General features: G+C 37.1%; 4 protein-coding genes across 4 annotated transcripts; 1 reads left to right on the top strand and 3 right to left on the bottom strand.

The window, feature by feature from the left end:
• Positions 1-8,168: 8,168 nt before the first annotated feature.
• Positions 8,169-18,602, bottom strand: LOC306862361 (protein S100-Z). Its single transcript, XM_079405125.1, has 4 exons — positions 18,499-18,602; positions 13,623-13,843; positions 13,140-13,296; positions 8,169-8,683 (listed from the first exon to the last, which is right to left on the bottom strand). Exons 3-4 carry the CDS (start codon positions 13,278-13,280, stop codon positions 8,507-8,509), a joined length of 318 nt encoding a protein of 105 aa, XP_079261251.1. The 5' UTR covers positions 13,281-13,296; positions 13,623-13,843; positions 18,499-18,602; the 3' UTR covers positions 8,169-8,506.
• Positions 18,603-20,936: 2,334 nt separating this feature from the next.
• LOC306862103 (cholesterol 25-hydroxylase-like protein 2) lies at positions 20,937-22,407 on the top strand. The gene has a single exon (XM_079404738.1). The coding sequence runs from the start codon at positions 21,128-21,130 to the stop codon at positions 21,998-22,000; it is 873 nt and encodes a 290-aa protein (XP_079260864.1). The 5' UTR covers positions 20,937-21,127; the 3' UTR covers positions 22,001-22,407.
• A 7,262-nt stretch (positions 22,408-29,669) lies between these two features.
• LOC306862693 (uncharacterized protein) lies at positions 29,670-37,200 on the bottom strand. The gene is made up of 3 exons (XM_079405613.1): positions 37,071-37,200; positions 33,612-34,676; positions 29,670-30,897 (listed from the first exon to the last, which is right to left on the bottom strand). The coding sequence occupies exons 1-3, from the start codon at positions 37,195-37,197 to the stop codon at positions 29,792-29,794; spliced, it is 2,298 nt and encodes a 765-aa protein (XP_079261739.1). The 5' UTR covers positions 37,198-37,200; the 3' UTR covers positions 29,670-29,791.
• A 4,417-nt stretch (positions 37,201-41,617) lies between these two features.
• On the bottom strand, positions 41,618-44,573 carry LOC306862794 (proteinase-activated receptor 2-like). Its single transcript, XM_079405790.1, has 2 exons — positions 44,421-44,573; positions 41,618-44,310 (listed from the first exon to the last, which is right to left on the bottom strand). Exons 1-2 carry the CDS (start codon positions 44,485-44,487, stop codon positions 43,241-43,243), a joined length of 1,137 nt encoding a protein of 378 aa, XP_079261916.1. The 5' UTR covers positions 44,488-44,573; the 3' UTR covers positions 41,618-43,240.
• Positions 44,574-63,335: the final 18,762 nt, after the last annotated feature.

Below are 63,335 nucleotides of genomic sequence, written 5' to 3'. Positions count from 1 at the left end.
CGTCTATTCCAAATTGGTCTATATGGAACCCCTTTTTGGTAGAAAACAACCCAATCGCTGGGTTTGTCTTTGTCCATATTTTACCCAGGGCTGGGTTGTATTTAACATTTTAGAATGTTCTTTTATGGTTCTTTTATCTGTGAGATCATATAGAATCAAACTTTTTTAATGGTTCTTGTGTGATATCAAATGGAACTTAATGTTCTTCTGTGGGATCACAGGAATGGCATTTCTACCCTGACAATATCAGGCGGGCTGAAGAGTACATCTCATAAAATACAAATTTACGTCTTTGTGCTGTTTCTCTCTTTACCATTCAGCCTGCAGATTAACCAGGCCTGTGGTTTGAGAAAGCAAATGTTTTGTTAATGATTATGTTGCTGGGTGTTTTGGATAAAGCTTACGTCTGTACATTTTGTACAGAATGTATTAATAAACAAACCTCGACGACCCTGTGTGAAATGAACTGATGGAAGAGGCTTTCTATGCATAATAGAGCATTTGTATTACTATCTAAACACCAACATTAAGGCATTAACGTGCCATTTACTCAGCGAGACCTTTCACTCAGGTGTAATAGAAGAGGATACAAATGGAAGGGGGAGAAAAACAGGAGGCAATGATGAATCGCCAAAAGAGAAAAAGACAAATAGAATTAGAGGCCATTAAGAGACAACAGATAATTATCACATCTTTACCATCACTGTCAATCACGGCTCCACAGAAAAAAGCAACCAGAGAGAGAGAGAGAAGGTGCACTCGTGGAGCATTTATTTATTTATTTATGGTCTGAAACGTCTCAGGTAACAGCGATTGTCCGTCTTCTGAAGGACGTTTCATAAATAGCAGCATTCTGGCAGTTTATCACAATGAAGCGTGATATTAGGGTCGTGTCTCGTGCTCAGGTTTGCAGTCACGCTCCTCTGCCGAGATCTTCATTTGTCCTTTATAAAAATACCCGGGTTGATCGACAGCCCCTGGAAATGAAGTCGTGTATCATTCTTACATCACAAAGCATCATTGCCGACATCATAAGCTCTGCCGAGTGTGAAAAATCAACTGTCCGTTAGAAGAAGACACCTGAAATCCACTCCAGTCAAAGAGGACGGAGGACAAACACACGTCAAATGCAGACACTTTAACCTTCATAGCCTTTATTTGACTGAGATGAGATCCTAAACAAGCCTCTTTTACAGGAGGGTCATTATTGCAAAACCAAATGCAGAGATAGTGGATTATAGCTAATGTAAATAAGCCTAGGCAAAATAAATAAATAAAACAAACAAAACAAAATCTGATCTTTTCTAACAATAACAACATAAACGTTCAGTTCAAATATGGTTACAATAAATTATAATAACTCAATTATTTAATATTAATTAATAAAAATACATTTTGTTTGTAATTTTATTGTTCTATACATATTTCAGCTAATCCAAACAATAATATCTATTTTTCATGAATAATAAAAATGAAAATAAAAACTACTAAATAAATAAATACATTTATATATAATTAATCCAAAATATGTATTATGTTGTATTCTATAAATAATACAATCAAATAAAAACATGATTTATTATTAAACAAAGACATATACAATACATGAAAATATTATTTTATGATTCTATAAATACTATTTTATTATATTTACTTTATTATTCTAGTTTATTATTCATAAACTGGGCATGTATTTAAATATTTTAAATGGAACAATTATAAATGAAAAAAATATTATTTTAGTATTCAAATGCATACATATGCATTATTAAATGAATGAATACATTTATAAATAAACAATAAAAACACATATAAAACATAAAAACTTATTTCTGAACTATAATACTGTCATTTTTTCATTTCTGAAGTACACCATATATAATGCAGTGTGTGTGTGTGTGTGTGTGTGTGTATATATATATATATATATATATATATATACTGTATATACATACATATATAATATGTACACCATATATAATGCAGTGTGTGTGTGTGTGTGTGTATATATATATATATATATATATATATATATATACTGTATATACATACATATATATATGTATCAAATATGGTTACAATAAATAAATATAGCTGCGAGCAGCGATGACGGGCCCAAGCCGTCAGCATATGCCACCCCGGTGGCATCGATAAAACGGTGCCCAGCGAGCACAAGCATCACAGTAACCCTCTGGCAGTTTGGTTTTAAGGGATACGGCAATTAAAGGGTTAATCCAAACCATCAACTCTGTGAAACACACACACACAGAACATATAAAACTTTAAGTTCTGTGAAAATATATTTTTCATTGGTAGTTGATGTTAGTTAATGCATTTACTAATGCTAACAAATGAGAAATTATTATAGTTACCAAAGCTTTTAATGATTTATAAGCATTTTTTAATGATTTATTTTTCCATTAACTAACATGAATAATTTTTTCTAACACAAATTAATAAAGTAAAAAATATATTGTTAATATTTAATGTTATTTGTGAATTAACCAATGTTAAAAAACAACATTATTTAACTGTTGTTAATTTACATCATTAATAATTATATACCATTTAATGTTGATCAAAATCAATTCCAAAATGTGTTAATATATTATTAAATTTTAAAGTTTTATCTTTTGAACATGACTATTTTTCTAATATAAAAAATATTTTGTTCATTGTTAGTTCATTGTAAGTTCATACTATCAATGAAGAATTAACATGCTGTAAAAAATATATTTCATTGTTAGTTCATGTTAATGAATGCATTCCCTACTGTTAACAAATGAGACTTAATTATAAAGTGTTATCAAAACCTTTAATGCTTTATAAGCATTTTTTAAGGATTTTATTGAGATGTTTAAACAGACCCTCTCTCTCTCTCCCTCTCTCTCTCCCCCTCCACACTCACTGAACTCACACAGTCAGTCACCCACCCAGTCACCTACCGCAAACATTAGAAGCACAGAGACAGGAGAACTCTGATAGTTTTTAAATTTTCTCCTCCGCATAGTGTATTGTAAATTCATGAAATTAATCACATATCCTCAGACTGTATTGTTCTGTGTATGTAATTTTTTATGAAGTGTTTGGAAGCTGCTCTTAAAAGAAAAAAAGAAAAGAAAAGTTTTCTCTTTTTTACTGTAACTTTAATAAATTGCCATTAAATCATCGTTCAAGATATCCTAAATCCGTCCGCAATTTAGCATCTTCAGTATTTTGGCATCATAAGAAAAAATGTTTGGTGTGATTTCCGTGTTTCTGTTTGGAGGAGCATGAATTTGTTTACAGCCTGTTTAAAAACAAAACCCACATTAAAATAAATATAGCCGACTTCCTGTTGGTCGTAGCTAATGACTGTAAATTAGAAAGTTGTCCGGATTAATAAGAACAATTTATGTACCGAGTTTGGTGTCTGTAGCTATCATTATATATATATAAACATTAATAATTATATACCATTTAATGTTGATCAATATTAATTCCAAAATGTGTTAATATATTATTACATTTGAAAGTTTATCTTTTGAACATGACTATTTTTCTAACATTAAAAAGATTAATAAATGCTTTAAAAAAATTGTTCTTTGTTAGTTCATACTATCATGGAAGAATTAACATGATGTAAAAATATATTTTTCATTGTTAGTTCACGTTAATTAATGCATTTCCTAATGTTAAGAATTGAGACCTTATTTAATGATTTATAAGCATTTTTTAAAGATTTTAAAAAACAGACCCTCTCTCTCTTTCTCTCTCTCACCCAGCTCCTCAATCCACACAGTCACTCACACAGTCACTCACACCCCACCCCACCCCACCCCTCACTCAGCTGCAGGCTGACAGGGATCTCTCACTCAGAAGCAGTCTAAGAGCTCTCTGATAGTTTTTAAATTTTCTCCTAAGCATAGTGTATTGTAAATTCATGAAATTAATCACATATCCTCAGACTGTATTGTTCTGTGTATGTAATTTTTTATGAAGTGTTTGGAAGCTGCTCTTAAAAGATAAAAAAAAAAAAAAATTATCTTTTTTACTGTAACTTTAATAAATTGCCATTAAATCATCGTTCAAGATATCCTAAATCCGTCCGCAATTTAGCATCTTCAGTATTTTGGCATCATGATAAAAAATGTTTGGTGTGATTTCCGTGTTTCTGCTTGGAGGAGTATTAATTTGTTTACAGCCCGTTTTTAAAAAAAACCCACATTAAAATAAATATAGCCGACTTCCTGTTGGTCGTAGCTAATGACTGTAAATTAGAAAATTGTCCGGATTAATAAGAACAATTTATGTACCGAGTTTGGTGTCTGTAGCTAAAACTAACCCCCTCATTTTTGACAAAAGGTGGCGCTATAGAGTGTCTCTTCCACGCCCGTTTATGAGCTTTTTCCAGTGTCTAACTATCATTAATACTGATATGTGTGTTGAGTTTCATGACATTCTAAACATGTTATCTGCCTCAAAATCACCGGAAACGAATTTTCAACTTTGACACGTTGCCATGGCAACATAATTTTAGATATCAATATTCCCTTCACAGTTTTACATCGGCCGTGTTTTGACATTATTCTGGTGAAGTTTGAAGCAAATCGAGGTAAAAGAAGATGCTGAATTCAAAGCATTTTGAAAACGACACACTTCCTGCAGCCAGTTGGTGGCGCTATAACTTTCAGTCATAATAGTCACATCTATCCGATCGGCATCATACAACGAACAAATCACTGAAGTTTGATATACATCATACAATGTATGTGGACGTTATTAGGCATTTCCTGGGTCTCATTTTTCGCCATAACTTCATCGCCTCGCCACGGGCAAACCGTTCGACATATCAAAAATATCTTCGCAATTTAGCGTCCCCAATGTCTTGAGATCATGTTCACCGAGTTTGGTGGCAATCGTATGGAAATCCTCAGAGGAGTATATCAAATTCCAGAGCATGCGCTTTTTAAACAGCCCTGAATAGCCGACTTCCTGTTGGGCGGAGCCTATGACATGCTGCGCGGAAGTTGTTCGGCTCAATGAGTTCTATATGTGTACCGAGTTTCATATGAATACGTGCAAGTATGTGTGAGCTATACATCAAGCTTTCTGACAATTTTCCAGGGGGCGCCGTAGAGCCCCTGTGCCACGCCCGGGTCCCAGCCTCAGCGGCGTCCTAATGGCCGCAGGTTCCAACGTGCGTGCCAATTTTCGAGAGTTTTCGGGCACGTTAAGGCCCCCAAAAGTGCCCGGATGATTGAAATAAAAAAAAATAAAAAAATAAAAAAAAAATAAAAAAAAAAAAATAATAATCCTTAGAAGAACAATAGGGCCCTGCGCCTTACTGGCTTGGGCCCTAAATATAATAACTATATAATTTATTGTAACCATATATATAAATATATATAACTTTACACACACACACACACACTAGCTTATAGATAATGCTTCAAAACTGCCAGACATGGACTAAAAGCCATAAAAGTTTTATTTTAATCACATTGCATCCAGTCACTGAGCAGAAAAACTGAGTATATGCACCTCAGTTGGAAATGTGCACTCATAAAAATCAAACACTCTTATCCAATAATGTCATAATGCAATTACAGTATGGTGCCTGTTAATTAAAATGACATTTTACGCAGTGAGCTTCATTATTAGCACACTTATCACTGATACCAGTGCACGGGACAGAGACAGACGCTCAGGAGAAAGTGCGTCATACAGTGAGCAGAGCTCTGGAGAGAATATCAAGTGCTCTATAGAGAGAAGATGAAGCACAGTGCTGAGGGACAGACAACGGAAATGAAATGTTTCTGAAGTCGTTACTGAAGCACAGCAGTGTTTGGAGGAAAAACAAGACTTCTGATAAATAACCTGCCTTTTGTCTGATGTATTTCCCAACACAGACACTTCAAACCTTTAAGATGGACTATAAAGCACAAGAACACATGGTCATCCAGTGCATGGTTTCACTTCATAGTGCTGATAGCAGAGTGATAAAGTATTATGTATTCCTGGATCAAAATGAACTAAATGGACTGAATTCCTGTCAAACCCCATAACCGTAAAAGTGATAGTTTAACCAAAATTGAAAAGAACACCATTATTTACGCACACTCACGTCATTCAAAACCTGTATGACTTTCTTCTGTGGACAGCAAAAGATACATTTGGTGAAAATTAACGACAGCGCATCAACACAGAAGTCATGTATCCCACAATGCAATGCTCTTAAATTAACCTTATAGTGTTATGAATAAAACAGATGTTATTTCAGCTGTGATTTTTAACTTGTTATATGGACTAATTTTTTGTTTGGACTAATGTTTTGTTTGGAAATGAGTGTTTAGTTCACAAATATATATATATATATATATATATATGAAATAATGACTGATACCAGTGCTATTTTACTATTATTTGTTACTATTTATTAATATACACACACACACACACACACACACACACACACACACACACACATAAGTATTGGTAAAGACAAAATTGCTTTGCTGGCTGTGGAGTCAAGACATTTGCAAATATGATTAAAATATGAATAAGAGACAAATCTTAAGTATTGGGACAGTTGAACAAAAGGCAGATATAAAAGATTAAAAGCTATTATTTAGCTGCAGATCCCTTGCGCACAATCACAGCAGTGAGTCTGTGACCCATAGACATCACCAGACTCTTGGTCTCATCCTCTGAAATACTTTTCCCAGCCTTTAATGCAGCCAATTCCAATTGTTGCTTGTTTTGGGGAGTTTCTGCCTTTACTCTCCTCTTCAGCTGGTGAAATTCATGTTCAATCAGATTTAAATCCGGAGATTGACCTGGGTAATCTAAGACTTTCCATTTCTTTGCCCTTATAAATTCCTTGACTGAACTGGCAGGGTGTTTTGGGTCATTGTCCTGATGCAATATGAAGCACTTCCCAATGAATCTGGGTGCATTTTCTTGAATATTGGTAGGCAAGATGGTTTTGTACCCTTCCAAATTCATTCTGCTACTGTCATCATACATTAAGTCATCAGTAAAGTTGAGAGGGCCTGTTCCAGAGGCAGCCATACATGCCCATGCCATGACACCACCTCCACCATGCTTTACAGATGAGGCTGTATGCTTGGGATCATTTGCAGTTCCCTTTTTTTATCCCCATTTTTGCTTTCCCATCACTTAGATAAAGGTTCATCTTTGTATCATCGGTCCATAAACACAGTTGCAAAACTCTTCTGGCTCACCTTTGTGCTTTTTTGCAAACTCTAATCTTGCCTTTCTATTTTTGGTGCTGGTCAGAGGTTTGCATCTTGCTGTGTAGCATCTGTAATTCTGTGTCAAAGTCTCCTGAGGACAGTAGATTGTCAGAGCATCACCCCAGCTTTCTGGAAGTTGTTGGTGATTTTACAGACACGTCTTTTAGGGTTCATTTTCACAGCTTTTATGATTTGTCTGTCATCAACTTCTGTTGTTTTCTCAGCCGATCAGGTAGTTGTTGGTTGCTGGTGTCGCTGGTGGTTTCCAAACTCTTGATTTCTCCATGCCCTTTGTTTTTGCTATAGCTCTAATTGACTTTCTCTTTTCTTTTAGCATCCAAATATCTTGCTTTTCTCTCAAAGTCAGCTCCCTCATCTTCATCCTGGTTTGTGTGTGTCATCATCGAATGCAAGATTCATAATACAGAAGTAATGGATATAACTAATACGACACATTCCCTGCTTTTAATATCTGCAGAATTAATGAAACAGGACACAGCTGATCACTTAGAAAGACCTGTGAGGCAACTGCTCCAATACTTATGCTCACATCAGATAGAGGGATGAAACTCTAAAAGTGCTGAACTTCTTAGCTGGTAAAACATCTATGTGTTGAATCACCCAATAATAAAATGTGACATTCTGTAGTTTTTTGTTATTTTCATTAGTTTTTCACATTTAATTTTTTTCAATTATATAAATAGTAATTAAAATATTACCATTTAGTTTTAAATGTGTGTATATATATATATATATATATATATATATATATATATATATATATATATATATATATATATATATATATATATATATATATATATATATATATATATATATATATAAGATACCATTTAAAACAAACAGTAAGCAGTATTCAGTGCGTACTGTGAAATCTCATTACTGCGAAATGAGAGAAACAACATTATTCAGCTTAGGTTTTATGATTTAATGAGTGAAAAAAATATAAGAGGAACATAGAAGCAGAAGATATAGACATCTACACACTATCAGATCCACTGTATTCTACAGATATATGATAATAAAGACCAGCTTTCAGTTTATAAGTACATCCTTTCATTTCAGAAAAAATACATAATTTTAAACAAATTAAATATAATTCATTGTTATTTAATGGTCAGTTTGCTTTTGATACAAACCAAGGATTGACAGTAAACAGCTAACATAAGGACATGTGGTCTGGTTCTTAACAAACGCTTTAACGCATCATAGAGCATTACACGTGCAGGTAATTTCATGCATCCATTTCATTTGCCTTTCTTTTCATCTTTGCCTTTCTTCTTCTGTTGTTCCTGGAAGAAGTCATTGCATGCAACCGTCAGCGCTGCCACCAGCACCACAAACTCGTTAAAGTCGACCTCATTATCCTTGTTGGAGTCCAGATCGTTCATGATCTTTTCCACTAGATGGGGGTCCTTCTGAGACTAAACAAAGGCAGAACAAACAAAGCAACTCAGCACAGTTTGAAACATGTGAATGTCATATTGTGCATTTACACACAAATGATTTTGGTACTGGATGCTGATTGGTCAAAATTATATGTAATATTTTCATATAATACTGTATACATACATATAGCACATTTGGCCCTGTAATCAAAATGCCATCATAACATTCTACTTCTTTTTTTGCATTTAATAATTAATTTAAATAAAAATTAAGTAAACAGACATTACAAAAATTAACAAAATGTTCTATACAAATAGTGTGAATATATATATATATTAGTCCTGTCAAATGATTAATTGCATCCAAAACAAAAGTTTTTATTTACACAATATATCTGTGTGTACTGTATATATTTATTATGTATATATAAATACACACATACAGTATATATTTAGGAAATATTTACATGTACATATATTCATATAATTTGTTATATATAAAAATATTTAATATACTGTATAAACGTAACATATTTTTCTTAAATATATACATGCATGTGTGTGTATTTATATATACATAATAAATATATACAGTACACACAGATATATTATATAAATAAAAGCTTTTATTTTGGATGCAATTAATCGCGATGCACCACTAATATATATATATACTTTCTTATAGATATACTTTCAAATAAAATTGCTTAATTTTGGGTATATGTTTTGGTGCTTTTCCACTGCATGGTACGGTTCAGTATGGCTTTTGGGGGGTTTTCCACTGGGTACAGTACCTGGTCATTTTTTTAGTACCACCTCAGCCGAGGTACCAAGCCAGCTGTACTGTTACCAAAACGTGACGTGTAAACTCTGCCAATCAGTGATTGGTCGGAGAAAATCGTCACTGCCTGCATCATTGAATTTGCGGCACGAAACACAACTGACCGGCTAGATTTAAATCAGAACAGCCAGTGAAGGATCGAATACAACCGTTTTGAATGAGCGCACCTTTCTTTTAACAACCAAAAAAATGGCTGTTTCGTTGTCTGCTGAGGAAGTACAGACGTTCCTCTCGTTGATAGTCGAGGAGCGGATCCAGCTAGAGCTTGATGGAGTGATGCGGAATTAAAACGTTTTTCAAAAGTCACAGCAGTAGAGGCGGTGCGACTATAATGACATGTGAATAATCCCGCCCACTCGAAAGCGGTACTAAACTGCAGTGGAAATGCAGACTGAGCCGAACTGAGCCGTGCCGTGCCGTTCTGAACCGTGCCGAGCCGAGTCGTACCACGCAGTGGAAAAGCGCCATTTGTTTTTATATGAGCACTAACACTGTCATTGTGTCACGATCTCTAGCTGGAGTGCCCGTGAGCTTCGCTAGAGGGCAATCCATCCCAGATTTCTACCACTCCATCAAAGACTTAATTTCCCATAATCCTTTTCCCGGCCTCATAAGCACTCACTGTTTGCACCTGTGTCTCATTTACCCTGTCTGCTCACCCTGTATGAGTCTGGCTCATTTTGTTATAGTGAAGTCTTGTGTGTGTCATTGCTGCAATTCTATGCCTTGTTCCATGTTTCTTCTGGTTCTTGCTCCTGTTACTCTGCCTGTCTTTTGGATTAACCCTTTGTCTGTTTTTGCCCTGTTGTTATTGTTTGGACTGATCACCTGTGTATGACCTTTGCCTGTTTTTGGACTCTGTTTGTGGTTTACCCTTCTTTAAATACACTGCATTTGGATCCTCTGCCTTTGTGTCTTGGAGCAGTTCATGACACATTGATACTGTTGTAACAGTATGTTTCCAGACCATTCAAAAAAGATCATCAGATCCATCTCATGGATGTCCATCTGTCTATCCTGACATTCATTCCACGTGAGCACTATTGGCAAAACCCACTGGCCGTTTGTCCCAGTGGTGATGCTGGTAACCTATCTGTGTGTGTGTGTGTGCGTGTGTGTGTGTGTGTGTGTGGTTAACACATGAAGCCACCAGACACAGTTTAACATCTCACTCACTACTCTTTCTGCCTCCTAACGTTACAGTACACACTCCCTGGAGAGCGTGTGTGTGTTGTGGCGAGGGAGAGGTGCGAGTCTATATCGGGCTGTGTTCCAGCCAGTAATTGATGAAGCGTAAGCAACAGCCTCCTTCTGATGATGCGTACACAGCTGAGACCCACATCTCACAAAAACACAGCCAGCTCATATTTCATCCCAAAAATGAAATGAAGAAAATGAGAAATTATGTTATGTAACGGAAAGAAAAGCCTGTTTTTTGAACCATTAAAATTTTGTTGCATTGAGATGTTATTTGCATGACAATTAAGCACATTTGTCCTCATAATGCTAATGCAATCAAAACATTTTACTTTGCAGTTTTCTTTTTTCCCCAGTTGCATTTAACTGTATCATTAGTATAAATTAGCATAATATGTTATTTAAAACAGTATGAACACATTACAACAAAAACTAACCTGTCAAAATGTTCTATTCAAAGAAAATACACACATACTTATATATATATATATACACATACACACACACAAACACACTAATGCATTTTTAGATCTATCTATCTATCTATCTATCTATCTATCTATCTATCTATCTATCTATCTATCTATCTATCTATCTATCTATCTATCTATCTATCTATCTATCTATCTATCTATCTATCTATCGTTCTTTCATTCTATCTGTCTATCTATCTATCTATAGCTTTATGCTAAATGCTCTAAATTATTTATTATTATTAAATGTATAAAATTATTTTAAACTATAATATATATAATAATATTTTATTTATTTATTTATTTATTATTTTATTATAATCTTTGCATTAAAATCATGAGAATGTGAATTTTTACATAACAATAATGAATATATAATGCAGAACTCCTAATAGTCCTAAAATAGGCTTTTTCTGCAGCAATTAATTTTTTATTACTAAAAATAGTACACATTTAAAAGAAATAATAATAATAAAGTAAAATAAAAAAATAATTTATTTTAATTTCGGTATGACTATGATCTAGGTTTGTTCTTTCCAGGTTTATAAGATTCACTCAAAGAGGGAACTTATTTTCCTCTCGACACACACACACACACACACACACTGCTCAAATCCCCAAAGACCTGCATGGATTCGTCAGAGAGACACACCAGGATGCTGTTTGACCCAAGCACTGGTTTCCTGAACTTTTGTCTCACTGAGATTCAGATAAAGTTTCCTAATCATGAATGGGGTCAGTTTTATGGAAAGATATTGTATCTGATGGGAAAGAAATAATTAATTTAATGCATTTCCTCAGATTTTCAGCCAGCTCACCAAGTGGCCTTTCCCAGTGTGTGAGCTGAAATTACACGGCTGTGCACACAGGAAATGAATTCAACGCAAACACAGTAAACGACATGAAAAGTTTATTGCGAAATTAACCAAATCATTATCACTAATCAACACGCCGGAGCCAAAAGCTCACTCAGATGCGCACATATTAATGCATGCAGTAAGAGCAGGGTACGTGCTGCATGTCAAGATGAGATCTCAAATCTCAATAGATGGCATTAAAGCATTATGTATGGTTGAATAAGCAGTCAGTGAGGTGATGTTATGGGCTGTTTTCTTGAAGGAAAGGGAGTGCTTTGAACTCCACGGTAAGTTTCCCTCTCGCTCTGGGTGTGTGTTCATATAACAGCTCTCATGTGATATTAGGTCAAAAGATTACACATGATTTAAATTCATTTCCTGATGAGAAAACCAAAATAAACCTCAATTTCCATAAATGCTTGCAAAAAAGGTCGCAAATGCATTCATAAATATCCATAGCGTAATACATTTATTTTCTATACACACTGCAGAAATCCAAAATAAACCTGGATTATAAAAAATATTTTTTTCTTTGTCATGTAACTTATTGCAGTAGCTTATTTTATTCATTTAAATATTTGCATTAACAAAAGTAATTTTTAAGTGTCAGGTCATATATTTTATATATATATATATATATGTATATATATATATTATTTATCTTTATTAATTATGTATATATAGTGTACATTATTTTTTATTAATAAATATACAAATGAATATTAATAAGGATATCTTTTAATTTAGTAAAATATTTCTATATTTTGTAAATTAATGAATAAAAATTATTATTATTATATTGTATACATTCTATTTATCAATTAAATTATTAAAAACAAACAAACAAAATATATAGTATACATTATTTTTTGTAATATATACAAAAAATTATCAAAATGTATATATATTTTATAAAATAATAATAATAATAATAATAATAATAATAATTCTTGTAAATGTACATACATATAAATGTTTTTGTATGTCTCTTTGCTTTTCCAGTTTGGATTACGATTAGTTGTATTAATTTTACAATGCAGGCCCATAACAAATGAACTCTGATAAAAGCCAGATTATATTCAAGTTAAGCTTTGAAATTTGTTGTGAAAGTTCTGAATGCTAACCATGAGGAAGTCGGTGAGTTCGCTGTTGAGAAGTTCCTTCAGCTCTCCTTTACTGAGTTTGTATTTGTCTCCCTCGCTCCCTGAGTAGTTGTGAAAGACGGTGATGAGCGCATCCATGGCTCCCTCCAGTTTACTGGGCATTACTGCTGCAGAGCACCTGTGGAGCAAACAGGAGACACGTTCACTTCAGACCGACCCGCTGCTAGTCATGCATAACTATTTTGTGGCCATATTTTTCAAAAGTGTCATACTATTTTATAAATTTTTTTTGGACATGGCAGAATGTCAGTACTAGGGCACACAATATAATAATCATTCAGTACCGTGATGTACATCAAAGTACCATCAATCTCCAATGGTACTCCCACGGCAAGGTTAAAAATAATTTTAAAAGCACAAACTTCATTTTAACAAGTTATTGGACATCTTTGCAATAATAACTGAAGTCTAAAGTTTCCTGGCAAAGAGAAAAATGTGTCTTACCTCGTTGAGAGCTGAGAAGTGAAGTTCTGTGTGTTGGTGTCTTCAGGAGTGGATGAAGTTGTTTTTGAGTAACCTGTGCAGGAAAGACCCTCCTTTGTTGTCGTGACGATGTACGATAGCTCAGGTGTTGTACCATAGTAACCCTGTGATCTCAATCCGCACCCTGCCACACACCTGCACTGAAAACACACTCCAAATAGAGCAACGGCCTCCTGAGAGTCCTCCACACACACACACACACACACACACACACACACACACACACACACACACACACACAAACACACACACACACACGTTGGTTTTTGTGGTTTATGGGGACTCTCCATAGGCGTAATGGTTTTTATTCTGAACAAACTGTGTGTGCTATTGCCCTACACCAACCCTACACCTAAACTTAGCCCTCACAGGAGACTTTGTGCATTTTTAGATTTTCAAAAAAACACCATTTAGTATGTTTTTTAAGCCTTTTGAATTACGGGGACATAGGCAGTGTCCTCATAAACCACCTTCATATTGTAATACCTCTGTCATTATACAAATTTGTGTCCTCATAAACCACATAAACATGCACACACACACACACACACACTCACGCACAAACTGAACAATTATCCATTAAATCATTACAAACACAGTTTCCAAATATTTTTTCTTCATTGTTATTCATTCAACGTTTTTAGAATTTTGAAACGGATAACATTTGAAAGCTGCCATTTTTCCTTAAAATAAATGACCATAATAATCTGTTAATAATATAATTTAACGCCATCAATACACTATCATTCAGAAGTTTGAAAATAATACTGTCATTAATAAAGAATGCATTAAATTCAATTAGAAAGGACAATTAGAATGTTACAAAACATGATAATTTCAAATAAATGCTGTTCTTTTGAACTGTTCTTTCCTGAAAAAACGTATCACTGTTTTCACAAAAATATGAAGCAGCACAACTGTTTTCAACATTGATAATAGGCCTAATAAGAACATTTCTTAAGCCAAAATCAGTATATTATTATGATTTCTGAAGGATCGGATTTCTGAAGTGACACTGAGGACAAGAATAATGAAGCTGAAAAATCTGTTTTGTTTACAGTAATAATGCATTTTAAAATATATTCAAATAGAAAATAGTATCTTAAATAGTAATAATATTTCACAATTTTGACATTTTTGTACAGTATTTCGGATCAAATAAATGCTGCATTGCTGATCAAATCAAGCTCAATCAAAAGCATTAAAAGATGTTACTGACCCTAAACATTTACTAGGCTGATTCAGAAACTTTTGGTCAACCTGCTTCATCAGAAAGATCATGCCGGTTGACAGCACCAATCCATCTATAGCAAACAAACCAAGAAATTCATGCTAAAGTAAAACAGAAGCTAGAAAAATGCAAAACATTAAAAGAGAAAGACAATGTGATTTTAAACATTACTTATTTACAGGAAATGCCTTTGTGATTATGTTAATGGAGATGGCATGACATTTTGGCAACTAGAAATGACAGAGGCCCCCCAGGCATCCCTGGGACCCCGCATGGGGCCTCTGTAAACTGCCTGCCCAGAGTCAAAAGGGCCCACCCCTATATGTCAATACGGCTGGAGCTGTGGAATCTGACAATTCACATGATTTGATTTCATTCTTGTCCACTGCACAAATGGTGCAGGTTTAATTAAATATGATTAGAGGGAAGCTTTCCTTATCAAGTCCCTCTAAAAGCGTTTCATCAGCATCTCTGTCGGGCGCATAAAAGAGCTCTAATTCTGGTCATTAAGTCATTGCAACTGATCAAATAACAAAGCCTATTACCTCTGTCTGGGAATGAGAGAGTGAGCGAGAGAGAAGATAAGAGACTATTATTAAGATTCTGTACTTGGCTTATCACGTGACTGGAGCTTATTTATTTAATCATGTGATTATTAGTGATTCATAGTACTAGAAGACCAGTACTAGAATCTAAACGCAGATGGAGAGAGAAGGATATGTTTTAAGGTTGTTTTCTGATTGTGTTTTCAGTTGTGATATACATACGGTTTATTTAGGATAATTGGGCCATTTTCATCCTCAGTCACCTTGATGGCAAAAAGCATCCCAATTTACTTGAATTCTCCCTATATGGTTGGGCATGTGAGACCTTGGACCCCAAAACCAGTCTTAAGTCGCTGGGGTATATTTGTAGCAATAACCAAAAATACATTGTATGGGTCAAAATTATTGATTTTTCTTTTATGCCAAAAATCATTAGGACATTAAGTAAAGATCATGTTCCATGAAGATATTTAGTAAATTTCCTACCGTAAATATATCAAAACTTAATTTTTGATTAGTAATATGCATGGCTAAGAACTTCATTTGGACGACTTTAAAGGCGATTTTCTCCATTTTTTTTTGTACCCTCAGATTACAGATTTTCAAATAGTTGTATCTTGGCCAAATATTGTCCGATCCTAACAAACCATACATCAATGGAAAGCTTATTTATTAATTTATTCTTTCAGGTGATGTATAAATCTCAATTCTGAAAAATGGACACTTATGACTGTTTTTGTGGTCCATGGTCACATACAGTATGTGGCTTAAAAGTCTTTGCACACTGAGTCCAAAATTTTTGTACGCCTTTTTTCTTTTTTCTCAAAATGCTTGCTATGGATTCAAAAACGCAGAAAATCAAACCTGATCCATTTTTTTTTTAAGACAGACGAAAGTTTCGGAGGCAGTGTGTAAACGTGATTGACACAATATGAAGGCGTATTTATTTTTTAATGTGCGAAAATTTTGGTCTTAGTGTGCAATGACCTTAATTCTTAAGGCCCATTCACACAAAGAATAATAGCTATAATCATGACTACATTAACTTCAACATGATAGCATTGTGTTTATTATAAGTCCGTGCCTCAGTTTTGTTGTCTGCCGCATAAAAAGTGTATTTTTGTGACTTTAAGCCCACTACAGTTAGTTCAGAATTCACTGTCATAAATATAACACAGTGGATAGCTGTACACATGCATTTGTTGTGGCTGTAAAGCAACCTGGACTTTTTGTGGAATTTCGTACCTGGTCAACATTCACCTAAAACAATTGTTTGGGCAAAGTGCTGGAAAGAAATAAAAGCCATTTGCCATATTAGTTAGTGTACTATTCTGAAATGGCATAAAATTACTTTAGATGCTCAAGCTCTTTAAAGTGACCGTGTTTGGATTCTGATTGGCTGTCAATGTATTTGTTGTCCATCCCCCGGAAAAATCATTCTAAAAGTGATTCCAACTGTCATGAAAATTAACCATGGTAAGAAAAGTGTAGTAACCATGTTTTTTTGGCATATTGGTCACATTTGTATAACCACAGTTTTACCATGGTTAAACTATCGCTAGTGTGAAAACCATGGTTAATTTGTGATTAGCATGGTATAACTACCACGATAACCATGGTTTATTTGTAGTAAAACTATGGTTATTTTCATAAGGGGTGGCTATACCGTTATTATGATGTGGACTTCCCTATTGGTTATTACAATTTTTAAAGGCCTATGTATAGTTAACAGTATGAATGGGATAGTTGTTATTCACAGTCAGTGTGAACAGACCATTTTTGTTCTGTACTTTCTGCATGTTTGTCTGTTTCAGCTTGTTCAGAAAGGTTCAGTGCTTCGACTGGAAAATCCAGCAACATCCTCCAAGCAAAGGCGTTTACGTCACAACTATTATTGCTCGAAGGAATGGGACTTGATGACGTACGCGGCGTCCTTGTTTTCCTAAAACTACGGTATTAATCCCATGGAGTTACTCTTGGGTCTAAGAGAACTTCAAACCTAAGACTATAAATTATTTATTTATTTAATATGCGTTCAGAACAGTTTCCCCCCCTAAAAGATAATAGTGTTTCTAGATCTCTCTTTCTCTCCAAGGATGAAGACGTGTCTATTTTTGACTCCAGATCTCACCTGAAGGAGAGCAGAGGGGGGGTCAGGACGAGGCTCAGGTGTGTTTCACCCCCATCCCTGTAAGCTAAAAGTGTTTTCCATTCATTAAGATGATGAAACGTTTCCCTTCTACTGTGTGAATCAGAGTGAGAGAAATCTATTGAATTTACTGTGCTGGAGGGCAGTGACCAAAAGAGTCACACACAGATCCTTAATTTTTTTCATATAATGTCTCAGTGTTCATGCATTCACTGCAGTTGTCTAAACACCATTACAGTAAACAGCACAACATGGTAGTTTCATCACAACTTGAGAGGACAGGCAGCTCGTTGTGATCTGCTGTTTTAATGGCAATGTGTTTCTGACCTCTAGTGGCTCAGCTTTGTAAGTACCAGTGATAGTTTCTTATCATTGAGATACTCTGGAAGTTTTTATTAAAATTTTGAATTGGAAACAACTGACACTACCATTCAAAGTTTGTGGTCCGTGAGATTTTTTATTTTTTTAAGGCTGCATGTATTTGATCAAATGGTAATATTGTGAAATATAATTAGAATTTAAAATAACTGATTTCTATTTGAATATTTGTTTTTATGTAATTTATTCTTGTGATGCAAAGCTGAATTTTCAGCATCATTACTCCAGTCTTCAGTGTCACATGATCTTTTAGGGATCATTCTAATATGCTGATTTGCTGCTCAAGAAACAAACCAGTTACCAAGGCTGTTCATCTACAGAGACTATCTATTTTGCCAGGTAAGAGAATTTGCTCCCATAACTAACCCATTATCCTAATTTAACAACCTAATTCTCGCATAGGTAATCTGCACAGGTAAATAAATATTGCGACAGGTCTGTTGCAATGTAAATTCCTAAACAGCAAATGTGAAATGTCTGTATCATGCCGCATGCTATATAAGAGCTGCAGGCTAGAATTTATAGACAACTCACTGCAACCAGATGATGATGAGCAACTTGAGCAGCTACAGGACTGGACAGCTAATCCTGGTGCTCCTGAAGGCTCTTCCCAGCCATTCAACCAAGCTGAAACCTCCCTCAAGCTGTAGTGGCTTTGACTTGAGCATCTGTGATGAGAAACAATGCCAGTTCAAGTCTCACCAGAACACAAAATACTGAAAACTTCACTTTTATGTTAAATAAATAGTTCCATATATGACATTTGCTGACAGTGTACTCTCCCTCAGGTCATCCAAGATATATATGAGTATGTTTTTTCATTGGAACAGATTTGGAGAATTAGCATTACATCACCTGCTCACCAATGGATCCTCTGCAGTGAATGGGTGCCGTCAGAATGAGAGTCCATACAGCTGATAAAAACATCACAATAATCCACACCACTCCAGTCAATCAATTAAATCTTTTGAAGTGAAAAGCTGTCTGTTTGCAAGAAACAAATTCATCAAGATATTTTTAACTTTAAACCATTGCTTCAAGCAAAAATATAAATCCTCTGTCCATAATATTGATTTCTCCAGTGAAAAAGTTGTCTCGTCTGAATCAGGAGAGAAATGTGCACAGATCAAGCACTGTTTACAAGAGAAAACAGCCCAACCGTTTTAAATGAATACGTTAGTGGATTTTGATATGATATGAGAGGATAACAGTGGATGGTCTTTTTCACTGTGGAAACAATTTTTTATGTATCATGGGCTCGTATTTTGGCCAGGAACGACAGTTTAGAGTTAAAATGCCTTAACAAATGCAGCCTTTAACAAGATGTTAATTGATGGACTGGAGTGGTGTGGATTACTTGTGGATTATTATGATGTTTTTATCAGCCGTTTGAACTCTCATTCTGACGGCGCCCATTCACTGCAGCGGATCCATTGGTGAGCAAGTCATGTAATGCTCATTTTCTCTGAATCTGTTCCAATAAAGAAACAAACTCATCTACTTCTTGGACGGCCTGAGGGTGAGTAAATTTAAATTTTTGTGTAACTTATTCCTTTAATGCAAAACATTATGTATTATAAAGGAACAGCTGACATGAAAATGAAATGTACTCATTTCAAACCTGCATACATTTTATGTTATAAAACAAGAAATAATATATTTCATACTTAATATGTTCTTGTTGGATTACAGAGTCGATGCAAATTAATCACCATAATTTATATGCACTGATATGAATAGCTTACATTATGTCAGTTGAAAGCTTAAAAAAAATGTACACTTCACCTTTAAGCATTAACGCACTGCATCTCATGTCAATCAGTCTGTAAGTGACTCACAAATGATTCATAGTTTTATTCAGTGCTTGTATCCAGCCTTTCACACAAATTTCTGTGATTTATTCATGCATCCTGTACTAATAATTAGTTTACAGATATATAGACTGAAAACAAAACATACAAATCAAAAAATGCTGTTGTCCCTATCATGGAGGATGTTTTTTGCGTGAGAAGTGGATCATTAATGACTCCATAGAGAGCAGTTCAGTGGCTGTCTGCCCTGTCCTGCTCTTTGCTTCTTTCTGTTCGAACAAACTAACTTTATTCTGTAGAGAGATTTATGCATGACCACAGTGACACCCAACTGCAACTTCCTGGTCTAAAAAACGTCAAAATATAAACAAGGGCTTTTCATCTCTGTGAAGGCCTGACAAAAAAGCTATGATTAATGAGAGACAGAAAGAAAAAAGCGAGAGAAACTAGGCTGCACAGGCCTACTCATCCTTATACAGAGATGGGTTGTTGTTTATGATGCATTTACTCAAGTCTAGCCAGACAAACATATGAATATTAATGGGAATGTTGTGTAATGTCAGTTTATGTTAATGTCATGCTAATTAATTTATATTAATAGGTTTTAGAAGCTGCAACAGGAAATGAGATAATGTGGTGAAACTCCTGAAATGCTGTAATGTTGAGGTCAGTTGCTATATACGTTTCAAAATCCACCTGTTACACAAATATTATTAAAGCAGCTAAATGCATAAAACCTGAAAAAAAAAAAACCTTATTGTGCACATTCAAATGCATGCTACATGTCTTGATTCTTGATTGTGGTTCTTGCATAAATACATTCACACCGCAGAACTAATAACGACATTTAAATTCGAATTACAAAATTTTGTGCATCGTTTGAACTGCAATGCATCAATGAATCAATCTCTGTCTCTGATTATTAAAACATGCAGTGCAGATGATTCAAATCAAATAGACATTTCAAAGATTATTGAGACATTTCTGCTTCTTCTCATTTCTAGGTCAGAAATGAGGAACGTTTCAGCTGGTCAAATGTTGGATCATCCTCGAACTACCAATGAAAAGAGCGTTCACACACAGACACACACACCATACCAAGAGAAGAGGAGCGTGGGGGGGTGAGAGAAAGAGAGGGAGATAGAGAGAAACGCTACAGATGCAGGAGGTGGTGCTTGGATACATTTTAGAAGCGCAAAGGCCTGCCTCATTTGGCGCAGATCAGATCTTTTACAAAAACCACATCCAGCACTTAAAACAAGAGAAAGTCTTCACCGGCTGCTGCCAGCATCCTCATCCCGCCACAGGAGTAACAGCAGCCTGGCTGTTGCATTGACAACACGTAGCTGGACATGAATCCCGGCAGTCTGCGTGGCATGCTGGATGTCAGCAACACAACCTGGGCTCTGTCGGAGCGCTCTGTGCTGCAGCCCATGTGGGATTACCTTCAGCAGAACCACGAGAGCACCTTGCGCTCGCCGCTCTTTCCCGTCATCCTCTCGGTGTCCATGTACCTGGTGCTGGTGTTCTTCTACACCGTGCTGGACCTGCTGGCTCCCACCTGGCCCTCCATTCGACGCTACCAGATCCACCCAGACCGCACAGTCACCTGGTCCAACATCGGCTCCACTTTGGCGCTCACCACGTACAACCATCTGCTCTACATCTTCCCCGCTGCCGTAGCCCAGTGGCTCTGGAGGCCGCCCGTGCCGCTGCCCCGCGAGGCACCCACGCTCACCGCCTTCCTGCTAGGAATCGTGGGCTGCACGGTTGTGTTCGACTTCCAGTACTACTTGTGGCACCTGCTGCATCACCGCGTCGGCTGGCTCTACCGTACCTTCCACGCGCTCCACCACCAGTATCGCCAAACCTTCAGCCTGGTTACACAATACCTGTCCGCTTGGGAGCTCTTCAGCGTGGGCTTCTGGACCACTGTGGATCCTTTGCTCCTCCAGTGCCACTGTCTCACCGCCTGGGCGTTCATGCTCTTCAACATCTGGGTGTCCACTGAGGACCACTGCGGGTACGACTTCCCTTGGGCAATGCATCGTCTGATTCCCTTTGGCCTTTGGGGTGGAGCGCTGCGGCACGACGCTCACCATCAGCAGCCGGGCACCAACTTTGCACCTTTCTTCGCCCACTGGGACTGGCTGGGGGGAACCGCGACCATGCCGGCTCCCGTGAAGACAAAAACGCGGAAAGAAAGGGACGAAAAGGAAGCCTGAGGCTCTGCTTTCCCTTTCACACCCTCGCTCTCATCTCTCTCTTTACTCCATCTGTCCCGCCCTGTCTCGCACGTTCCCCGTCGCTATTCATCTTCTCCCTGAACTGCAGATCAAGTGTCTTACTAACAAACCAGTAGAGAAGCAAGCAGCACATTCCTGACGAAAGCGTCCTGCTCCTTGAATGTATAAAGTGTCTTTTCTTGCAAATCTATTTTTCTAAATAATAATAAAAAAAAACTCTTTAGCATTTAATGGCCAATTTGTGGAGTTTTGTGGCATATCTCAGGTTTGTAGTTTTGGCCTAATGTCTTTCAAAAAGATTATGTGTGTTCAAAATGGCTTGTATTCCAATGCTTGTTATTGTGTTTTGACACTTTTTACTAAACTTGAGTCAATAAAATTCTGTGTTGTTTATTAAGTTTACTTTCAGCTGTGTTCATATGCATTCGAGGATGCTTTGCAACCTTTGGATTGCTCCAAAAAAAAAAAAACTGACCGTTATAATCGTTAGAGAAGAGGAGCGTATGAAGTAACTGTGCGGCATGTTGGCTAACACAGTTGGCTCACTGTGATTGCTAGAAAGATCTAAGACTACTTACATCATCCCTGCTGCTGTTTGTGTTTGCTAATATAAAATCAAAATGTTCAAAATACAGACAACATGAGTAATTTTGAGCATGATAATTGGGTTGACATTGGAGTTTAAAGATTAAAGGCACAATTTACTCAGCCTAATGTCATTCCAACGTTGTATTACTGTCTTTCTTGAAACACAAAATGAGATGTTTACCAGAATGCCCAAGCTGCTCTTCCAGTAAAAGTGGCTGGTGATTTAGTTGTACAAAAACAAAAAGCACTACATTCCATGCCTTCTTCCAAGCCATATGATATGTGTGTGACAAACAGACCGAAATTTAAGCCACCAGAGCTCTGAAGATTGTATTTACTTTAAAAAAGATGCAACATACCTGGCCATCTTTGAGGCTTAATACTATCGGTTCTTGAACGTCACATGACCGATCAAGTTAAAAAAATGTGATTGTATATAACACTTGAGAAATGCATAAGGTTTAAAGGAATAGTTCATGCAAAAATTAGAAACATGTCATAATTTACTCACTTATTCCAAATCTTTGTTCAATGAAACACAATCTGATGTTTAAGTTGCTCGTACAGCGAAAATAGATGCAAATAATAGGTGTAAAAAAGACAAAAAGCTCCATAAAATGAGAGTTCTGCACTATATTCCAAGTCTTTTAAAGCCATAAGATAGATTTGTGTGAGAAACAGACCTTTTGTTCATTTCACTTTTTGATATATCATGCCAAGTGGAATGTAACTAAGGCTGAATGATATTGGCTGACACTTGAGAACTGCAATAGGCTTAAAGAGAGCCAAAACTTTGGTCATAATTTACTCATCTTCGTGTCATTCCAACTCCATATCCTTCTTTCTTCCAGGAAACACAACGTGAGACATTTGGTAGAATGTCTGAGCTGCTCTTCCACTGAAACTACATGGTGATTTATACTGCCAGGCTTTATATAAAAAAAATAAATAAATTAAAAAAAAAAGACTAAGCACCATAAATTGTGTGCACCATATTGCAAGACTTTAGAAGCCATACCATAAATGTGTGTCCAAAAGAGAGTTTTTGCAATTATGGTAAATATAAAAAAGCATGTTTTGACATATTAGATGCAAATCCTATTGTTTCTTATGCATCACCTGACAAATCATTCTATGGCAAGTTTTAAAAAAGTGACGTTAAATTAAATTACATTTAAATGAAGTGACAGTTTATTTTTTTTATTTTATTTTTATTAAAAAACTAAATAAATAAAAATAAAGTGACAGTTTAAAAAAAAAAGTTTAAAAAGCCTGCATAAGGCTTAAAAAGGTGATATTTTGCTATTTTTAAATAAAAAAGATATTTTAAAGAATGCCAGGGTCCAAAACAACATTTTATCTAATTGACTTTAAATGCAGAGACAAAAACAGACAAAACACTGTTCAAAATATTTTCTTAGCGTTTTGCAGAAGAGAGTCAGGTTTGGAACAACACGAGGGTAAGTAAACGGATTTTTATTTTTACATAAACTATTTCTTTAAATTTTGGTCAGTTCTTCACACTATGGCATCAAGTAGCTTCAGAAGACTTGGAATATAGAGTGTGATTCGTATAAACTACTTTTATGGGTTGAAATGACAATGGGGGGAGCATAAATGAAGATGGAATGTGAAAGAAATGTGAAATTGAAAGAAATGTGAATGTGTTTACACTTTAGGATATGGATGTCCAACCGGCCTGAACATACGCAACAGCATGCATTGTTTGTTTTCAGCCATCGTTCAGTTCTATGCCACACTATGTTATTCGACAGTTTTACATAAGACAAGCCCGTAGAGAATCTGGGCTGAGATCAGTCTACAGCCAAAGCAGAGAGGCAATGCTAATTAATCATCTTCTCTTTCAGCCTCCTACTGATCCCTCTGGCACATGAAGAATAGCACTCCATGCTTTAAAAGAGAGTGAGAGAGAGGAGAGAGAAAGAGAAATTCAGATCAAGTTGGCTTATGACACCAGGAACTGAACAATTTCTGATATGATTCTGATTTTTTTCAGTTTAAGATACCAGTGTGCAATGTCACATAACACAGATGACCTTTCGCATAGGGGGCGGTGGTGCTATCTGCAACCTTTGACTCGCTCGGAGGAGGCCAAACAAACAAACAAACAAACATGAAAATCGGAGCTTTGTTGTGTTTGTGCATGCGAGGCTGAGCGGTACCTGGCTCTTATCCAGCAGCCCAGTATCTCTGAAGACCTCAGGCTGAGCTCTCTGAACAGTAAGTTGTTATCTGCAGCTCAGCACAGGAAACACTGGAACATTTCCCATCAGGCACTGTTGTGGACGCCTCCCCCTCTGGCACTGCAACAGAGGGGTCCTTGAGGAATGTGGAAACTGGGAGAAAATGTGGACTGTGTTTTAAGCAAGTAGTTATGCAGGAGAGATAAGATAATGCTTAGACAAATCAATGAGTTGTCTGTGAACATCAGAGAGCTCACAATAGAAATTATTGCATTCACATTTACACGGAATAAGATACATCAACCACCCAAGTTGACAAGAACGAAACTCGCTTCTTTACACTAAATAATATATCATAGAATAATCATCACAGCTCAACATGCTACTTGTATTACTACTGCATTACATAATAGTGCACAGTATGCATATTTTATGTAGGCCTATGCAACACTCTGATTACCTGTTTGCAATATACAGGTGCGCAAACTACTGTATCCCACAATGTAATGCATTAGACTTGACCATCCAATTCCACTGTGTAGAATGAAGTAGAAGCAATATTAGTCCTCATCTTCTACCAAAAGTCATTAAAAGACATTTTACCCCAAACTGTGTTAAAAATGCACAATAACAGTATAACTTGCACACAAAATAATTATGCAATAGAGATGCACAACTCTGCAGCAGACTACTGTTTGAAACGTTTATAGTTCAGTATTGCATACTATTTTACACATTACTTAAAACTAGTAGGTAGCACATAGTATACAGTATACTGTGCAGTAAACAGTACACCAATACTTCATTCTGAACAGCCACTGAATAGTCTACATGAGTGCTGCACTTACTATATCTGTACAGTAGATGTCGCAGTGTTCCATACTCTTCCATCAACGGTACTAACAGACTAATATAATAGTAATGATTCATAGTAAAAGATACAGTTGAGAAATAGAGTAAAGCATTGCCTTTCTATTTTGAACTGAAATAAATGTAAATTATCCCACATTATATTAAGGTTATAAGGCCATCTACAATGTATTTTACAAGAAAGAGCTAATTAAAATTTGATTTTAAATTAGTAAGTTCTTGAAAATGTTTAAATAAATAAATTATGACATAAGTTTTTTTTATCAATATTTAAACTTAACCCCACAAAACGACTCATGAATTTTGCAGCATTGAGCGGGACTTGACCACAACCACCAACAAACCCGCTTCAACATGCCCAGCTCAACTGGTTTTACTAGTCATTGTGTTTCTGCTAAACACAAACACAAAGAGCTTCACAGACTGGTTCTATTTTTAAAATAAAAGTCAAACACACATCAGTCAAACACTCGAGACCCCAAAATAAAATTGTGTCTTGAGAAGTGATCCTGCATCTTAAACTGCAGGTGGCGGTGCATGGGCACATGCATTTGAACAGCCAAATGAGAGACAAGGAGCCTGAGGTGTATTGTTTGCAAAAATCCACATATATATAGGCTATCTGCTCAGGAAGCAATCCAAAATGTCAACACTTACTTCCTACAGTCAAACCTGACTCACTAACACTCATTATCTCACAGGTTATAACGTACACCTGTCTGTCCCAGCATCATGTTTCTCCTACTCCACCTGAGGTTTGTTTATTCTTGGAAAAAACGTAAAGCTAAATAACAGGTTGTCAAACACATGGAGGGAGGAAAGGGGGAGCGAATAGACAAAGAAAGAGCAGAGGGAGGGAGAGATAATAGAAAGAGAAGTAACGTCTTCCTCTCTGTGCTGTCAGCGTTATGCAATAGGAACGTTTCTCCCTTTTTAACACTGCTGTTCTCTTATAAACAGCAAAGGCCAACGGTCACAATCTTTATGTCTTTTAACAGCTAGTTGTTTGCTTCTTTCCTTAAAATATCTGTACTGGAAAACTTAAAAGTGGTGTTTGCTAGGCAAGTGCCACTGTTACTCATACCTCAGGTTAGAGATTTGAACAAACATCCAAGTATTAAACCTTTATGCTGTACCCCCTTTAAGCCACAGACATCAATGATACCTTTAAATATATTGCTTTTTAAGGAAACTATTATATTTTCCTAACATATCTGAATTACAGATAATAAAATGGGCTAAATAAACTATTTGCACTGAAGGAGGGACTGCATTTAAAGAATATCGAAAAGAAAGTGTTATTTTGAGTAGGCCCAAGTAACAGTCATTCACACAGGAATCTGCAGAGCAGGGTTGAAACTGTTGCCAAAGTTTGAGGTTTTCCTACCGAATTGGGCTACTTTAAAGGGGTCATCAGATGGCCATTTTCCACGAGTTGATATAATTCTTTAGGGTCTTAATGAATGGGAATCACATAACATAGGAATCTACCTGACAATGTCACTGAGTTTACCTTCACCCACAATGTATGCTGCAAAAACCCACTTGTCAAATGCATCCTATCACACATCTAATTATTTCAATGCCAGTGAGAAACTGCAAGAACAAGACCAGTGCGGTATCCATAGCAACGTCAAAAGGCAAACACATTGAGAATTGGTCAGGAAGCTGTGAAGTCAAGGATCGAGAATCTGCATGTGTGAAATTGGATCATCGGAGAGTGAGACAGCATGAGAAAAAGAGGGAGGGGCAGAGGGGGAGCGTTTGTGTATCTTAAGTGAGACTTTGGATGGTCGCAGCCCAGCCTGGAGGCTATATCTGACCTCAAACAATATAGTCACCTGAGACCGAGGGAAATGTAAATGAGCGAGATGAATGGACACTTTCAGATACTGCTGGAAGATGTGGAAGCCTGTTTCCACCTATGGGTATTAATAAAAGGGTGATTGTGAGATATGAATAAAGAAATACAGTCACATTGGAATATATAAAGTCACAAATAGAAAAACAAAATCACATTGCAAGATATACACTATTAAATTGTTTGGGTCAATAAGAATTTTTAATAAAGAAATTAATATTTTTATTCAGCAAAGTCACATTAAACTGATCAAAAGTGAGCGTAAAGAGACATAATAATAAACGATTACAAAATATTTCAGTTTCAGATGAATTCTGTTCCTCTGAACTTTCTATTCATCTACGAATCTTGAAAAATCATGTTTCATGTTTTCCAAAAAAATATTAAGCAGTACAGCTTATTGTTAATGAGGAAATGTTTCTTGAGCAGCAAATCAGCATATTAGAATAATTTCTGAAATATTATGTGGCACTGAGGACTTTGCATCACAGGAATAAATGACATTTTAAAATATACTCATCTTAATATACTAATCTTACCAAACCCCAAGCTTTTAAACAGTATTTCTTTTTTTTCTGAAACAGGTTTTTATAAATACAAGTCAATTAAGGCAAATAAACGGTTTTATTATCAGTAGCTGACATATTGCTCATAGTTAGCAGTTTTCTATACATTATATTTTTTAAGTGCTGCATAAATTAATAATTCAACTCGCATGGCTTGTTCAGCAGAAGTGTGCTATACTTTTCTAAGAAATCTGACTTGTAGACAAAAAATAAATACAAATTAAGTCCAATAAACATCTCACGCTCCCCTCTTCAATAAGAAAAATCTGTTTTTCAAACCTGAAGAGGCTCAAAGAATGAAAGGTCTAAAGCTAGTTAAACAGGTTTAGAGGGTTTCCACAGACACAGATGATATTGTGAGTGGTATGCTAAACATTTGCTAAACTAAGGAGTGGACAGAGTCACACTCACTGATCAATAGAGAACAGTGTGAATTCACTAAAGCAGCAGTTTCACTGATAAAATCACACAAATCAACAGTGAGATATTCAAAGCAGGATAGACATTTAAAGTGCTCTATTTATTAAAACAAAAGAAGAGGAAATCATTGTGTAAACAGTTTTGCATTTACATTTAGCAGACCTGTTTATATCCAAAGCAACAATCTTACACCACTTCACTCTGCTCAATTGCTCGTTTCATCATGAGACACATTTTGTCCTCACAAATGTTACTAAAATGTTCAACCAAAGAATGTTAAAATTTTTCAGCGGAAAGATAACATCATGAATTCTTGCATTGCAAGGTTAAGTTTCACGGTTTGTGTTGATGGCTCAGTTAGTCATAGTTTCTACAAACAATATATGACTCACTTATACAAAATTTACTGTACTCCACATGTGATCCAAGGAACTCAATTATTAATAAAACTAACAATTCAGCAGAAAAACTAACTTTCAAAAGTAAATAAAACATTTATTCAGAAGGCATTGCGCCTTTAGGGGTAAAGTGGGCTACTTGTGTTAACATCTGCATTTCCTTGTAAGAGGTACAGTGACATCTGATAAACAAAGTGGGAATGAAGATTCAGACTCAGACTGAACTGACTGGGAATTCAAGAACACCACTTTTGAGATAATGAAGTTACAGTTGAATTTAGAAAACAAATCTTTCGAAAAATATTCCAACATCTGCATCACAGACAAGAATCGTGACCTAATTATGGCTATATAACACAGTGAGGTATAAAAATAATAAGTAATTGTGACTAACTGACAAAAAAAACATCACTAATTAGGTTTGATACAAAATTAAAAAATGACTACTAAAAATAGAACAAATTCTGGCTAAAAGATTAAGTTAAAACGTACTTGATTTCAAAGCATAGTTTTGTTTTACCAATTTCAGGTTGGCAAATTCACATTACATATTTCACAAAGCCCATCTGAACAATATTAAAATGTAACAACAGAATGATGAAACTGCTTTGGCATCATGAACCTGAGTTTTAGACTGAACACTACAGAAACAGACTGTTCTGTTCAAACTCTTTGTGGCTCCTTCATCTTTGGGGTTTTACGAAGTTCTCTGAAGCAAAATATCTTCAGAAACACTTCAATTTGCTTTCAGACAGTTTCAGTATCATCCAATGGAGAACACGGAGCATGAATATGAAGTATTCTGTATATTCCACAGATAAAACCATAAACTCGTGTCCATCATGGTCCATGTCCATCTGCTCTCAGCAGCTGCTGCTTTCTGTGTTGCCTGTGGTGGAAGTATATGTTTTGGTCCTTTGAGAGTACTTCATTGAGCTGAACGAGACTCTCATCCTCTCCACCGTACGACTGCTACGGCATAGTAACGTGTTCTTGACGTCCTCCCTGAACTCATCCGAGACGTAATAGTAGATGAAAGGGTCCAAGCAGCTGTTGAGACTGGCCAGGCACAGTGTTGTGATGTAGAAACCGTAGCCGTTATTAGCCCAGCCGTTTCGCAGGAGAGCGTAATGCACGACCAACATCACGTTACTTGGGATGAAGCAGACCAAGAACGTTATGAGCACCGTTACGATGAGAACCATGGCTCGTTGGCGGGTTTTTCCAGGGCTGCCCTCGATTGTGGAGCTCCCAAGTGAGCGAAGGAGAAGAATATAAGCTGCGATGATGACCAACATTGGAATGAAGAAGACAAGACCTGCCATCACCATAAAATAATAATAAGGCAGTTGAACATCCAGGAACACATTGCCCGACTTAAAGTTCTCCATGCTGACAAGATTGACGTCGTGGCAGGTGGTGATGTTGAGGTCAGAGAGTTCAACGGTTTGCTGGTACAGGTACAAAGGTGTACTACTGACCCAAATGAAGATCCAGATACACACGGATACGATGATAGCAAACTTGCTGTCTTTTCGTCGATGGGAGAGTGGGTGAGCGCAGACCCAGTACCTCTGGATGCTCAGACAAGCGATGAAGAGGATGGAGCAGTACATGTTGCCGTAGAAGAATCCCACCATAACTTTGCACATCCCTTCACCAAAAGTCCAGTTATTTCCTTTCAAGTGGTAAGCGATCTTGAGAGGCGTCCAGATGACAAACATCAGGTCAGCCAGCGCTAGGTTGCCCATGTAAATGAGAGCAGGGTTCATTTTCTTTGACCTGAACAGCAAGACATATATCGCCATCGCGTTGGTTGGCAACCCCACAGCAAAAACAATTATGTAAATAATTGGCATGAAGATAGTTGTGAGACCGCTCTGTAGTGTATCTGCAGTGATCGGATCAATGAAGAATTTGCCTGAATCTTCATCCTGCACGACTATTAAACCACGTCCTTTGCCTCGAGCTGAAACAAAACACATTGATTGTGAATTCTAAATTCTAATTCTAGAACAAATAGCCCAAGCTAGCCTGCAAATTTTGTTCGAAAAATACAGACGAATTAAAGCGACTCACCTGGCTCCGCCGATGCAAAAATTAGGGCAATACACGCGAAAAATGACAAACGTCCAAAGCCAGCCATAATTCGTGTTTTTCAAATTTCTAGGTAGGCTATTTCCCAAGGTGAAAGAAGTCTGGCGTCGTTTGAGCTCTGCTGTTCCTCTCACTGAAACGTTGTTGGTTAATAAAAGGAAGGACACACCTTAACAGAGAGCTCGTGGTGTCTCCTTACCTGCATGACGTCACACGCTCGACGAATTCCGGGCGGATCCTGCTGCCGCGCGTGAGTTTCGAGTTCTGACCGAAATCAACTTCGTGAGCTGAGCGTGGGAGCACAGAGAGACAGACTATATATGGATACAGACATTACAGTTTTAACAACAATAGCTGGGCTACTGCTATTTAAAGAGTATTTAACAAGTCTTAACATGTTGCCAAATGAAGCTACTCTTTCTTTTGATGCGTCACCTTTATTTCATCAAAATGACATTACATTATCACTTCTCTGTTCTCAGACCACAACATGCTGTGTTAACTACTTATACTTTTATTGAAACTAAAATAATTCTAAATCGCTAAAATATAACCCGATATTAAAATAAAAACGTAAACGTGAAGTAAAATTAGACATGTTGCCTTAGCAACTAGAATGTTTAAGAATCCTAAAATAGCTTAAAATTAAACTGAAATAAAAGTAAAGCCTTTTGGAAATATTAAACATAAACTAACATTAATAACAAAGGAAAATATAAAAACAAATGAATCAAAATATGAATAAATACTAATAATATATAAATAATACTACTGATGACAGCTTAGAACATGTAGGCTACACTAATTTGTCCTGAGGCTAATTTAAAATAAGTCAAGTCACCTTTATTTATATAGCGCTTTTAACAATACAGATTGTCAAAGCACTGAACAGTATCAAATTGGAGGACAGAGTGTCAGTAATGTATAAAAATAAGATTAAAAACTCAATTTTCAGTTAAAGGCATTTCATTATTGAATTCAGTGATGTCATTGTCTAGCTCAGTTTAGTTTAAGTAGTATCTGTGAAATCAAATTCACGATAATCACTACAAATCAAGTGTCCCCAACTGAGCAAGCCAGAGGTGACAGCGGCAAGGAACCAAAACTTCCTCTGTGACAGAATGGAGAAAAAAAAACCTTGGGAGAAACCAGGCTCAGTCGGGGGGTCAGTTCTCCTCTAGCCAGGAGAACCTTTTCACTTTACACAACCTTTTCGCTAAGATTGCATATTTTGTCAACACCATCAGATAGCTATTTATAAAAATGTTTATAAATTCAAATATGTCTTTATTCTGAAGGTCCTTTGTCATATTTCACCTACATAATTTCAACAAGGCCACACAGGTTCTGGTGGGATTTGTAGTTTATTATTTTAAGTAGTTGTGCTTATATTTTCTGTGCAACCAGTATTGTAAATGTTCAACTAATAGCCTATAGTAAATAAATTGTCTGATTTTTTTAATCAAAAATAATTCATTGCTACACAAAGTTTTATTTTTTTACCTGTGTAGTCGGTCTTTTCAGTGAAGAGTAATTTAAAAAAGTACAATGAACTGTAAATGGTGTGTGTGTGTGTGTGTGCCAAACAACTGCAAATCAATTTTATGATTTGGGTAGTTAAATATAAAGTTGCCTTGTGGACTTTGGTCATGTTCTACTCACCGTCTGTCTCATTTAGACAACAAGGCCACACATACACAGCAAATCATAGACAGACATGGATGAGAGACAATTTTATTGATAAATTCAGATAATTCTAAAAAATACACCATAGATAAAACAACATTAAAACCTACACATGTGCTTTGAAACCAAGTGAGGCATGAGAGTGCAAAAAGAAATCAGCATTTATAAGACTATGCATAAAAATGAGACTACCATTCCAGTATTTAGTGCGTTACACATCTGAACGAGGTTATGTTTGCTGGTTATCCATTCACACATCTAAAATTGGTCACTGGTGTGATTCACATAACATTTCACATTCTTTTAGAGATACTTGTACATGCATTTATGCAAACAGGAATAAATGCAAAATGGTTTCTGTAACAGGTGCTTAAAATGTATTAGCACCAGTTATTCAGTCAGCGTTTAGTCTACTTCCACCGAACTGGATTAAAGGTCATTTGAAAGGGGATTCTGAGAAATGCCACTAAACCAAACAGACAAAATAATTTTCAGGTCTTTAAACCCTAAATGAGGCAACCTGTAACTAGTGACGCAATGACAACACAATAACTCTTCAACATTTTCATGGTGACCATTTCAAACAGGAGGCCAATTTGTAGTTCCAAGAAGTGAGAACCCTTGGATGTCATTTTTAGGTATTATGTTCTTCAAATATGGATATATTAAATAAAGCATTTATGTGAGATATAAAGCATATATGTGAGATTATGGAAAAAATGTTCAATCATTGACTGAATTACATGTTAAATGTTGACAATAAATCTTCAGAAACTTGTTCCTCCAGCCCTTACAACATTTAATAATGAAATAACAAGAACTTATATAGCTTTCAAGAGGTATTGTAGAACATCAGAGCATAGCACAGATTTGTAAAAAGGTTCTTCGGATGCCATTCTTAGTAGGAACTGCTCTGCGTGTTTCCAGATTCTGATGTGTAGGTACTGCTTTTCTTCGAATACTTCAGTGCACTGAAAGAAACCCGCATCCTCTGCGCGGTGCGTTCGCTGCGGCAAAGAAATGTGTTTCTTACATGTTCTCTGAACTCATCTGAAACAAAATAATATAGGAATGGATCGACGCAGCAGTTGAGGCTGGCCAGGCAGAGCGTTGTAACATAGAAGCCGTAACCACTGTCCCGTAATCCCATTGAGAGCAGGGAGTAATGCACCATAACCATGATGTTACTCGGGGTGAAACACAATAGGAACATCACCAGCACCGTGACGATGAGGATGACAGCCTTCCTTCGCTTCTGAACGATGTCAGCGTCTGTCATCGAACTCTTCAGGGAACGTAGCATCTGCACATACGCTACTATACATACTATGCAGGGAACTACGAATCCGACAACTCCCATAATCAGGAAGTAGATAGAAGGGTAGCGTGACTGGCTGGGGCGAGTGACGTCATGGCAGGTAACAATATCCATGTTGGTGACCTTCACGGTCTGGTCATAAAGATAAAGAGGCACTGTAATGACCCACACAACCAGCCACACACACAGAGCAACACCAGTTGCCAATTTGTTGTTCCTTTTCTGCTGGGAAAGAGGATGTACTATGGCCCAGTACCTCTGGACACTAATACATGCAATGAAAGCAGTCGAACAATACATGTTCCCATAGAAAAAGGCAACCAGGACTTTGCACAGGGCTTCTCCGTAGATCCAGTGATTCCCGTTAAAATGGTACGCGATCTTTAGGGGAATCCAGATTACGAACAGCAAGTCTGCCAGTGCGAGGTTGGCCATGAAAATGGATGAGGGATGCTTCTTCTTCGTCCTGAAGAGAAACACCCAGATGGCCATAGCGTTGGTTGGCAACCCCACACTGAAGACGATGATGTACACCACTGGGAAGAAGATCTGCGTGAGCTTGCTGTCCAGTACAGCAACAGCAGTGGATGTCACTGACACTCCATGCTTAGTTTCATCACCAGTAAAGCCTCTGTCCTGGTCAGAACCTATAGACAGATAGAACGACAGAAAATAAGAACATTAGATTGATCAGTTATAGACATACATACAGACAGACAGACGGATAGATAGATCATATCTGCACTACTATATTTCTTTTGACTTGCACTTAATTCACAAACGCTGAATATTAAGATAATATTAACGTTGGCTGCAAGATACAGAAGAGTAAGTTCACCCTGGAACCGAAGAGTGTGTATAGACATTTCTCAATGCTTGTCTTTCTGTGGACTGAATAAAGTCTATGCTTCACATAGATAGATAGACTGATAGTTTTTGCAGCAAAACTCATCGACGCCCTTATTTTTATTCTTAAAGCTAACATTTTGCCTGCAAGGTGATTTGATTCAGTGATTAGATGCTAGACTGTTGCCTTGAACATGAGAACATGATGGCGTGGCACTTCTCATCCGGTGTGCATCATATCTGAAGTAAGTGGTTTACCACTGGGTTTAGGTTTTCTGAACAACTTCTACTGTATGAAAGTTGAGTCACTGTATAATTTAACCTTAGACATTTTGCTTCATTACAGTTAATCAGATAAGACAGACAAGATTGTTTAAAATTTAGCACAATATACACTTAAAAAATATATATTTTTGGCATTTTTGCCTTTATTATGACAGGACAGATCATAACTGACAGGAAGCGAAGTGGGAGAGTAATAGGGGCCGGGATCGGGAATGGTCCCTGAGTCAGGTTTTGAACACAGGACGTCCACAGCGCAATGCTGCTGTTCTAGAAATACACAAAGTCACAGTATCGGGACAAAAATTGGACCACATTTACCACATTGTGGTTATGTAAATGATCACTTCTACCTCCATTCAGCACAAGCCTGGTTCCAAACCCAAATCACTAAGGGTGCTTCTGAAAGTAGTGATGGTGCTCTAGTCTTAATAATCTATTTTTGACATTTCGTATTTTTGTCCTGTCTATATGGTTTTTCTACGGTGGCCGAGAGAGCTCAAAGCGCTGCAAATGAAAAAACAACTGCAAATTAAGAATTTGACAACATGCGAGCTGCAAATAGGCTACTCACAACTCAAACAAATAAAGAAACGTGCTGCAAGAACAGAAACATGCTGCAAATACTCAAAACACAAACAAAAACATAGTTAATTTGAATTTTGTTGAGGTAATTTTGTTGTGGTTTGTGCTACTTGCACGTTTCTGTATTTGGTTGGGTTGTGAGTATTTGCAGCGCATTTCTTTAGTCTAGCTATTTGTTTGTGTTGTGAGGATTTGCAGCGTGTTTTGTATTTGGTTGTGTTGAGAGTATTCGCAGCACATTTGCTGTCAAACTAATGAAGACGTTTTCTTCATTTGCTGGTGCTTTTTCTGTTTGCATGCGTTTTCTGAAGTTGCAGTGCGTTGAGCTCTCTCGGTCACCGTATTTATCCGTCACTGCAATTTCGAAAGTGAATCCTGCATTTATATGCGGATTCTTTTGCAGCGTGTGACCGCTGTTTCTCCTAAAGCAGCATGAAAAACCCTTTTATTTTATTTAAATTCTGAATGGATAATATAGCCTAGAAAGGGTACTCCCTTTATAATCACTAAAATCTGTCACTCATCTTAGTTCATTGCGATCTTACACAGTTCCCTTATAGAACAGAACATTAGATCGATTAATGACAGATGATAGATAGATAGATAGATAGATAGATAGATAGATAGATAGATAGATAGATAGATAGATAGATAGATAGATAGATAGATAGATAGATAGATTGATAGATTCCATGTGCATCACTTCAGTGCTTGAATGATTCATAAATAAATGAATCATTAGAAACTAGTGTCTAGTACAGAGATCTGGCATCTGCATCAGCCAGACATATACACATACATACATATATATATATATATATATAGCAGCAAAAACATGCATTCTATAAATCTCAGGTATTGTTTTATTCAAATATGGGTACATACTTGATAGTTGAGGCAGCTATAAACAATGTGAAATCAATCTACTCACAGCCTATTTATATAATGTACACACTGGTTACCAAAAACATAATGCATTTTACATACTGAAATTAACTCTATATACACCACAGACGTACACTCACATGTGCCAGAAGTGACATACACATTCAAGAGTAATTGAATAGCGGGCTAGAGCTAATAGGCTATCTGTCAAATAAATGAACACTAAAAGAATATGGGGAAAACGAGGCTAATTTTCAAATGATTATTTTTCAGACAAAAATTAAAAAAGTAAACCGCAATAGGCCTATAGCCTAACTATAATAGCCTAAACACTTAGAAATCAAATTGTATAAACATTTATAATCAAATAAACATGTTTCATACATGAAAGTCTTGAGATAAGACACTTCTCTTTAAATATAAACAAGAAAACTAATTCTTACTTTGACTAGACAGGTTGGCGCTGATTAAGGTAAGCAAAGGGTACATCCAGATCAATCGGTGCACCATTATTCCTGTGATATGAACTGGAACGACTGTATTTATCGAAGCGTGGACCGTTTCCGTCATGAATATAAACAAAATCAGCTCTTTATAGTCAGGTGTGTCCGTCCGACATATGACCTTACCTGGGTCACGCCCTTCAGAAGAGCTGTGCCAGGTGACACGTTTACATTATATGCGGGCACTTCATGTATATTCCCCCAGTTACAGCAAACACATAACTTAAGTGTACCTGACATATATCAGAAAAAAATGTGCTCTGTTTAGTCACTCTTCATTTTTCTCAATTAACGGGACTAGGTGCCATAGGAAGCGCTGTACGCCTCTGAAGATATCACTCCGCTGTTACGTTTGTGTCACGCGCACCAGAGTGCGATACAGTTACAAATAATAACCATCCGCGATGTCAGCTGCTGACTAGTAATAAAACCAGTACCTCAGCTTTTAAGAAATAAGTGGTAAATATTGTATATATTGTTTTACTAGGTCTGTGAAGCATATTACAGCGTTATAATAATAAAGTTAAAAATATCGAATTAAAAATAAGCAAATTAAAACAATAGACTACCTTAAACAGCAGATTTGTCTTTCATAAATTTTACGGTTTATTGACGTTGGGTAGACAAATGGATAAACACCGCCACCTAGAGGATTGTTTTAAATCACAGCTATGGGCACGTAGACCTATCAGTAAAATCAATGATCACATGGCTTCAGTCATAAATGATAGCAGAGTAGCTTACTAAGATGATGACCAGCGGCAGGAAGAAATAGATGCAGGGGAGGATTAAGAACACGGATACGATCATCACTGAAGCAAGTAGGGCTGAAGGTCAAAGCAGGTGACTCTCAGATTCCGGAAAATGCATGTTTGTCTCAATGTGAGAAGTGGTACTATGCCAGCGAGTGCCAGCAGCCAGACTAATGTGCATATGAATGTGGCTTTCCTTGCGCTCCTCCAGGTCAGAGAGCGTACGAGGAAGGAAGCAGAACAGAGTCGGAATCTGTAATCAACACAAAAGACTGTTAAAGCCCTTTTAATACCATCAGACAATTTTGAGAACTTGGACACATTTGCAAAAAAGACGTTGAAGGACATTTAATACTGAAGGAATTTGTATTTAAGTAATACTTCCCTCAATGCCAACAAAGTCCATCCAGCAAAAAATAAATAAATGTATAAAAACTACAGATAACAGAGTTAGTCTTGTAATATGAAAAAATTCAAATTTATAAATTTATAAAAATATTTCTATTACACATTTGTATTATATACAGCATGGTGTTGTTATTGGCAACTAACACTAAAATTAAAACAGTTAAAAATCATTTTTAAAACTGAAATAAAGCTGACACAAAATATAAATATTAGATGAAAATGTGAACTTAAAAACTAACATCATAAGTACTACAATGACTAAATTGAAATAAAAAATAGATTATAGCAACATAAAACTAAAACCAATAAAAATCACAAAAGCACCACAATTACTACAAATTAAAATTAATACTGAAAATACAAAATATGAATAAATTCTATAATAGTATATCAATCATTCTAAATTAATACTTCACATCACATCAGCAAGACATAACTGAAAAAATCTTGGCTTTCAGAAATTTGAGATTATTTTTAAGTGGTTCAATGTTGAATTGGAGAATTTACCATTGCCTGCAGTGCATGTGTGCAGAACTATTTTTTTTTTGCAGAAGTCTATTTTCAAAGGGGGGGGGGGCAGTTAAGGGGTTAAAAGCAAGACAGTTTTTGCTCCCATGATTACTGATCAGCTGGCAATTTCTAACTTTATTAAATGTACATTAGAACAACTTAAAATGGTAAATTTGAAAATCCTAAATGGAGGCACAGCCACTCAGTGTTGTTATTGAGTGATGATGATATCACTGGATCCTTCAGCCTCAATCAAATTAAATTATTAGGAGATCAGTTATAAATGATGATGGATGCTTGGGTGTAACTCCTGAAGGTCTCTATGCACTTTGTTTTTCATCTGGATGTTGCATCTCCATAAAAAAAGAGTGCAAAATTGCTCAGTCTTAGTGATTATGAGAGTATTGTATTTTCAGACATATATTAATTCAGTTGATTGTTTTACCCTGTTTTAACATGGGTTTGTATAAAGATGTAACACAAAAGCATTCCAAATAGAAGTTAGAATCCACCATGGCAGCACCCATTGCTTTATTGCAGTCTCTGTGCAAATGTAGAACAAAGACAATCGCTGATCACATGGCTTCAATCAAATGGGATAATAGGCTTTATATATTAGGTTTTATTTATTATTAATGTTTTTGTTTTTTCATAAAGTGATATGGATGACATGCATTAATGATTATAATAATATAAAAATAATATTTATTATGAACAATATCCTCCAAAAACCTTACAATATAAAAGTGTGCATACAGAGACAATGAACGCTTGCACTTTTGGAAGTGGGACCTTTTTCACTTAAAGCATAGATGAAACAGTGAAGTAAATTCTCGTATATTCTGTTTGCAAATATTATTTTAAAATATGCACACATGCACTGTTGTTTGTATGCCTAATATGTTGAAGACACAAAACGTTTCGTGTATTGAAACATTCAGTTAGAAATTAGCCGTAGATGCCATCAATTCAGTTCAAAACAGCCATGTTTGTGAAAAAAAGTTGAGTAGGTTGGATTGCTGGATATTACTGTTGGTCATGTTTCAAGGGTGAGTTCACCCAAAAATTCAAATTCTGTCATTAATTACTCACCCTCATGTTGATACAAACCCATAAGACATTCGTTCATCTTCAGAACACAAACTAAGATTTTTTTGATAAAATCCGAGAGCTTTCTGATCCTGCATAGACAGCAAGGGTCCTACCACAATCAAGGCACAGACACGTAGTAAGAATGCTGTTAAAATGGTCTATGTGACACCAGTGGTTCAACTGTAATTTTACAAACAAAAATAACAAATTTATTCAAAAATGTCTTCTCTTCCGGGACAGTCCTCCACCATTATCGACGTATGTGCTAAATGAACACAGTGGTACAACAGGATGCCATTGGTTGGAGCAAAGCACACAATCTCAATCAGCACAGCAATAGTCATAATCATATCCAGACTAATGTGCATATTATTGTGGCATTTCCTGCGGTCCTCCAGGTCAGATAATTCAAGGGAAAACTAATGAGGAGGATGATGATGATGTAGAATGAGGGCATGATGTGTGTTACCACCAGGCCTTTGAGGAAGAGAACAACATCATATGAGATAATATGTAGTTTCATTGAATATATCTACATTCAGATGAGTGATGTTGGCAGGCTTGAAAAAAATTGGTATTTGTTTATACATCACTATGTCAGTAGAAAAGCTGTGTTACAAAACCTGCAACAATAACAGAAAACCTTCAGTAAAAGTTCTTGTGAGGCACACTGTATAAAAAGCTTTGAAGGCTTTAAGTGAAACAAACAACAAAGACTATCAAAGACATATGAATAAACACTAGCTGTCACATAGAGAATGTATCACAGTTTCTGTGTTAAAGTGTAAAATGGAAATTCTGTCTGCATTTACTCACCCTCCACCATCCTCATTTCACAGGCTATGCTTATTGCAGATAGTACTGTCAAGTTTTCTACAACAGATGTTTTTGACTGTAAAGGTAATAATGAAGCACTCTTCTTCACAATTTTCCCTCACTATTTGACATTTTCCCCTCAAATGCTGAAACATGCAGTGTTTCTGTGACTGCCCAAAGCATGTGATTATGAGGCACGCGATTGGGTGTTACCAAGCATCTATTAACTTGGTATAATTTCACACTGTACAAATTTGACAGTGCAGAATCACCTCACAAAAATTTGAGGACCACCCTTAGGAGGTCTAAAAGGTTTACCATTACTGTTTAAACTAGTAGTTCTCAGAGCAATTAAATGTTATATAAAAAATGTGTTGTTTGCTATGTCTCCTCTTAATCAAATTATCTTGTGGTCTATATGATCAACTGTATTTGAAATTACTCTATAATCAGATTTTGGACAATTACCACAATTGGACTTAAACCAAAGTAAAAATGCTTCTGTGCATTCTGTGTTTTACAGTATATGCTCAGCCATTCATCCTCAGCTATTCCAGAATCCCCTGCCCAGTTTCTGTTAAGGAATATAAAAACCCAAACAATTAATATAGTCCTAATGCATTTTCAGAAAGCAGACTTATGTTTTATGAATGTGAATGGATTGCATGCAATGACATACATACGTGCCAAAAATTTTGAAGGCAGGGTAGGTGGTTTGGTTCAAAAACATTTTTTGTTATGCTAGTTGAAAGTTTCCTCCCATCCTGATAGCAACCACTAGGTTAAGTCGTCTAAATGTATTTTTATGTATTTATTATATCCACTGTGAAAGGTGCTGGACTATAAAATGTTCATCCAATCATATCCCATGGTAAGTAAATATTACACTACATTCAGTGCATTTTTGTTGACTGTGTTTTAATATATGATGTTCATGGAAAGATAATTTACACGTGTTTTAATTTTTAACTCCTTTAGTCCTCACATTTATACATATTTTAAGTACAGCAGATTATAAACGGGGAAGTTACACTTATCAGCATTGCTACAGAATGCACATAGCAACAAAAATCATGACTGATTGCTATGCTAATTTTACAGACACTTCATTTTTGAGATACAAACTAAATACATTTCAATTGTTGTGTTAAAAAAAACTATGTTTTCAAGCTTTAGGGCTGCAATATGACATGCTATATGTTATAAATATGTATCTATGTACATGCAAAGACCAACATTAAAAACAAACATCCTTCCAGTCATTTAAAAGTAGCACAGACTATGCATTTATAAATGAATCTTTTGTACAAAAAAAAATCACCATCAATTCACACCTGAATGTTTGTGTTTGATGGTGTGGTTGAGCTTTTTGTCTTCCTACAACAGATCAGAGAGCGGATCTGCTGTCTGCATTGAGACGAGCCATAGTAGTACAGCAGAGGGTCCAGAAAAACACTGGATTAACGTTTTAATGTTCATATTTGTGGTGTTAGTGTCATTGAATTCAATGACATTATGCATCCTCATATTATATAATGCCGATTATTCAGCAGAAGTGTGCTATACTTTTCTAAGAAATCTGACTTGTAGACAAAAAAGAAATAAAAATTAAGTCCAATAAACATCTCACGCTCCCCTCTTCAATAAGAAAAATCTGTTTTTCAAACCTGAAGAGACTCAAAGAATCAAAGGTCTAAAGCTAGTTAAACAGGTTTAGAGGGTTTCCACAGATACAGATGATATTGTGAGTGGTATGCTAAACATTTATTCAGAAGGCATTGCGCCTAAAGGGGTAAAGTGGGCTACTTGTGTTAACATCTGCATTTCCTTGTAAGAGGTACAGTGACATCTGATAAACAAAGTGGGAATGAAGATTCAGACTCAGACTGAACTGACTGGGAATTCAAGAACACCACTTTTGAGATAATGAAGTTACAGTTGAATTTAGAAAACAAATCTTTCGAAAAATATCATTCCAACATCTGCATCACAGACAAGAATCGTGACCTAATTATGGCTATATAACACAGTGAGGTATAAAAATAATAAGTAATTGTGACTAACTGACAAAAAAACATCACTAATTAGGTTTGATACAAAATTAAAAAATGACTATTAAAAATAGAACAAATTCTGGCTAAAAGATTAAGTTAAAACGTACTTAATTTCAAAGCATAGTTTTGTTTTACCAATTTCAGGTTGGCAAATTCACATTACATATTTCACAAAGCCCATCTGAACAATATTAAAATGTAACAACAGAATGATGAAACTGCTTTGGCATCATGAACCTGAGTTTTAGACTGAACACTACAGAAACAGACTGTTCTGTTCAAACTCTTTGTGGCTCCTTCATCTTTGGGGTTTTACGAAGTTCTCTGAAGCAAAATATCTTCAGAAACACTTCAGTTTGCTCTCAGACAGTTTCAGTATCATCCAATGGAGAACACGGAGCATGAATATGAAGTATTCTGTATATTCCACAGATAAAACCATAAACTCGTGTCCATCATGGTCCATGTCCATCTGCTCTCAGCAGTTGCTGGTCCTTTGAGAGTACTTCATTGAGCTGAACGAGACCTTCTTCCTCTCCACCGTACGACTGCTACGGCATAGTAACGTGTTCTTGACGTCCTCCCTGAACTCATCCGAGACGTAATAGTAGATGAAAGGGTCCAAGCAGCTGTTGAGACTGGCCAGGCACAGTGTTGTGATGTAGAAACCGTAGCCGTTATTAGCCCAGCCGTTTCGCAGGAGAGCGTAATGCACGACCAACATCACGTTACTTGGGATGAAGCAGACCAAGAACGTTATGAGCACCGTTACGATGAGAACCACGGCTCGTTGGCGGTTTTTTCCAGCGTTGCCCTCGATTGTGTAATTCCTAAGTGAGCGAAGGAGAAGAATATAAGCTGCGATGATGACCAACATTGGAATGAAGAAGACAAGACCTGCCATCACCATAAAATAATAATAAGGCAGTTGAACATCCAGGAACACATTGCCCGACTTAAAGTTCTCCATGCTGACAAGATTGACGTCGTGGCAGGTGGTGATGTTGAGGTCTGAGAGTTCAACGGTTTGCTGGTACAGGTACAAAGGTGTACTACTGACCCAAATGAAGATCCAGATACACACGGATACGATGATAGCAAACTTGTTGTTTTTTCTTAGATGGGTGAGTGGGTCATCGCAGACCCAGTACCGCTGGATGCTCAGACAAGCGATGAAGAGGATGGAGCAGTACATGTTGCCGTAGAAGAATCCCACCATAACTTTGCACATCCCTTCACCAAAAGTCCAGTTATTTCCTTTCAAATGGTAAGCGATCTTGAGAGGCGTCCAGATGACAAACATCAGGTCAGCCAGCGCTAGGTTGCCCATGTAAATGAGAGCAGGGTTCATTTTCTTTGACCTGAACAGCAAGACATATATCGCCATCGCATTGGTTGGCAACCCCACAGCAAAAACAATTATGTAAATAATTGGCATGAAGATAGTTGTGAGACCGCTCTGTAGTGTATCTGCAGTGATCGGATCAATGAAGAATTTGCCTGAATCTTCATCCTGCACGACTGTTAAACCACGTCCTTTGCCTCGAGCTGAAACAAAACACATTGATTGTGAATTCTAAATTCTAATTCTAAAACAAATAGCCCAAGCTAGCCTGCAAATTTTGTTCGAAAAATACAGACGAATTAAAGCGACTCACCTGGCTCCGCCGATGCAAAAATTAGGCCAATACACGCGAAAAATAACAAACTTCCAAAGCCAGCCATAATTCGTGTTTTTCAAATTTCTAGGTAGGCTATTTCCCAAGGTGAAAGAAGTCTGGCGTCGTTTGAGCTCTGCTGTTCCTCTCACTGAAACGTTGTTGGTTAATAAAAGGAAGGACACACCTTAACAGAGAGCTCGTGGTGTCTCCTTACCTGCATGACGTCACACGCTCGACGAATTCCGGGCGGATCCTGCTGCCGCGCGTGAGTTTCGAGTTCTGACCGAAATCAACTTCGTGAGCTGAGCGTGGGAGCACAGAGAGACAGACTATATATGGATACAGACATTACAGTTTTAACAACAATAGCTGGGCTACTGCTATTTAAAGAGTATTTAACAAGTCTTAACATGTTGCCAAATGAAGCTACTATTTCTTTTGATGCGTCATCTTTATTTCATCAAAATGACATTACATTATCACTTCTCTGTTCTCAGACCACAACATGCTGTGTTAACTACTTATACTTATATTGAAACTAAAATAATTCTAAATCGCTAAAATATAACCTGATATTAAAATAAAAACGTAAACGTGAAGTAAAATTAGACATGTTGCCTTAGCAACTAGAATGTTTAAGAATCCTAAAATAGCTTAAAATGAAACTGAAATAAAAGTAAAGCCTTTTGGAAATATTAAACATAAACTAACATTAATAACAACTGAAAATATAAAAATCAAATCAAAATATGAATAAATACTATAATAATATATAAATAATACTACTGACGACAGCTTAGAACATGTATGCTACACTAATTTGTCCTGAGGCTAATTTAAAATAAGTCAAGTCACCTTTATTTATATAGCACTTTTAACAATACAGATTGTGTCAAAGCACTGAACAGTATCAAATTGGAGGACAGAGTGTCAGTAATGTATAAAAATAAGATTAAACACTCAATTTTCAGTTAAAGGCACTTCATAAAGGCTGTGTTTTGCCTTGGACTGTCTATTTGGTTTTTGATTGTTTGCTGCCTGCCCTGACCATTACCTTTTGTTTGGATTACTCTGTTGCCTTGCCTTGCCTCTGCCGTTGATGTTTGCTGGTGTTTTGACCCTGACTGTTGTCACTACACTCTTAATAAAGTCTTGCATTTGGATCCTTCAACTCTGTTGTCATGCCTCCCACTGTTACGTTAACAAATGTGGACGTGAAACATTATCTAAATACTGCAAAAGACATGTATGACATGACTAGACAACTGTTAAATGTCCCTTCTGCTTTAAATCAAACTCAACAAATAGCGGCATTTTAACAATTGATGCAAGATATAAACTTTATTTTTTGATGAAACCTGAGAGGTTTCTGTCCATCCACTGAAAGTTTACACAGCCAGCACTTGGAAGATTCAGAAATGCATCGTAAAATGAATCCCTTTGAATTTAACCATTTAATCTGGTTTAATTAAGTCTTGTGAAGAGATACGTTCCCTGTATATGTTGAACACTCTTCATTTTTGTGTTCTTAATTTATGTGTGGACATTCGTCGTAGGGAGCGAAACTTCTCAGGTTACAATATAATTTTTTACTTTGTGTTTCACAAATGAACTAAAGTCTTTTGGGTTTGGAACAACATGACAGCAAAATTGCGGTAAACCCCACCTCTACCTGGTAACCCTGAACTAAGTTCATCAGACATCTGGGTTGAAGACCCGTTGTCATCAGTTGGCTCATTAGTCTGTTCAAAGCTGCTTTCAGAGCTCTCTGCAACCAAACAGGCCAAAACACCATCAGTGAAAACACACAAGCTACTTAAGGGAATTGGGTCCCATTTACAATGTTAAGATAAATCACTTCCTGTGAGCACTGTTAGCAGCCCACCTCTTAGCACTTGGTTCAGTGGCCCTTAGCTCTGGGCCCATGTGTATGGGCCCCTCCAAATGTTATAGGCTAATGTGCCAGCCACCCAATAATTGCAAGCATGTTTTTTTTTTTTTTTTTTTTTTAATATAGGGCATGTCACTTTTAATATAACATAAATCAATTAAATTCTGTCAATTTTATCATGAAACACAAACAATAAATGTGTTTTTCTTCTCTTTAATATAGTGTGAGATCACTGTATTCAGTTCAAGTGGCATACAAATCAATCATCTTTTCCTCTTTTCTACAGCATGAAATAAACATGAATGAATATCAGAAGACATATTGAAAAAAAACAGAACGACTTATTAAAAATGAATGCCTCATGTATCGATCAATCAGTGTTCTGAAAATTGTCAATAAAACAGTTTGTGATAAGTCAAAACAGTCATAACATAACATTTACTTCAGAAACGCCAACAATATAACTTTGCCAACATTGTTTTATTATTTTCATAAATCAGCCAGTTAACCACAACAGCCTTTTTTGTTTTTGGGAGTAGGTTGAATTTTCACATTAATGAACTTATGTTCATGCAATATAACAACTTTGTAAGTTTGACTTTATTCTAATAAAATATTATGGCACTAAACGCTGCCATATTTACTAAATTACTTAATGCAGTCACACTCTTGGCACAGCAGACCAAGATTCAGAAAGAAAGAAACAACTACTCACTACTCACATTTGTGTTGCAATTTATTTCATTAAATTTAATTCTCTGGGCCTTTCTTTCTGCAAATTAATCCACAATGTCCTTGTGTGTTTAATTTAAGGCTTTGCGTATTCTCAATGGGAAAGAATGGCTACTTTTGATAGTCTTTCGATTAAAAGAGAATTAAAATGAAAGAAAGAGAATTAAAATGGTACAGATGTTGCTGAAGCTAGATGTGATACAGTTTTTTCAACTACCAACCAACCTCACACAATTTTTTTTTTTTTAATTATTAGCTATTATTTTTATTTGGCTGTGGCAATGCAGTGTTTGCACATAGGCTGATGAGGCAGTTCTACTGCAGTACTTAGGGAATTTGCTAAAAATATACAGGTGCTGGTCATAAAATTAGAATATCATGAAAAAGTTGATTTATTTCAGTAATACAATTCAAAAAGTGAAACTTGTATATTAGATTCATTCATTGCACACAGACTGATATATTCATTTCATTTTGATGATTATAATTGACAACTAATGAAAGTCCCAAATTCAGTATCTCAGAAAATTAGAATATCAATTACGACCAATGCAAAAAAAATTATTTTTAGAAATGTTGGCCAACTGAAAATTATGAACATGAAAAGTATGAGCATGTACAGCACTCAATATTTAGTTGGGGCTCCTTTGGCCTGGATTACTGCAGCAATGCGGCGTGGCATGGAGTCGATCAGTCTGTGGCACTGCTCAGGTGTTATGAGAGCCCATGTTGCTCTGATAGTGGCCTTCAGCTCTTCCGAATTGTTGGGTCTGGCGTATTGCATCTTCCTCTTCACAATACCCTGTAGGTTTTCTATGGGGTTAAGGTCAGGCGAGTTTGCTGGCCAGCAGATGACATGGCACCCCAAACCATCAATGACTGTGGAAACTTTACACTGGACCTCAAACAACGTGGATTATGTGCCTCTCCTCTCTTCCTCCAGACTTCCTCCGGACCTTGATTTCCAAAGGAAATGCTAAATTTACTTTCATCAGAGAACATAACTTTGGACCACTCAGCAGCAGTCCAGTCAAGAAGCTTCTGACGCTGTCTCTTGTTCAAGAGTGGCTTGACACAAGGAATGCGACAGCTGAAACCCATGTCTTGCATACGTCTGTGCGTGGTGGTTCTTGAAGCACTGACTCCAGCTGCAGTCCACTCTTTGTGAATCTCCTCCACATTTTTGAATGTTTTTTTTTCACAGTCCTCTCCAGGGTGCGGTTATCCTTATTGCTTGTACACTTTTTTTCTACCACATCTTGTCCTTCCCTTCGCCCCTCTATTAATATGCTTGGACCCAGAGCTCTGTGAACAGCCAGCCTCTTTAGCAATGACCTTTTGTGTCTTGCCCTCCTTGTGCAAGGTGTCAATGGTCGTCTTTTGGACAACTGTCAAGTCAGCAGTCTTCCCCATAATTGTGTAGCCTACAGAACTAGACTGAGAGACCATTTAAAGGCATGTGAGTTAATTAGCTGATTAGAGTGTGGCACCAGGGGTCTTCAATATTGAACATTTTCACAATATTCTAATTTTCTGAGATACTGATTTTGTGACTTTCATTAGTTGTCAGTTATAATAATCAAAATGAAAGGAAACAAACATTTGAAATATATCAGTCTGTGTGTAATGAATGAATCTAATATACAAGTTTCACTTTTTGAATGGTATTAATGAAATAAATAAACTTTTTCATGATATTCTAATTTTATGACCAGCACCTGTATATATCACAGATATCACAAAATTGAAACCAACAATATACAAAACAAGCTTCCTTACACACATAATATGATGCAGTCAAAGTTTCATCGACATAGTTAAACACTATCAAAACACAGGCAGCATTCGCGCATCTTCATAAACCTTCTTAGAGAGCCTGACTGTACTCGCAGCTCAGGTTGGAGGATTTTGTTTGACTGTTTGTGTTTGATGGTGTGGTTGTGCTTTTGTCTTCCTCCACCAGATCAGAGAGCTGATCCGCTGTCTGCATCGAGACGAGCCATAGTAGTACAACAGAGTTCCAGAAAAACACTCGTACTCCCCAAACACACAGCCATCACTGAATATTAGATCACTGTTCATTGTAAAGGTATTTGTATCAATAGGATGAACAATATATTTTGCTTATGTTGTGTTCACTTATGAGTTTGTTTAATTTTCAAGAAAAAGGGTGCAAATTTGCTGAATACATGTGTTTGTGAGAGTATTGTCTTTTCAGCCATATACAAGAATGGAATGGAAAACATTATATTACTACAGGTAGGTCTGCAAAACATATAACACACAGCATAGTAATAATTCATGGACATACTGTAAATAATATCATTTATATTAAACAATACACACTGAACACAATAAATAAATCAAAATGAAGGGGAAATTGCGCAATGCATTTCAGGGTCTTGTGGTCTGAAGCACTGCACTCTTCTGACCATACACTGATGCATGTGGTTAGGACACAAATCTCCACAGAATGTATAAGAGCCCATGTGATGTTGCCTGTAATGAGTAGATCTGGAAACGGGCAGACTACAGCTCACTTCACAAATCCACCCATAAATACCCGTTACTCTCATAAAATGAATGAATTAAAATTGATAAAAAGATTTTTTCCACCCATCTGTATGCTGCACAGTGCCGTTATTTGTAAGTAACAACCAAATTAAAACTATTAAAATCTCTATTAAAATAAAGCTGATATATATGAATTAGAAAATATATGAATACTAGATGAAAATGTGAACTTATTTCAACTTAAATATCAGTTAGTTGATAGTTTATATTGCAATGAATAAACTGAAATGAAAAATAAATTATAGCAATATTAAAAACTAAAACCAATGAAAAACCCAAAATTGCATAACAACATAAAATTAAAATAATAATGACAATACAAAATATTAAGGAACTTTTTATGTATGGACATAAATGTGTGTTGGCACTGTGTGAACACAACTGCCTTACAATGATAAAAATCCACCCACTCCTAATTGTTTAATCCCCTATAAACCAAATCAGTCTCACTAGGCCTGCGTTTTGATTATCTATGCAATGTGACATCACATTGCATAGGGCCGGGCCATGGAGGTTGATTGACAGCACAGCACTCGCTGTCCTAAAAACGTTTATGTCCGTGCGAATCATTTGACTGTTTATAGGTATATGTGTGCAAAGCAGAGAGACGTATACGCTGCGCCTCTTCTGGAGACGGGATTCCGTGATCCGCCCGGAACGGCTTGCATGTACAATAGTTAGCAGAACTTAGAGAAAAGTGTTTATAATAGATATCATATGATATTTTTCTTACAAAAATGCATCGGATCACTACAGGGGGCCTTCATTCACCCCTGCAGTGTGTGTCACTGTTTATTATGGATGGATGCGCTTTATTGCACTTCTTTAAATCATGGGCTAGTTTTCATATTTGTGTGAGCTAACCCTTTAAATGGTTCATGGTTGAACTAAAGTACTAATCATTGCCTATACTATAAACTATAATTAAAAGCAATCACTCTCATGATTACCGATCAGCTGGCAGTTTCTGTCTCTATTAAACGTACATTAGAACAACTTCTGGTAATATCTGAGAATCTTAGATGGAGGCACAGGCGCTAAGTGTTGTTCTTGATTTCTGAGTGTGAAAATGATATCACTGGAGCCTTCAGCCTCAATCGATTGCAGTTATTAAGAGATACATTATTAATGATGATGGTTGTTTGGGTGTGACTCCTGAAAACCTCTATGCGCTATTTTAATTTTTTCATCCGGATGTTGCTTCTCCTCAAAAATTGCAAATTTGCTCAGTCGGTGTTTGTGAAGGTATTGTATTTTCAGACACATTTGAATTAATTCAATACAATTTTATACCCTGTTTTAACACAGGTTTGTATGAATATGAAATGCAACAGCATCCAAACTGAAGTTAGAATCCACCATGGCAGTCTCTGTACGAATGTAGAACGAGGCACGAGTACTATTAATGATCAAATGGCTTCAGTCAAATGGTATTACAAGTTTTATTTATAAGGTTTTATTTATTATTAATGTCTTCTGTAATAGAGTGATATGGATGACATGCATTAATGTCTATAATAATATATAAATAACATGCATTATGAACAATATTTTCCAACAACGTTCAGTGACATAACACAATAGCTACATAGTGTTAATATAAGTGAGCATACAGAGACAATGAACACCAACACTTTGGGAACAGGGGGCCTTTTTTTTACCTTAAAGCTACAGAACATGTTGAATGACTCAGGGAATGGTGTAGTTTGTAGATTACCCTGAATATTACCAACCTCAAAATGTAAGTATTCTATGAGGATGCGCTTTTTTATATATTTGTACAATATAAATCATACAAAAACATACCATTATTACAAAAAAAGTAATAGTGGTCCCCTAAATAACTGTTAGTGGTTATAGTTATGAATTGCCATGAGATTGTGTTACATATAATACTGTAATGTGTTGATGAAGAGTTCAGATTAATGCTGCTTCTGTTGAAAGATGGAGGAGGTGGAACACAGCCAGAATCTGTAATCAACCCAAAAGACCATTAGTGGAAGCTCTCATGATATAATCAGACAATAATTAAGAGGAGGACACATTTGCAAAAAAGGCTTTGATGGAGATTATGTAATATTAAAGTGCCCCTATTATGAATTTTGAAAATGAACTTTCATGCCGTGTGTAACACAGCTTTAAGTGAATGAAAACATCCTGCAAAGTTTTAAATCTGAAAGTGCCCGGTGTATAAAGTTATTGTCTCTCAAAAGAAAAAGTTGACTCTGAATCACTTAAACGAGGCCTTTTTAAAACAAATCCCAAGCCGTTTCATGTTGATGTCAACATGAAACATAAGCATATTGCTGCCCATTTGTTGCACGCGCAGACCTGGGAAAACTTGATTTTCGCGTTGGACTGAAGGAAAATGCAAATTCATTCTTTGCCACTAGTTGCCGCTTTTGGAGCATTAAAAATAACTGTTTCCCCGGTAACGGCTGTGTACACTGCTTTAAATGAAATCCACCAATCGGACCAATCACCGCAGATTAGCATCACGCAGCATGTTGTTGAGCAAATAAGGTAAAAATAAATGCATATTATAAGAAAATGAATGTGTTTTTTGACATTGCATGCATGCCAACCTGTTGTTGGGGACTCCCAAAACCAAAATATGAACCTTTCATAACCCATAATAGAGGCACTTTAAAGAATTCAGATTCAAGCTTCGGGATATTTATAGTGCATAAATACACTTTATGGTGCTTGTGAGGAATGATAGATGAAATATGATAGGCTACAGCAATTGCCAATATGAATGAAACTGACACCACTGATATAGAAACCAACTAACAATACAGTGCTTTATTGTGAAATATACTTCCTTCACTGCAAACAAAATCCACCAATGAAAAATAGATGTTATACGCTAACAACTCATAAATAGCTGAAAAGCATCTGAAAGCAGTAGTGCCAATCACGGAACCGGCTTTACTGATGAGATGTGCATGAGAATCGCATGCGATTAATTACACAGCCCTACTGTGAACAAGACAAGACTTATGGACAAGGCTTTAAGGGACATGACATGACTCTGGTCAGGGGCTGGAGCCTGCACTGGACTCTGGTCAAGGGCTTGGAGCGAATTCTGGGGCTGAAGTGAGCCGAAGCCAGCGAACTAGAGTGGGCTTGACAGATGAACGGCCAGCAGACTTGACTGAGGATCAGCCGGCAGGCTTGAGTGAGCCAAGGCCGGCGGGCTTGACTTTGTAGGGGCCGGTGAACTTGACTGATGAGCAGCAGCCGGTGGGCTTGACTGAGCCACAGTCGGCGGGCTTGACTTCATAGTGGCCAGCGAACTTGACTATTGAGTGGCCAACGGACTCGCAGTCCTCGCGGTGATCTCGCCAAATTCTCACGCTTACTCTCTGCGGGCTAGGGCGGAATAGCAAGTGAGGACTTCCATGCCCCGGGTGGAAAAACCCCCAGAAAACAAAAGACTTTCAAAACCGATAAAACGAAGAGAATGGGCGCAGCTTACTGTATTGTAGAGGTCTTCACAGAGGACCCGAGACCCGAGGACCCAGGACCCGACCCGGGATCCGTATGGGTTCGGGTCTATATTTTAAATGGTCAGCCGGGTGCTGGTCGGGTCCCGGGTCTGTTTAACATTGTATGTAATGTCCGAGTCGATCGGAGAATACCGCACCCGCCAGTGATCAGTGTCAGTCAGCATGCGTAACTTAAAGTTTGTAAAATTAGGATGAGAAAAGTGTGAGTGAGAAATAAGATGTAAAAAACTAAAAAACACGTGTTACCTCAGCCGCCAGAAGCAGAGCGCAGGCGAAGTTAATGTAGTACTGCAAGCGGACAGTGATCATGGATTCCTTCATGAGTGATGTGAGAAAAAAGCTGAAACAAAACAAAAGAGACGCACCTGTTATCGAACATGCACGCAGTAGTGTAAAGCACTTCTTGTTCTGTGAGTTTTTTTTTTTTTGCAAAAAAATAATTGCTCAGTCTTTATTTCAACCAACAAAAAGTTATTGTAGGTTAAACACAACAGTCGAAGTTGACTCGAGATAAAAAAAAAAAACAAAAAAAACGTGCTAAGTTGTATTAGTCATCAGTCACCGACCGTACCAGCAAGTAGACTTTTAAAGCTGGAATAATGAGTGGATTAAGAAGACTCTTTCCGTCGACAAGAGAGAGGAACAACCTAACATGGATGGAACTTATTGGCAAGGAGGATTGTAGCCATCACAGTCAGAGAGAAGAATAACCCCCGCAAATAGTTTATTGACTTAATAGCAGTTTGCTATGCGATCAGGTGTCGGGTCTGTGTCTTCCCAGCCGGGTTCGGAGCCAACTTTCGAGTAATGGTCAGGTGTGCGTAGGGTTCGGGTAGTACATTAAAGGCATTTCTCGGGCCTGCACGGGTTCGGGTCCCACTTTCAAATAAAATACGGGTCCGGGTCGGTTCCGTGCAGCACATTTACAGATCTCTTCGGGTTCGGGTATGAATTTTTGGACCCGTGAAGACCTCTACTGTATTGGACCGGTATTCTGTCACGATTGCAAACTGTGGCAAAATAAGACTGCGGTCAGGCCAGCCTCCACTTTGAAAAACACGATCATTCTAGCCACCACGTTATTTTGTGGTGCGCATATATACTACGCGTTACGGTAAGCTTGTTAAAACAGATCAGAGGAAAAGCATCTCTGGCATTCATTAAGCCAGTTTCTCTGTCAATAATGAATGAATGAATAAACAAATAAATAAATAGACCAATTAATATGAAAAAACTGTCTGATGAGAAATACAAAAATAAAAGCCTTTTACAACTTTCATATAACCATTTTGTATCTGTAAATTCACATAGTTATACAAATAAAAAAACCCTGTATCCACAAAAAACTCCCTGTTTCCACACACCACTTTTAATTCAGATTAGTAGTTCACAACTCCAGGGTGTCGCTCAGTCAGTGTTAGGACTGTCTGATGTAGCATTACATAATAAAAGCCCTACAAAAACCTGATATATGACCAGTTTTGTCTTTAAATTTAGATATCTCTAAAAAAGAAACTCCTTGTTTCCACAGAACAGTTTTAACTCAGATTGACAGCCCACTACCCCAGGGTTGTACTTAGCCAATTTCAAGATGGTCTGGTGTATCATTACATAATAAACGCCCTCCAAAAACTCATATATGACCAGTTTTGTCGTTAAATTCAGCTCTAAAAAAGGAAACTCCCTGTTTCCACATACCAGTTTAAATTCAGATTAATAGTCCACTGCCCCAGGGTGTCACTCAACCAGTTTCAAGACGATCTAATGTTGAACTACATAAGAAAAGCCCTCCAAATCTCATATTCCACCTGCTCTGCCTGTGATTTTGGATGGCTTCTAAAAATGGAAACTCCATGTTTCCACAGACCAGTTTCAATTCAGATTGACAGTCCACTGCCCCAGGGTGTCACTCAGCCAGTTTCAAGACGAACCGATGTTGCATTACATAATAAAAGCCATCCAAATCTCACATTCTACCTGTTCTGCCTGTGATTTGGATAGCTCTAAAAAGGAAACTCCCTGTTTCCACAGACCAGTTTCAATTCAGATTAATAGTCCGCTGCCCCAGGGTGTCTCTCAACCAGTTTCAAGACGATCTGATGTCGCATGGACTCTTGCACTTCACTACAATCCCTATCATTCATTGCACTTACGTCACACACAGCTGTTTTCACTGATTACACCGCTGATCACACTAATCACTCAGGCTTTATAAACCATGGACTTCCTCTTGCTAGATGCCGAGTATTGTATTGCGTTTATCACTTTCATAGCGATAGCTACTCTACGGAGTCTTAGTCTTAGTCTTGCCTTACGTGTTCTCTTGTGTTTTGACCCCTGCTCATGTTTTCTGGATTTACCCTTTGCCTGGCCATTCAGACTCTGTTTGCACCTCAATTGGATTATTGCTCTCGTACCTGGATTATCCCTTCTGTCAAACCCTTTGGATATTGTACGCCGATCGCCGACCACGCCTGTTTACTTGAGTACTCTTCTGTCTTGCCCTCTCTACCTGTTTGCTGTTTGTTCGACCCTGCCTGTTATTGACCGTGCCTGTAAATAAAAGCTTGCACTTGGATCCGCACGTCTCATGTCTTGTTCGCCCCGTTACAATTATACTGAGTTTTCCATAAAAATAAAGTCTGCTAAAATACATTATAGCACTGATTATTTCCTACTATTTTCTACATGCGTTATTCAAATTCCTTCAGAGTTAATACGAAAATGTCAATAAATTATTTTTCTGAACGACCAAGTCTCTATCTGTGTCAACTTTCCCTGGGTTTTACTGTCGAATTTTGGAAAAAAATGAATGCCAAAGTCTGTCACAATGCATTATAGCACTGATCAATTCTTGACATTTAGACAGGCATTATTCAAATTCCTTCAGAGTTAACAAGAAAATTGGAATGAATACTTCTTTAGGGCACACAACACTCTGTCTGTGTCAACTTTCATGAGATTTTACTGTAGATTTTGGGAGAAAATTAATGGCAGTCTTTCACAATGCATTATAGCACTGATAAATTCTTGACATTTAGACAGGCATTATTAAAATGGCCTTAGAGTTAACATGAAAATTGGAATTAATCCTTCTTTAGGGCACACAGCACTCTGTCTGTGTCAACTTTCATGAGATTTTACTGTAGATTTTGGGAGAAAATTGTAAGGCTCCACCCATCTGGTCCAAGGAAGGTATCCAATGGTGGATGAAGGGTTCCTGCGTGTTCGGTCTTTCCAGTGTGCAAAGTTCTTCAATTTAAGTTCAACTCTAATCTGACTCCATTTTATTATTTAATCTGACTCCATGTTATTATGACCTCGTATTTAGCTTGAAATACAAATTGATTGCTTGTCCATTTCTAATTTGTATTCTTCTGATATTTGATTATTCTAGTTAACTCTTGACTTTATATTTACTCATTCATTCGGTTGCTCATGTCTTTAACAAGGATGCAACGTAATCTACTAGAGTCAATAATTACAGAGTAAAACAGAATAAGGTCAAATGTAACAATTTATTCTCAGTCAGGTAAATACTGTATGTATTATCTCAATTCCACAGCAATTCAAAGAGATCAAATCATATCAATACAAAACATCGAATTCTCAAAGATAAATCTATGAGTAAAGAATGCAAACCTGACTTTATAGTAATACATAGTGTGAGTATTCAGACATACCACACTACGGGCTTCTGGCTACAGAAATCGCGCTGATCCTTTTGCCAAATTTCCTTAAGTACTTCAGACCAGAATAAACATCCCCCAAACTGGAGACAGGAACTAACAATTTGAATTTGCTTTGATCAAGCCGAGTTAGCACCTTTTTGGGACAGAAGGTAATTTGCATGAAAACCACTGGGAACTGACCCACCCTCTATAGTATGCAAAATATCTCTGAGCTCTTAGGATCTGTATTCCCTTTTAGTTTACTTCTTACAAGAATGAGACCATTGTACCAGTCGCCCTGAGACAATTCAAATGATACCAAACATGACTGTAAATAACACTTGCATTAATGTAGAATATTACATTCTTCTATTGACCATTCTGAGTGAGTTGAGTGAAAGGAAGGGTGGGTGAGGGGAAGAGTGGATGAAAAGGAACTGATGCATATTTCAGAGAGGCGTTTTCCCGCATTTTCTCTCAGTGGGATGTGGAGACAGATGTCTGTATGTTAATGCACTGTGTGTGTGTTGTCCATCTCAGAAGTTCAAAGTGTCTGAGGTTCTGTAATCCTTACAGATTCCTCCCTCTGACCACGTGGGTCAATTCCAGATGATTCCCAAAGAGGTCACTTGTCAGACACTTGTTGTGGTCCTTGTGATGTAGTATTTGCAGCTGTGGATGCCTTTAGAAAGGCCTTTGTGTATACCAGTCTCAGCAGGTGCATGTAGCTTGAACTCAGCAGGTAGATGAACGGGTTCAGGGTTCATCCTTTCATTTCTTGAGTCGTTCCATCATGGAGAAATCTCTGTCTCTAGTGACACCTTCCCTAGGACTTCCTTGCCTCTTTTGTTGAATCTCGTCACCTTCAATTGTGCAGATTTCTGGGCAGACTTCAATAGGTGAAGGGTTCTCGCTGGTTACATACTGCTTTGTGTGAGACACTTAAACAGCATCTTAATGGCTCAACGATTGAACAATGATGAACTCGATGTAGAAAGCTGTGAGATTTGGCACAAGAACATATAACAAAGCAAAAAACATAATATCATGTCAACAAGTGCGAATGGTACATTGGGTCTCTGGTATCTTTTAAGGTCTCATATCATAAGATGATCCTATCTTAAAACAACTAATTCCTCACTATCACTCTGATGGATTTTTAATGGTAGTGGAATTACAGAATGCTTGGTCTGAGTGGCTTATATGAAAAGTAGCAAAAAGTCAGTGTAACTTACATGTTTATAAAAATGGTATGCATCATTAAAACATATGACAATAATAATAAATATTCAATCCCAATTACAAAGGTGTAGACATACATATAATTCTCCAATGCAAAGTCACCTAAGATTTCAAGGTAGTGATCTAAAGTGTGCTTAGGTACGAGAATGGAGATCCTGGATCCTTTGTAATTGTGTGTGTGTGTGTGTGTGTGTGTATATATGTGTATGTGTGTGTTATGCAAGCTACGTCACATTCGATGGCATAGTCAAGTTGTAAATTTTGTAGTTGATGAACAGAAGTGCCCACACTTCATATTTAATCATTTTGATCATATTTCTGTTATTGGTGATGTGTTGGGAAATCAGCGGGCCCTCTGGTTTGCCAAAACATCCCAATAACAATCAGAAAGTTTAAATCTTTTGAATTTTCATGGCAGATTTGACTCTGCATTCAGAATTATACATCATCGATTTGTGACAGTAGCCATGCTGATGTATTATGTTTTCCATGAGTTGGCAGATGGTTGTAAATCATAACTATTATGTGTGTCTTTCTGAGACTGCCATCATGGGATTAACTAAATCCTATGTGTGAGAATCTATGTGTTTCTGTCAGTGTGAAGATGGACAATATTTCTTTAGTGGGGTACCACATTTGGAATCTAAGCCATCATTGTTTTCTGTGATGTGTAGTGTTCAGACCGGACAGTCTAAATGAGGTGATGATGCGATGGTGGAAGTTTGTGTTCTGTGCTCATGTCTGGGAGATGGGTGGAGTCTAATCTATGGGGTGGTGATGGCGCAGTGGATAAGACACATGCCTTTGGTGTGAGAGACCCGGGTTCGAATCCACTGTGAGACACCAATGTGTCCCTGAGCAAGACACTTAACCCCTAGTTGCTCCAGAGGCGTGCAACCTCTGACATATATAGCAATTGTAAGTCGCTTTGGATAAAAGCGTCAGCTAAATGAATAAATGTGTATAATCTATAACAATCTGTGTTGCAAAAATTTAGTTCCGGTGCTAATCCGGAAGGCCATGTAGATATTTGTGTGGTAGTGTGCTATTGTGATGTGTGAATGGCCTCTTGAAGTGTTATTGCACCCATCTCCTGCAATTTCAGGTTATATTCTAACAATTCCGCCGTCCTGGCTTGATGCAGCTGGCATCAGGTGCCTTCCTGGTATCTCGCTTTCAAGGAATTGCAGTGGTCAACCTGAAACAGAGCCAAATACTGAGAGAACCACAGTTAATTTTGAGTATTTTTCACCTCCCTTTCAGCATTTTTCTAGCAAATTTAGAAGATTGGGTGGTGTTATGTGGCTACATTTAACTGTGGAATATTAATCTTAATCAGTCCTTCTGATCAGATTAAAATTTTGGTTGGTGCTACCCAGCGACGAGTGAATTGGTTTGCATTCGCTTGAGCCACACTATTAAAATGAAAACCCAACTCCTCCCTCTTGGCACTGGGTAGCATATCAATCTGCAACAAGATATAAGTTGTCACAATTAGAATTCACGTGTTAATTCATTTAAATATGGAAAGGCAGGTTCAGATCTGATGCAATGCACAATCACTGTTTTTATGTTTCAAAGGACTATTTGTTTCATTTAGTCTTGCTGATCATTTTCATTGTTAAGACAATTGTGAAATCATTCTGTGGCCACATGGCAATTCTATGCTCCTGTATCTGGTTTAACTGCAGCTATATGGAAAATAGCACAGTGTATCACTCAAGAGACAAACAAATTCAACATAAACACACACATGTAACTTAAATTGCAATGCAATTCCAGTATTACCGTTATTCTAATTTCACACAAGAGACACGGTCTAGCATGTATGCAGCATCTACAACCTTAAACCTAAGTGTTTCGTACACTTACAGTGAAGCAGTCATGTGTTTCATAAAGAATAAACTCAACTAGCCTATGTGCACATGTAGTAGCACAAACAACTATAATGTGTGTAACATGCGCACATTGTGTTTAGCACAATTACAAATTTGAAAATTCAAACAAGATCATTGAAACTGGGATGTTTACATATTAAAGTCATCACTATTAAGCTGCTAGCCCACTAGCAAGTGAAGTCAACATCTGGAGGCCTTGCATCAGCAATGCAGTTACCTCACAAAGAGTTTTACATGAGGATGACTTGTTACATGTAAACAATTGGTCTTTACATTTAGAAAGTGAACCTGCTGTCTTCACCATACGGCTGTCTGCTGTGTTCGAATATTTGATTATTCTGTTAAACTCTGATTATATTTTACCCGCTTAGATCAGGAAACTATATCGCTTCGAGTTCCTCACCAGGTCTCCGGCACAATTTCGTCAGTTCCGATGACCCAAAACAGAGGTATTTGGCTAAATATCTGAGATTTGCCGTATTCCCACGTGCACAATCAAAGATATGTAATACTTAGCCCCCTTGGATGCCCCTCAGGAACTTAATTCAATCGTTTGCTTTAGTAGAGTCTTCCTTTGACCACCATTTAAGAACGTTAGTCGATCAACTTTACCTTCCTTCAAAATGGCTTTGTTTGGCCAAGTTCGTGGCTTGTTCCACGTAAACTTATCTAAAGTAACATTAAATTAGAACAGAGGTCATCGACGCATTCAGATCTAGGCTGATCAAACAGCATCTGCTGATTCTAGACAGAAACTTACTCGTCTCCTCATCCAAGCACACTTGAATCCAGGTATCGGTATTAGTCGTCACTAATCTCTGACGCAAACTTGTGGAAATATACGAATCCGATAATCTACTTGGAAAAACAAATCTCAGAGTCGGTCAGAATACAATCAAACGTTTACAATTTATTGACCAGGTAATGAATCAATAATTAGAAATTATTACCTGTCAACAAAACTACACACAGCGTTTGTGTGGGAAGTCAACCTACAGACTTTCAGCGTATGTTTCAAACGGCTCATTGCTTCCCTGTTTAATTTCCTCTCAGGTCTAGCAGCGCCAGTTTTAATCTTTCATATATAGCCTCGTCATATTCACTATTGTTTCGCTTGACTGCGTCTCCAGATTTCATTTCGGGGTTAATTTTGATCGGAGTTCTTCCGGAATGGTTAATAGTGCGATTTGCCATACATCCCTAGTTTCTAATTTGTACACTGTGGCTTGTAACATCAGTGCTTCCCAGTAGGGTTGGAATGGCCCTCTTTTCGGCATAATTCCTACGACCTGTTTATGTCTAGAACATTCTTCGCATGGCTGATTGTTGTGATTTCATCATACGCATTCGTCATGGTTTTAAGCACAGCGACTTTAACTGATTTATTTGGCAAATCATTCGATTTTGTTCGACTGGGCTTCGCAGGTTTGGCGCTTCAGGCCACAGGCTCACAAGAGCTCGGCTACGAGTTTCTCTCTGTGGCCTGCATCTTAACGCGGCATCATCATCATCACTCTCATTTTCAACCTATAGCTCAAAGGTTTCTTCCAGTGCTGCCTGTTTAACTGCAGCCACTGGAAAACCTGATTTATCGCAGCAATGTTCGAGAGCTGATATGTAATTACTGCCGGTTTGAAGTTTTCTTTGAATTTGATCAATTGTTGTCGCCATTTCTTCGCGCTGTCTAGCCCACCTCTGTTGTTCATAGGCAAACGCTTCGACCTGTGCTCTAAGCTTTTGCAATTCATCCGAACGCGCTTTCTCGATTTCTTTGATACTCGCTATTGTGCGCTCATTTTCGGCTAATGTTTCCTTTACCACTTAAATGAAGAAGGATATTTTTTATATGCACAGCGTGAATTTCCATGATCTCCTGATCTGCACTGCTGCTGTACTGTCCCTGAAAAGCCATGTTTTCCAGCTAATTCTTTTGCCCACCGGATTTTTCGGCTCCGGATTAAACAGAGGGTATACCGACCCGTTCTAAAAATGTGTCTATATGTGAGATGTAAAAAGCTTTCCCTCAACACTCAACACAAAAATAAAATGAAGGAACTTACCGCAGCAGTTGCAGACAGGGAAGAAGAAGCTCAAACCTCATGTTCTCAGTCAGTGAGAATCAAAGCGAAATTCGCGCTGGAAAGACGTTGCTCGTCTGTTGCGAGATCACGGAGGCTGGTCACCACTTTGTAAGGCTCCACCCATCTGGTCCAAGGAAGGTATCCAATGGTGGATGAAGGGTTCCTGCGTGTTCGGTCTTTCCAGTGTGCAAAGTTCTTCAATTTAAGTTCAACTCTAATCTGACTCCATTTTATTATTTAATCTGACTCCATGTTATTATGACCTCGTATTTAGCTTGAAATACAAATTGATTGCTTGTCCATTTCTAATTTGTATTCTTCTGATATTTGATTATTCTAGTTAACTCTTGACTTTATATTTACTCGTTCATTCGGTTGCTCATGTCTTTAACAAGGATGCAACGTAATCTACTAGAGTCAATAATTACAGAGTAAAACAGAATAAGGTCAAATGTAACAATTTATTATCAGTCAGGTAAATACTGTATGTATTATCTCAATTCCACAGCAATTCAAAGAGATCAAATCATATCAATACAAAACATCGAATTCTCAAAGATAAATCTATGAGTAAAGAATGCAAACCTGACTTTATAGTAATACATAGTGTGAGTATTCAGACATACCACACTACGGGCTTCTGGCTACAGAAATCGCGCTGATCCTTTTGCCAAATTTCCTTAAGTACTTCAGACCAGAATAAACATCCCCCAAACTGGAGACAGGAACTAACAATTTGAATTTGCTTTGATCAAGCCGAGTTAGCACCTTTTTGGGACAGAAGGTAATTTGCATGAAAACCACTGGGAACTGACCCACCCTCTATAGTATGCAAAATATCTCTGAGCTCTTAGGATCTGTATTCCCTTTTAGTTTACTTCTTACAAGAATGAGACCATTGTACCAGTCTCCCTGAGACAATTCAAATGATACCAAACATGACTGTAAATAACACTTGCATTAATGTAGAATATTACATTCTTCTATTGACCATTCTGAGTGAGTTGAGTGAAAGGAAGGGTGGGTGAGGGGAAGAGTGGATGAAAAGGAACTGATGCATATTTCAGAGAGGCGTTTTCCCGCATTTTCTCTCAGTGGGATGTGGAGACAGATGTCTGTATGTTAATGCACTGTGTGTGTGTTGTCCATCTCAGAAGTTCAAAGTGTCTGAGGTTCTGTAATCTTCACAAAATGAATGCCAGGCTTTCACAATGCATTATAGCACTCCTTGTCATTTATACAGGCATTATTCAAATTCCTTCAGAGTTAACAATAAAATTGGAATGAATCCTTCTTTAGGGCACACAACAC

The sequence above is a fragment of the Barbus barbus genome (genome assembly GCF_936440315.1).
Source record: "Barbus barbus genome assembly, chromosome: 43".
Classification (NCBI taxonomy): Eukaryota; Metazoa; Chordata; class Actinopteri; order Cypriniformes; family Cyprinidae; genus Barbus; species Barbus barbus.
Note: the sequence above shows the minus strand (reverse complement) of the source record. Positions and strands in the feature narration are given on the sequence as shown.

Bases quoted from the DNA above. Each gene is read 5' to 3' on its own strand.
- LOC306862361 (XM_079405125.1), bottom strand. From the start codon at position 13,280: ATGCCCAGTAAACTGGAGGGAGCCATGGATGCGCTCATCACCGTCTTT. The intron at 8,684-13,139 runs GTTAGCATTCAG...GCCTTTGTTTAG, and splicing joins AACTCACCGACTTCCTCATG to TCTCAGAAGGACCCCCATCT.
- LOC306862103 (XM_079404738.1), top strand. From the start codon at position 21,128: ATGAATCCCGGCAGTCTGCGTGGCATGCTGGATGTCAGCAACACAACC.
- LOC306862693 (XM_079405613.1), bottom strand. From the start codon at position 37,197: ATGACGGAAACGGTCCACGCTTCGATAAATACAGTCGTTCCAGTTCAT. The intron at 34,677-37,070 runs GTAAGAATTAGT...ATCTGTCTATAG, and splicing joins CGCCAACCTGTCTAGTCAAA to GTTCTGACCAGGACAGAGGC. The intron at 30,898-33,611 runs AAGAATGGCATC...GTTTTGTTTCAG, and splicing joins CACGCAGAGCAGTTCCTACT to CTCGAGGCAAAGGACGTGGT.
- LOC306862794 (XM_079405790.1), bottom strand. From the start codon at position 44,487: ATGGCTGGCTTTGGAAGTTTGTTATTTTTCGCGTGTATTGGCCTAATT. The intron at 44,311-44,420 runs GTGAGTCGCTTT...GTTTTGTTTCAG, and splicing joins TTTTGCATCGGCGGAGCCAG to CTCGAGGCAAAGGACGTGGT.